The 72,089-nt window shown below is 30.6% G+C and overlaps 1 protein-coding gene across 1 annotated transcript; it reads left to right on the forward strand.

Moving 5' to 3' along the window:
* The first annotated feature begins 1,001 nt into the window (after window positions 1–1,001).
* LOC129916112 (retinol dehydrogenase 13) lies at window positions 1,002–32,404 on the forward strand. The gene is made up of 5 exons (XM_055995900.1): window positions 1,002–1,332; window positions 5,622–6,238; window positions 6,346–6,409; window positions 31,896–32,042; window positions 32,147–32,404. Exons 1-5 carry the CDS (start codon window positions 1,235–1,237, stop codon window positions 32,262–32,264), a joined length of 1,044 nt encoding a protein of 347 aa, XP_055851875.1. The 5' UTR covers window positions 1,002–1,234; the 3' UTR covers window positions 32,265–32,404.
* The last annotated feature ends 39,685 nt before the right edge of the window (window positions 32,405–72,089 follow it).

Here is a 72,089-nt window from a genome sequence, read left to right on the forward strand (position 1 = left end):
ACATTTGGTATTAAATTCTAAAAAACTGTATTATTTTTTAATATGTACAACTATATTAAATTTTAATACTTTGTGTATTAACTAAAAAAATTTAATATTTGTCATGTATTAAATATTAATACAGAGGTGTAGACCTATATGTAACCCAAAAAGTATTAAAAAATACTCCAGAATTTTTAACTGTGTGCATTTCAATGAAAGTATTTAAACTTAAAAGCTTCGAGCGTTCTTCATCGGTATCATGAAATGAGTTGATCACTTTGATATTTTACTATTTTTCGGAATGATTTAGCGTCGAAGACGACAATTTAAAAATCGAAGTAGATTGTAGAATTAAAGTTAATTTAAAATTATTTTTAAATTAACTTTGGATGTGGATGTGAAAGCCTCCATGTTAAAAGTACCATCTCGCAAAAAAAATTAACAGGACCGTTGGTATTTCCATGTTCAAAGGAAAGAACCCCGTTCAAAAGGCAATATCAAAGCAAGGAAACAAAAAGATTGGGCTCTCTTGTGATTCGAGCCCCACATCTCTGGTTCAAATGTTACGGACTGTGATCAAGGTTCAAAGTTACACTAAACTACTTTTTTTCGATGACTTACGACCGGTCTCTCATAATTTCTTCTATCGGACAACTTAATTAGTGAATGAAAATCTATTTAATGACTTAACAGTTGCTCAAAAAGGCAATAAATGAACTATATCGGAACCGAATTTGTACTGGTATTTTTTCTAAGTAATTCTTTGAGAAATACTTATTTAAACAGCAGTATGCAACTGAAAATCCCATATAATTAAATACTGTATGCCCCTATGTACATAATATTACCCCTTATTTAATTTCAGAGGGAAGATCAAACTTCCAGTGTTCAGATAAAGTGAGACCACCAAGTAAATGCACACCAATAGAAAATGAAGTTATTCTATTTATCAATGATAGAATAGAATCAAAATCGTTGAGATACACAAAATACAATTATTCTTTTTGTTTTGTGGATTAGTAGTTTGACAATTGGTCGATCAGTTTGGTCTCGTTTGCTTTGCATGCGTCATTTTGTTTCGGGGGCAGTTCGATAGACAGTGTATATTCACCAATTCTGTGTTTCCAGGAAGTGAATCAAAAGTGTGTTAATGTGTCTTTAAAGATAAATAAAGGTGTTGAGTGTGTAATTTGAAAGTGATTATACTTTTTATAAAAAAAAAAAATAATAATAACAAATCCCTTAAAAAAAAATGGATAAAATGATGGCAATGTTTGAGGATGCAGATCCTTTAAAAACATGGTGGCCTTTCATTATTGCTGTTGCTGTTGGGATAGTTGTTACAATCAGGTAAGTCAACAGAATTTGGGTATTGAAAGCTCTACTATGACCATAAGCAATTTATTTCAATTTTTCTTCTTGACCTTGAGTCCTTTAACCCAATCTTTAATTTTATTTAAACTCTGTCAGAGTTCTTGTCGGAATCAAAAAAACACTCTAAGTGGATCATTTATGATAATTGCTTATCCAGAATAAGGATATGAAAGGAAATGAGTTATCCTTTTTTTGTTTACACATTTTGCGGTTCTCAAGGAGTTTCTTAATTCTCTACCAACAACATATTTATATCTATTTTATCAAATTAGAAAAAATAAAACAGAAAAAACAATCATCAAACAAAAATAGAAAATATAAAAAGTTTATTTTTGTCTTTTAAAATCGCTTTCAATTAAGATTGCAAATGCCAAAGTAAATAAAGTCTGTGTTGTAGAAGGATGTCAGAGAGAGGGCAATAGATTCCAGAATCTAACTCTATCAACTCTGTCTTCCAGCAGACATTGCATCTCATTAATTCAATTTGAATATTCACACCGCCTCATTAATCACGCGCAACTTGAAGAAGTTTTCCATTTTTCAAAACAACTCTCCTCTATCCTTTCATCACACTTTTGAGCAGCATAAAACAGAAAAGTAAACGAAACGAAATTAAAAGGATATCGAATATAAGAAAATATTTTCAAGTGCTTTAAAATTTACAGGATGTAGTTGTTGGAAAAGTTTCTGATGTTTAACGTTTTTATTTGAGTTCAAAGTTGAAGTTGATAGATAAAAAGGTATTTTTCGAATTTACAGAAAATAGACAAGAGTGCAAATATTAAGAAGGATCGAAAGAGCATACAAAATAAAAAAGTTTATTAGCAAAAAAATCTTGCTAAAATGTTTGGTGTCAAATAAATTATAATTAATATTTTCTTGTACATATTAAAAAGTTTCTCAAATTGGTGGAATTTCAGAATTAAAAGAAGCATGTCTTTGAACTTTGAAACAATTTTCTATTAGTAACATTTTGTTTGTTTTGAATCTCAAACCATTGATGTGTGTTTGTAATTGATTTGCTAGAATGGGGGACACCTAGAAATTCCTGCCAATTTTTATTTCTCTTATCAATATAATCATAGGTACATATTAAAAAAGGAAATAGAAATTGAGACATTAAAATTTAATAATTTTTTGAAAACAAAAATTAAATAGGTATTGTTCGTATGTCATTTTGTAGTAATTTTGCTATTTTCTAATACTCAGTAGCTACTCACTTTTTACTTGCGATATAGGTACTATAGGGCAAGTTTAGGATTCGTAAAAAAAATCGAACTTGAGATAACAATTTTACATGACATTACGATGATGGAGAATGCCAAAAAAGTGGGTCCGCAAATTCTGTCTGTCTGTGTGTCTGTCTCTATCTGGAGCTGCACCCTAAACGAGTGAAGTGATTTTCTTCAAACTTGGTAGTTAGCAGTTTTTGGTGATTCCCTAGAGGGGAAATTGAATTTTTTTTTTTTATGACCAAAACTAACGGTACCTGCCATATAACGGAAATAGAAAAGTTAATTTTTTTCAAAAACGGCTCTAACGATTTTGATTAAAATTTTTGTGTTTAGTACTACACATAAGAGCCAACTTTTTAAATAAAAAAAATATTTTTTGTACCGTTATTAACGGTACCTGTCATAGAACGGTTTTTTTCGTTTCTGAATATCTCAAACAACATTAAGCCGATTTAAATGAAAATTTTTATAAAAAAGTGTGTAAGTAAAGATAATATTAAAATTTTAGAAAATTAAAAAAAAACGCATTTTTGGATTTTTAAAAAATATTTCAAAATTTTTTTTTGAAAAATCAATTTTTTGAAAACGGATCAATGAAAAATTTTGAAATTTAGTTTTTATGTGTAAATTAATTATTTCTTCAAAATGGCATACCAACTTTTTTTTTGCAAAATGTTAAAAAATTTTTATATATAAAAATTTATTTTTTTAAAAAACGGCTCCTACAATTTTCGAAAATTTTTTTCTAAAAATACCTTTTTATACAAGAAATAAAATGGCATATTTGTTTTTTTTTTTTAAGATAATTTAAAACGGAGTTTAATTATGTAATTATAAAAACAGATTTAATTTTTTTATACTACTTATGAAATTTCTTCAAAATATCAAATTTTAAATTTCTTGAATAAATAGCTTTAACATTATAGTAACTTTAAGCATAAGAGCAAGTACGTGCGACCCCAGTCGTGCAATTTATTTTTATTCGCAAAACAAAAGTAAATTATACAAATAAGCAATTATTTTTTTATATTTTGAACAACATAAAAAAATAAGTAGCTACTGAGGACTGAGTTGTAGAAAAAACAGGGCTAATGGACGCCTAAAACGAAGATTTCAAAAAATATAATGCTCCGTTTTCGCAAATTTTAATAGAAAAAATATATTTTTCAAAATCCAAAAATTTATTTTTCAAAATTATAAGTTTTGATTTATACATATTAAAATCGTAAAAATTCTTTGACATAAAAAATCATTTTAATTTAACAAGTCATTTGGGGACTTCCGCGAATTATGAAATTATAATTATTTAGGTATTTATTTTTTATTTAAGTTTGCAAAATTTTTTAAGATTAATTCAAGTTACAATTAATACCAAAGAAATAGAAAAGGTGGTTGTCTGTAAAATCGGTTTATATATACCTATTATAAAAAAGCAAAAAAAAAAAACATTGATTGAAATTTATTAATTACCTACATTAAAAATTAGCATTTCTTATTATGTCAATTTTTTTATATGCGAAAGTATATACAAAAATTATGCCTTCAATAAGCCTTATATTTCTTCTAAAGTATTAAGCTTTTACTAAAGCCTATATTTTTTGTATAGTATAAAAATGATTTCTTGAAATCACACATTTTTCACGAAAAAAGCGAAAAAATAAACTTTATTTTTCTTTACACATCATATTGTCAATATTTTTATATGACAACCTATGACAAATCTTATACCATCTGAAAGATAATTATTTTAGTTTTCAATATTTACCTCAATCATATTAGTATGACGTCTAGAAAAAAAGCATGGTGTAAATTTTTGATTTCGATCAATTTTCATAAAAAAAAATAACAAAAACAAATTTTTTTTCTTCCTTTTCGATTTGACAACTTATATCATTGGAAAGCTATTTATTACGTCAAAATTAAAAATGAGATAACGGTACGTCCCTCACAGGTGTTTTGTTCACGCTCGTATCGATCCGTTTAAGCTTCGTACAGTCATCTTACTTGTATGTATGTATAAACATAAAAGTTAGGTAAGCCACCCGAGAGGGCGGTGTTAGGTTTTTTAGTTACGAAATTTCTTGATTCAGTCCCCGCGTTCAAAGGCCGCGATAAAGTCTTGCAATAACTTAAAAAAATAAAAAACCTTTTTTTATATTTTTATTTTCTAGAGTTTGCGTTTTTTAGAAATAATGATATTTTCAACGGTTTAAATTGGCACATTTTTCGCAGAAATATTATGAAATTTTGTTAAGGAATTAAAAAATTTCGGATAAACCTGTCATTATTGCGAAAAAAAATGATATTTTTAACTTTTGATATTGAATAACTTATTACCCATTCATGATTCCATTTATGGACTTTAGGGTTACTATTCCTCTTGGATAAATGAAGATTATAACGTTAAGAATGTTTTTTTTTTTGCCTATACTATTACGCTGAATATTTAAGCTTGATTACAGTCTTCTCAGCTCAATTTTTACTAAAGGGTTATTGCCTCTTGCCTCTTATCATACAACGAAACATTGGACTCGGCATAAAGTTGTAGTACTTTTTCTTCCCGCAAAATAACGAAATGCACACATTTAAACCAGTTTTTATTTCAAGAATCTTCTACTTTTAAATAATTGTCATATGTAAATTTTCAGCCACGCGTAATGTAATGTTTTCTATTTTCATGCAAATTTTTTCGAATTTAATTTCAACTTGTTTCATCCATTGCCCATTACTTTTGATGTAATCTGTGCAGAAAAAAAAAACACACTTGACCTTTTCGAAAAAAAAAGCAACCAAGTACAAGTGTACGAAATGCCTTGGAAATAATTAGTATGCAAAAGGGTTGTCAAGGAGTCTTACATTAGCTTTACTGCTAATTTCGTAAACAACCCATGACTTGATGTTCCAGTGAACACAAAAAACTCACACACTTGAAGAACACACAGGAGAAGGAAAAAAGGATTTTTTTGCTTTTCCATGAGTGCAGGGTGCAGAATTAAAAAAAGTAAAAATTCTTTTTCTCTCTTCCAACAGAACCTTGATGGGTGGCCAGAAATGTCCGAATGTAAATCAAATCGACAGACAAATTGTCATTGTAACTGGCGGCAACAGTGGCATTGGCATGGAGATCTCCAAGGCCTTGGCAGGACGAGGTGGCCATGTCATAATGGCCTGCCGGGACCTGACCAAAGCAGCACGCATCGTGACAATGCTCAAGCGAGAACTCCACTGTCGCACGAATGGCGAATATTTCATCGAGTCGCGATACCTCGACTTAAGGTCCTTTGACAGTGTAAGGAGATTTGCCCGGGACATTCGCGGCGAATTCGAGCGTGTTGACATTCTCATAAATAACGCAGGTGTTATCTTCCATCCCGAGTCGAAATCGGTGGACGGTTTCGAGATGCATCTGCAGGTTAACTATCTGTCGCCGTTTCTGCTGACACAGTTGCTGATGCCGCACTTGAAGAAGTCCGATAATGGTCGTATCATAAATGTTTCAGCCCATGCTCATGCTACGGCCAAAATGGACTTTGACGATCCACTGAATGTGGGCACATGGGCTGTGAAATTCCATGCACGCGATGCTTTCTCACACTCCAAGTTGGCTGTAATTCTGGCAACCAAATGGCTGGCAAGGGAGTTGAAAGGTAAGTTGGCGATATGGCAAAGGACGAAAGGAATGCGAAATGTCCTTTGGGTTGGTATACAAATTTTCAGAATTCATATTTTGTTTATTTTATTTATTCCGATGAAGGTTCGACGGTGACTGTGAATGCTTGTACACCGGGACTGGTCCGAGGCACATCGCACCTGAGAAAGTGAGTAAACAATAATTCCTGTGGGTATTTGGGGGGGGGGGGGGGGGGGGGGGGGGGAGAAATATGATTCTTTTTTTTTTTGTTTAACTTTGGTGGTGAATTGTGGGACTGGAAGAAGCTTAAAGAACGACCTTCAGGATTTGGTACAGAATCGACAGATTTTACAATTCAAAAAGTCGATAAAATAAGCAAATGGTAACAAGGGGGCTATTGTATTTTTTTCTTTAAAAAAAAAGTTTTTTCTCTCAGTGACGCTTTTTTTTCGATTATTTTTTTTTATTTTGTTTCCTTTTTTTTTGTTGCTTACGAGGACGAATGTGGAATGAAAAATGTGTACAAGTGAAATGTATGTAAATTAAACTTTAAACGAAATAGTTATTGGAAAGTTAAATTGGTTGAAAACAAAGTTAAGTAGGTTTAGTGATTTTACTTGGCTGGGTTTGCAGCACTGAGCACTGCTCATGTACATTATTACAACAGCAGCTAACAAGATGGAAGCTGCAAAGTTTTCTGGAAGAAATGCATAAAAAAAAAATTCGTATAGAAGTAAGTGGATACACGAATTCCTTATTCTTGCTAGTTACACACAATTTACAAGAAGGAAAAAGTTTCAAACAGAAGAAAGTTGAAAATGGAACTTATTTAGCTGAAAAACTTTATGCTCTAAAAAAATATCATTTAATTTGGGCTGAAATTTATGTAAAGAAGAAGGAAATGACATTTTATTGGTAAAAAACTATAAGTAGTTATGTACCCAATTAAATAAAATTTTACTTTCCGATCACATGCTCGCTGTTATTGTGTCTTATGTCTAGGGTTGCCAACCGTACTCTAAAAAAGAGTATTGTACTCTATTTCACGTATGTGTACTCTATAATCTATAACTCTGATAGAGTACGTCAAAATACTCTTTTTTACTTAAAGCTGAGTGTATTACCACATAAAAATAAGCATCTTAACGTTTACAAATTGGTGGATAACTTTCATATTTCTAAAGATAGAATTGAATGAAAAAAAAAAAAACGAGGCTTAAAATATTCGACCTTATAATTTCTAAATTTGAACAATTGTTATTTAGAGAGTACAAAGCACTATAATTTTTGTCGTCGTTTTAGTACGACCTATTTGTTTTGTTTGTTTCTTAGTCAAACTTAAATTTAATTTTTTTTACTTAAATTTTAATTTTTTTTAATTCAAATTTTTTACCGACTTCCAAAAAGGAGGAGGTATTCAATTCGTCTGTATTTTTTTTTTTTTATGTTTGTTATCGCATAACTTTGCACAGAGTGAATCAATTTTGATTTTGGAATTTTTTGTATTGGAAAGCTAGTGGCTGCAATTCGGTCCCATTTAAATTTCGTTCAGTTTAAGCCATAGGAACTATTATAAAAACCATAAAACCCCGTTTTGAATCATGGAAGTCGGTTTTGTTTTTTGATAAAAAAGATTATGTTCTCTATTTTACTTGGTTTTGTTAAGGCCTTAAAATATTCGATTTTTTCTTGCAAAATATCAAGGTATTTAAAATTGAGTTAACCTTTTTATATATTTTTATTTCGATGAATTATATTGATAATTGCAAAAATTGGAAGCCATATTCAGCATTCACTGAGAGAATATTTTCGGTCTTGAATATGAAATGGCGAGAGGAATAGGGCTTCGTTGAAATTGTTTAAAAATGAGCTCTTAATGTACATGAATTTTGAATTTGAACGTTTAGTCATACACATATTTGAAAAACATCAAAAAATTGTTGTGTACTGTAAAAAGCAAAAAAAAAAAAATACATTTTCAAGACTTGAAATAAATGGTACTCTTCTTTTTTCAAATGTACTCTATTTTTTCGTCTCTGAAATCAAATATACTCTATTCCTTCTTAAAAAAGTTGGCAACCCTACTTAAGTCGGTCAGAATAAAAAAATTCATAATAAAATGAAATGTTTGGATTAACCTACGATCCCTTTAATTTATATATTTAATGCCAAAAGGACAATACCTTGATTAATAGGTTCATCAAGTTCCAACGATTACCAGATATTTGAATCATTTTATCGACAATTTAAGCCGTGTTTTATTGGTACTCAGTATTTTACTAAGTAGGGTAGAAGGGGGAGCATTTGCCAGTGGGGTACCTTTGCCAGTCCAGGTTTTTTTCCAAACCAACAGAATATTAAATACCGAAAAATCATTTTCTGTTGCACATTTATGATTGAAAACTTTGCACAAAGTTTGACAGCTTTTGGCTGGACCGAAAAAAATTAAACGCTTGTGTTAGTTTTTTGATGTTGAGAACCAAAATATGAAGGAACATAACCGTCGTAAATTGTAGGTATTTGTCGTGTTAAATTACTTTTTGATACAAATATCTTTTCAAAATTATGTGTACTATGCTGTGTAGAAGCGATTTTTTTACTGTTTAACTTATAAAAAAGTTTATAAGTAAATTTTTTGAAAGATTAGCTTGTGGGGTGCATTTGCCATTCGTTTTTTGGGTTGGTTTTGCTCTGGCAAATGCACCCCATGGGGTACATTTCCCAGAAGCAAGCTTCCTCAAACGAGGATGGCAGAATCCTTTAAAATCAGTCCCTTCTTCGTATTTTCAGCTAAAAAGAAGTTTTGTTTATGATTATTGGTTTTTATTTGTATTAACTTTGATATTTAGGTAACTGGCAATCCTTCCCCACCCCCGTGGCAAAGCCTCCCACCTGGGGAGGCTTTGCCACATCACTTTTCATTTTTTTGAATAAATTATTAAAAATAGAAATAATTAATATATCAAGATGAAAAAAATATTTAAGTGAAGATAATAAAGTCAATAATAATATCAGATATAAAAAAATTAAAAGAAACGTAAAAACCTTGCGTTAAGTCAATTTTCCTAAATCCTGGCAAATCCTCCCCCTTCTACCCTAAACATTTTATGCTGCAAACAACAAAAAACGATAACTTTTATTTATTTTTTATAATCCTATATTGTTGAAGGGTCAAAAATGTATAAGTCTATAAAAAACAGTTTCTCTGTAAACCAACAAATACAAAACATTTGTTTATCCTCAGCAATCATTTGTTGTTGTTTCCCGTGTAAAATTTTACTGAGCTAAGTACTGAGTTACCAATAAAACACGGCTTAGTTGTAGCTAAATTGTTACTTATTTTCTTGTAATTTTCAAGGCTTGTTTTTATATTTTTTTTATTTTTTTTTTAAGTTATTTCAACAAAACTGCATGTTTAGTTTTTTCTACAAAAATACGGATAACAGGAAGAAAGCATTGCAGTTTTTTTTTAAATTGAATTATCCTTACCTTCATTGATTACACTGGTCAACAAAATTAAACTTTTTCTTGTTACAGAAACCGAAATATAATTTTCTATAGGTTTTTTGGATGCTAAGCTTGAATCCGAAGTTAGAAAAATTCCATCGCATCACGTTTTTGAGATACTCCCGTTAGAAAATCAAAAATACAGCTTTTTACCAATTTTTGAGGTTATTTCTTGGCGTTTGGTTATTTGTTTAAATTAAATTTATAACTGTTCCAAAAAGAATTAGGTTTTGTCTTTATTTTAAATATCTCTTAAATATTTTTAATATCTCTTTTCTCCCTCGAGAATTCTTAAGTTGAAAACAACGTATTTGGTTCTCATGTTTATTTGCTTTGCAAATCTCGAAAAGTTCTTTACCAATCGCTTTCAAATTTTGACAAATTTTGAGTAAAGTAATATACTAAAAGAAAGAGTAGATACGTGTGATCCAGTCGTGCATTTAATTTTTTTTAACTAAAAAAACAAAAACACGTCGTCATTTCGTCCAAAATCCTCTACATTTCCCTTGCTCTGAAAAATACACTTTGATTTACCCTTTCACTAATAGGTTTTTTTATATTTCCCATGACAAGGAAAACATTTTTATTAATTTTAGTTAGGTACCTACATTTTTTAAAATTGTAATTTTTTTTAGACTTATCATCTCAAATTTTGGTTATTAAAAAAAAAAAAAAAAACACCCGTTTATACAATATTTTTATAGACTGCTAGCATTCCTGGTTTCTGAAGTTATTTTAACATTATAACTAATTTTCATTGGGGTATAATTGTTTTCACAGTTTTTTTTTTCCTAGAAATTCTGAATTTCATCTTTTCTTAAAAAAAAAAAACAACTTTTATTCAAGATAATTTTACAGACTTTTTATAGTATTGGTTCTTATAACAAACCAAATATTTCCACCAAGTTTAAAAAATATGTTTGTCTTTTCTCAAACATAACTCAACTCCTCAAAAACAAAAGTCCTTTGACCAAAAATATTTTTGAGGACTTTATGGATTCCTTGTGTATGCTTAATCTTATTCCGAATTTTATCTGTGCATTATGTTTTTTTTACATGGATTTTTTATCAGCTGTTGGAGCGAAAAAAAAGATCACAAATATCTACTAGTTTCATTCTTAAATTAGAAAAAAAAAAAATATCACTAAACAATTTTCTTTAAACAAAATGTTCCACATACGCCATAGTGACAGTGCCAGTGTTAGTTCAAACTTTGAAATTTTATTTTTTTGCAAAAAAAAAAAACAAATTGGGGTTTATTGTGTGGAGCTTAAAGGTACTGTAATGCAAAATTAAAAATTACTGTGGTGGTGTTACGGTGATAAACTATCAAACGAATACCTTTAAGTGAACTTTCAAATTAATCCAACGAGTAAAATATTGAAATGAGAAAACAAAGAAACGCATTTCAATAAAAATTACTTTATTTTGAAAAATTTAGGAGTATAAAAAACGATGTGTGAACCCCCACAAATACCGAAAAAAAACGAAAACAAAATATCGACTTCACAACCATTAACAGTAAACAATCCGTTTCGTTTCTTCCAGGTCAAGGTTAGACTTATTCAAAGAGCAGGTCAAAATTTTACATATTCCCAAAACGTCAAAATTTCTATTTTGAAGGCAAACAAAAAATACCTACACATTTGTACGTGAGAGCTTTTCCTTCAATAAATAAATTCTGTTGAAAAAAAAAATGTCATTCCCGTGCTTCAATGTCACCTCTCTCTGTACAGAGTACATGCTTGACAGTAATAAAGTTATTCCTTGAGCAAATAACTTATTCAACTTAACAACCCTCATCACAGCTCTCGAAGCACCTAGTTTTCCTCACATCTCTCGCCTCTAAGAACCTCGCACATATTCGCGTCTTTTTCATTTCATCCTCAATCCACTACAGACTACCCTAACAACAACAACAACTTACTCTCGTAGTAAAATTCCTTATCTTGCTTACACTTAAATCGAGTTACAAGATAATAGCATCCCCCTAATATGCTTTTGTTGATGTCGTATCGTGTCGTGTCGTCAACGTTGTCGTCATCGTCATCCTGTTTCATGTTGATGTTGAAAAGAATTTATCCTTTTCATTCTACGAAACGAAACGAACTGAGTAGGTACACGATTATGTATATGAGTGGTGTTCGTTTTTTATTTGAGCAAATAGTGAGTGTGTTCATACCGAAACGCAATACCATTTGCATAATATTTTATCCTTAATCCTGCGATGGGCCTTATTCCATGTAGAATATTAATATTGATTGCCATTGCTACAGGCACACAAAACCATGAGATGCGAACGAAATTAGTTATTTCTCTCTCGAACAGAATCCCATCACTTTGCAGCAGAAGCAGCATCAGATCCTCTTATGAGGACTTTTTGTTTGAAAAATAAAGCAAAAAAAAAAGGATAATAACAACACAAAAAGCAGAGAAAACAGGAAATAGGTTTAGAAGCATATAGCATTTTCGTTCTCGTGACTCTCGTAAGGCAGAGGCATAGGCATACTCTTATACATCCATCGCCAGTAAATCTCTACAAACATTATTAATTCTTTGATGATGCAATATCCTCCCTGCCTTCTCCCAGTTATATAAGTCTATGTTGTTCAAAGGATATTTAAAATTACGGACTTGTCATGCAGAAATATAGAGCTTTACAAGTGCACCAGACAGTTTTCGGTTACATGAGCTCTGATCTGTTAATTAAACTGCAAAGGATAATGAAACGTGATACTTCATCTATATACTGGGTACTTGTTAAAGTCCCACCTAAGTCCTAAGAAGCAGCAGGATAAGAACTTTTTTTTCATAGAACAACAAAAATTTAAGGAAAAAGTTGTAAATGTAAGAAAAAATAAAGAATTTGTAGAAAACATGAACAAAAAAAAAAAAAATCACATTTAAGCTTGTTTAGTCTCTGACTTGCTCTTTTTCATGACCTTAGTCAACAAATCGTAGTTTTGGTTTTTATGTATTTTCCAAGGAAGCAATACAATCGTGCATGTGTATATTGTGTATTTCAATTTTGCCCTTCTGAATTCTGGACTTTTTGTTTACATATAGAAAACATTCATTTTGGCTGAAGGGTGTTGTATTTTTGAGAATTCGATACAAAATGTTTGCAAGATGGAGCGGGGATATATAGTGACTGTTAAATGTCAGAAAGTTGACATGTTGCCAACGTGCAACAAACAGTTACGTGTAACTGTTATTTGTTTCACAAGAATTTTCCAACGACATACTGATAAGACGTTTCAGTAAGAGTTTTGGAATATGTGATGTTTGAATTAGACAGGTTGTTTCCGGTGCGTGCTGGAATTCTTGAAAAATTTTTGGATTTGCAATTATTTTCTGATCTATTTTTAACAATCGTCCGTATTCATACACCCAACAAATTTTCAGTTAAAATGAAAGTGCAAATCGACCCGGTAACCCATATTGTCAATTTTATCCAAGAATGATTGTGGATTCCATCACCTAATTTTAATAAAGTGCACGACTGAGTCACACGTCACAGTGGTGTCTTGAAGACGAAATTAAATTTCTCAAAAACTATTCACTCAATCAACTTCAACAATTCAAGATCAATATTTTAGCTTTCCAAAAAGATGTAGGTCATTAAAGTGAGTTTTTGATTTTTGTTAATATATTTTTTCCCATTTTAAGTCAAAATGCCCTCCCGCGTGTATATATGTATGTACATGTATATAACTCCAAAAAAATATCAGATACCATTTTGGAATTTATAAATTTTGAATCCTGATATCATTTCGAACAAATCTGCATCATTACTTATCGTTACTTTTGGAATCCAACTTTGTAAGGCCTGTCGCTCCTTCAAGACCGCGTGGCGTACTTACTCTTATGGTAAGAATGTAAATTTTTTTAACAGCATTAATAAAATACAAATGTTAGAAATAAAACTTAATCAATCACTCAATTATAAGAACACCCTATATTTCTGAACAATTATTATATTTTTGATATTATGTACGTTCTCGAAATATTATAAACGTTTAATCCCCAAATCGAACGATGGATATTACAGCTTTCTGTTTACATTTATGTGAATGCATATAAGAATGCGAACCTAATTGTATAATATTTTAGGTACTATTGTTAGTTTTAGTTGCAATAAAGCGTTTAAAGTCGAAGCATTTTGTCTTGTGGTCTTATTATTTTGGTCGCCTCTGCACTCCGTGCCCCTTACACAAATTTTAATGTAGTTTTATTACTAATTATACAAGAAACGTACAAAATTATTAAAAATAGTTTTTAAAATTATGGGAACAACTTTTTAAATAGTTTTAAATGCACGCCATTTAATTTTTTGTACAACAAAGAAATTTTTAGATAGTTTTTATTAAACAAAATTGAAAAAACAAATTTCATACAAATTTTTGGTTCCTATGCTATTTTTAAGAAATTAATATTCAACACATAAAAATAACATTAAAAAAAAAATTTTTTTGAGTCGTTTTTAAAAAAATTGATTTTCAGAAAAAAACTTGAAACTTTTTTAAAAATCCAAAAACAATCTTTTTGAATTTTGTTTTGTTAATTTTAACATTAAAACTGCCAAAAGGTTTTTGTACAAGAATGTTCGTTTAAATCGAATAAGTCATTTATGAGAATGTCCGAAATCAAGAAAAGGTTCAAAAAATATTTTTTTCTTATTTCAAATGTAGGATGTTGTTATCCAAAATACACATAGTTTTTTTTTTTGGGATAAACAGGCTTTTCCATTTTGGTCATATATCAAGTACCCTTAATTTTGATCGCATAAAACTCTTAATACCAGTAGTTTGAAGCAAATCGCTTCAGTAGTTTGGCCTGTAGATAGAGTCAGAATCGCATTCTCTAACATCGTATTTCGATTTTTTTTACGAATCCTAAACTATAGTACCTATACTCAGGGCTACCTTCGTAGATTTTCAAAAAGAGGCCAATAAAGAGGATTTTGATAAAAAAAAGAGACCCCAATAAAAAAATGTGAAAATTGAATAAGTTAAGTACGACAGTCACACGAAAAACCTCATTTGCGCCCATAGCCGTATTTAGGGAAATTTTTTTTTCAGAAAATCAAAAGATATATTATTAACAAGAACAAGTCTAATACGTGTGGCACTAAATGGTTTGTTTTTGTATTTTAGTGATTTGATTAACTATCTGAAAATCTTCTTTAAAGTCTCTACCAATTTTGTATCGTTAAAGAAGCTGTCGATGAAGTTTTTATAAGGGAAAACAAAAAAATTTTGGTCCATTAAAACGTTTGGTAAGGGATTTTCCAAAAAATGAGTTTTTGCCTCTGTGCCCATTTTCTTAAGCACCATGTTAACACCTAAAAATGCTCTTTTAAGAACCCTTTAAATACCACAAGTATTTATGGATGGTTTTTGGTGCCGAGAATAAAATATACTTTTTCAAAGGGTTTCGGTGTGCCAAACTCGAATCCAAAGAAATATCACCGTTATGGCTAGGCGCACACATGGGATTTTAGTCGAGCGATTATTCAGTCGCAAAAATGAATCACAAGGATTTCAATGCCTGTGAACACTAGGGTGGTCCTTAGGGGAAAAAAATTGGGGACGCTCCCTAAAATGGTTCCAAATCAGGAAAAAAATGCCCTAATTTTTTCAAGTTTTTATTCCTGACCCCTACTGACCCTATTTGATTAAGAAGTTTATATGTATAAATGATCAAACATCCGCAATTTACCCAATACTGAACACTGAATATCGCTCCTGCTATAGTAACTTCTTATCAAAATATTGCCAGGAAGGGTGAGAGATAAAAATATAAAAAAAATATGGTATTTTTTTGCTGATTTGGAACCGATCTAGGGGGCGTCGCACTCAATTTTCTCAAAAGAGTAAAATAAGGACCACCCTAGTTAACACACATGCTTCCCGTGATTAAAAATTTGAACAGTCATTGAAATTCATTGTCAAAATCGCATGTGTGCGCCTAGCCTAAATCTTTCCGACATCTTTTCATTACTTTTGTTCTATGTGAAGCTTCACAGAGAAAAATAGACCACATAAAATAGAACAAAAACAATAAGATTTCTCTATGGTTTTCATCCAAGAAAAAAACCTTTTAAAACAATCGGGTTTTCCTTATTGTTTTAAAATCTGCAAAAAAATAAAAAAAACGATGACCAGGCTGGGAATCGAACTGGAGACTTCAAATCATTAGTCGCCCACCTTACCACCTGAACCAACCTGCCATGAAATTTTTGATCGCGATTTTTGTTCTAGTGCTAAGTTGCAAAAAAAATCAACTTTTCAGTCAAATTTTAATAAGATTTTCTCTATAAAAATAATAAGAAATCTCCTTAAAAAAACCTTCTAATCGTTGACTTTAATAAGATTTCCTTATGAAATGTATGGACGGTAAAACAATATGGCAATCTGTTAGTTTTTAGCGGGTCATATTTTTCTCTGTGTTAAATCCAGTATATAAGCGAAAATAAATATATCCATTTCTTCAGAGAGTGTAGTACCTATGTACAACATTTCGTTATTTTTTTGTTTCAAATTATAAAACTAAACAATTTCAGTTTATTGTTAAATTTAAAAGTGAAGTACAACTAGCTTAAACAACTTGGATTATTTAAGGGCCAGTTGTATAAACATGGTTCAGTCTCGGATCAGGAATTTAACACACCGATTTCGGAGGATTAGCAGGGGGTCAACTTCGGTTCAACCATGGATGTGGCTATTTTTACAGATCGTGTCGCCGTAAAGGAAAATTGTTCTAAGTCACAAAAAGCAAATTTTACATTGGACGATTTTTAAGTTTCAAATTGGTTTAAGTGACAATTTTTTGCTCGTTTGACATTCAAGTTATGTTTTAAATAAAATTTGTTCTTCTCTCTTTAATAAAATATACAAGTTTACCTCATTAGTAGGTGCATACTATTTTTAAATATTTTTTTAAAACAAACAACCCCAAAATTGGAGACAGAACAATTCCTATACAAGTACGTTTTTTCCTTAAATAAAAAGTGGACTTAGAACAAAATATGATGGGACTTCCCTGTTTTTATTGTTCTATGTCCCATTAAATTATATTATGTGCGGAATGAAATTTTCTCGACAAAAACGGTTTTTAAATCCGGAAAGAGCACCCTCAAATTAGTAAAACTGCATCATTAACTCATTTTCGGTAAAAAGTGGATTAAGAACAAATTTTACTATACGCGGCGCGCCGGCGATATGTGGACCTTGTACCAGTGCTAAACCGGAACATTGCCAGTGAATTCAGAACATAAAAGTTGTTGCACCACGGATTAAATATTTGTACAACTGGCCCTAAAATTTTTGTTTTTAAATATTGCCAATTTAATTTAGAACTCAATAGATAGAATGTACCTAAAAATTTTCCGCTACAAAATTTCAGTGCGAAAAAAAGTCCATTTTTCAATGTTTTATATATAAAATTGTACGAAATAATATTTTGTATAAAGCCTAAGAATGGTAAAAATTTGTTTCTTCAAAAAAATTTTCTTGCTCGCTGACGCTCGCAATTTAAATTCGATAACGGTAAGCAGAGCTATTTTAAACTTTTAACTACGAATTCCTCTCCTAAAAAATACTTTAAAATGAAATTGGCAAGTTTTTCGCTTCGACAAAGTTCGAATGACCATTTGCTTTAGCGGGATTATCGGGAAAATCAACTGCAGTTACGTATTATAGTTGATGCAAAGTATGAAAAAAAAAAATGTTGTTTGGTCTGAGTTTAGAGGTGTTACACCGTATGACTCAAACTTCTTTCTGGGTTAAGGTCATTTTATATTCAAAAACTCTGCTAATTTCCATCTCCGGTTCAGTGTTGAAGTGACCTAATCTAGAATAAATACAGTTGAGGCCAGTTTCTAGCAAGTGCACCATTCTTACAAAACTTGAGCGAGTTTAAATTTCTAATATTGATTATTTACCTAATACCTGAACTCCCAGGTGTCGTTTGATACCAAGTTGCCTTTTGTTTCTGTCCTATAAATCTGTCTTATATTTAGTTTTTTTTTACTTTTTGGGCAATTTCACGAGAACATTTGATCAGTTAAAAATGTTCCTATACTTATAACTACCTTCCTTTCCCTTCCTTACTCAATAATAAATAAAATTAATGGTAAAAGTAAAAAAAAAAATATATATATTGAACACGTGCCGCAACTGCAAACGAAATCAATTTCAATCGTTAACTGGTATATTAAAAATCCATTTCGTGCCAATATTTAAGTGACTATATTTCATTTTAAGGACTCCATCTGAACCTGTTGAGAAAAAAAAACCATAGCAAATCAGAAAAAAATCGAGGCAACGACCGATGTGATGTCACAAATTCAATGCAATGATAGAACCATAAGGAACAGAAACACAACTTAAAAAAAAGTAGTATTTCAATTCGAAAAAGAGAAGAAGATATACAAAAAAAAACTAAAGACAAAATAATCCTTCAACCACCCACTGCCCACGGGCGGCATAAGGACAATCTTTCAATGCAATTTTTCTTTGCCATTGTGTTCTCAGCTGGAAGCAAGCAGAAAAGTAATGCAAAACTATTCATTGAATTTCAAGATTCAAGAGTCCAAAGAGGACCTGTTTATGTGTCTTTGCAATTTTGAAGAAAATGCACTTAAAAATGTCCTAGAGCTTTTTAAACTAAACGAAAGAAAAAAGCATTTCTGAGGAAAGGAAATGGTTTCACCACGACAAAACTGCCCAAAAGACATAGTAATTGAGAAAGAAGCTTCTTTTGATTGTGGCAAGCGAGGGAAAAGGGACGAGGGAAAAGGAAGGTTTATTGATTTTTGATTGGTATGCTGAAATCTCACAGATCTATCCAATTTATGCTAAAAGGAATTTAAGTGATTGTTTTTTGAAAAAAAAGAAATGATTTTCTTTTTCAAAAGCTTAACATTTTTATAAAGAAATTTAATTCAATTTATTTTCCAGTGTTGTATCATTTTCAGAATGTACCGAACCATCAAGCATCGAAATTATAGTTTTCTTTAGTAAATTTCTCTACATAAAAAGTTTGATGAGGATTATATAGCAACAAGATATTCATTTGGAAAGATAAAAAAAAAATAATATGGTAGGTATGCCGTTTTGAAGAAATGATTAATTGATACCTAAAAACGAAATTTCGAAATAATTCACTGACCCGTGTTCAAAACGTAAATTTTTCAAAAAAAAAAAATTGAAATATTTTTTAAAAATCCAGAAATGTGTTTTTTAAATTTATTTTAGAGTTTTAATGTTTTCAAAACCAAAAAAAAAGGTTTTATGGCAGGTGCCCTTAATAAAAGTCCAGAAGGATTTTTAAATTTAAAAATTGTATCTTGTTTGTAGTATTACACAACACACACAAATATTAATCAATATCGATAGGGCCGTTTTTGATAAAAAATTAACTTTTCTATTTCCATTATACTGCAGGTACCCTTGTTTTTAGTCCTTATAAAAAAATTATATTTCACTTCTGGGGTATCACCTAAAACCGTTAACAACCATGTTTGAAGAAAATCGCTTTACTAGTAAAGGCTGTAGCTAGAGGTATTTACCGACAGACAAACAAAAGTTTTGCATTAAAAATAAAATGCACGACTAAGTCGCACGAAAATTGCTCTTAAGGTTTAAGTTGCTAAAATTTTTAAAAGATTTTATGAAAAAAGTTTTGATTCAAAGGCGAAAACAACATCTGAAATCAAAAGAGTTCCAAAACAAGTATGAAATTTCATTTCTTTTAATAAGAAACATTTTTAGAAAAAAAAAAAAATTCAAAATCGTTAGAGCCGTTTTAAAAAATAAAACTAATTTTATATAAATTAATTTTTTTTGAAAAAAGTTTTTAAATTGGTATGCCATTTTGTAGAAATCACTAATCAATATCAAAAAACAAAATTTCAAAATAATTCAATGTCCTGTTTTCGAAAATTTAGTGGAGTAACTAAAGCTCAAAAATTGGCAATATTAGGGAACCCGGCCGAACAGCTTAGATTTTGATGATCTTTTTTTTCAAACGTCGGTAATTAAAAATACTTTAAGGTCTATAGATTAAAAATTGCCGGTATTGCCGTTTTGATTTTTTAAATTTAATTGAAGATTTTTGTGAACAGAAACAAATTTTTTTCAAAAATTTTTCTTAAATTTCATAAATTAATTGATGCCAAAAGATTGTCTAGGAAATTCAAGGAAAAAAAAATATATAGGAGTGAGGGACAATCTTCCATAGTTCAAGCGATAGATGCAATTTTCTTATTAATTGACTTCAAACACAAAAAAAAATATTTGAACACAACGGCAACACCTACAATATTCAAATATACATTTTTTAAAAGCTAGAAGCTTAGTCATATATATAAAATTAAAATTAAGTTAATTGAATGAACGGCTTTTGAAATAATGGTAATTGAACTCAGATTTTTGAAAAAAAAAATTATTGAAAAAATTTTAACATGTCGTTTTTTAAACTTGGTCGTAATATAAAATGCATTTATTTTCAAATTTTTTTGGCCGCATTTATTATGATTTCAAATTATAAAAGGAAATGTCAATATGTATTACGGTTTATGAAAAAAATTTAAAAGTATTTTATTTTCGAAGAACTTTTTTTAATAAAAGTTTTGAAAAAAAATGTAACTTATTTTTTTTTAAAGTTCAACATCTAAACATAAAATTATTTTTTATTCATTTAATAACCCTTACTGTTGAAAGTTAAATAGCAAAAATTTAAAGTTCCTATTTACCACAGTCTTTGAGAAAATTAATTATTTCAATGCAAAAATTCAGTTTTAATAAAAAAAAATACCATTGAAATTGAAGTAATTTTTCATTTTTTTTTTTTTTCAAAAGTGTGATATATTTTACCTTTTTTGCTTCGAAATTCAACTGATTATATTTATGACCAAACATTTTTTTTAAATAAATTCATATTTTATTAGAAAAAGTTTGGAAAAAAGTCATTTTAAATTTTTCTAATAACATTTTTTTTTTTTAATTCTGAGTTTGAGGACCATTTTTTCAAAAAGTCTTGATTAAATTTAAGAGATAAGAATGAGCTTCTGGCTTTTTAAAAATGTATTTTAAAATATTGTAGGTGTGGCCATTATTTTCAAAATATTTCTTTTGTGTTTGAGGTCAGAATGTTAGAAAATTGCATTTATCGCTTAAACGATGGAAGATTGTCCCTTACTGCCTTTTATATATTTTCCTTAAATTACCTAGAGAATCTTTTGCTATCATTTGTTTTATGAAGTTTAAGCAAAAAAAAAATGGTTTTGTTAAAAAAAAATTAATTTTAATTTTAAAAAACAATACGGCAACACCGGCAATTTTTAATCTATAGACTTTAAAGTATTTTTAATTACCTACGTTTGAAAAAAAAAATCGTCAAAATCAGAGCTGTTCGGCCGGGTTCCCAAATAATTTGCTTTAGAGTACTCTACTAAAATATTTGCAAATTTTTTTTTAAAAATCCGAAAAATTATTATCTTTTAATTTTAAGTATTATTTCAGATTTATATATTAAAATATATAAATGCTTTTGTATAAGAAATTTCGTTGCATTGTAATCAGTAGTTTGGTAGAAAATCAGATTTAAAAAAAAAAAAAAAAACGGTTTTATGACAGGTACCATTAATAAATGATTTTCAAAATAAAAATTCCATGAAAAGATAGGCTTTGTCTAAAACTTACATTTGGATTTTTTAAAAGCAGCCGTTTTCAAGAAAATTAAACTTTTATGAAATTTTCATGTGTTGTTTTTTGGCAAAAAAAAAAAAATGAACTCCAAAAACCCCTCTGCGGATTACTGTATAGTTTTTTGCCAAGATGACTTTCGTATAATTAATCTAAGATGAAAATCTTCTCATTATCATAAAAATAAGAAGATTTATGTCTTAAATTAAGTGGATTCCCGTTTAATTTTAGACGGAAGTCATCTTGGCAAAAAACCATGCAGAAATCCGCATAATTTAAAGTGGTCTTTTTCTCTGTAAGGAATAAATACCTGCGTAGAACTTGTACAAGTAGTAGAATTTGTTCAATACGTTAATACAAATACAAACTCCCAAAACGAAATAAAATAGAATACAGTACACGCACGTTCTTGTTCTTATAAAAAAAAGTAGCTCCGATGTAAGGACAAAGTTTAACAAAGGAATTATTAAGGTACTAGCTGACCCGGGGGACTTCGTTCCGCCATTTCTTGTATTTATTTCTGATTTTCGACTCTGTAATTAGTTAATTTTCAAAAGATAAAGAGGATCAAAACTCGAAAAGTTCATAAAATGAGTTTAAAAGTATTCACTTTTAAACTTTTAGCAAAAGTGGCCTATGCCAAATACTCATTCATGCGCATAATTAAAACCTATATTTCCTATAAGTTTGAGGTTTTTTGCAGACTTTTAAAAATTCCAAAAAAATAAAATACTACTCAAAAATGTCCCTAAAAATTAGTTGTTTTTCAAAAATTTCAAAAATCACACAATTTTAAATGCAGTTTTATTGTTTTTTAATTCTTTTCAAATATTGCATTCAAAAATTTGTGAATAAATCAAAAATTTCAATTTTTGCCGTTTTTATACGTTTAAATTTATTTTTCTCGAACTACAAAAGATATGTTTACAATATTTTTATTCAATTTTATTTAAAAATTATTCACCTAAAAAATTGCATCAAAAAAGTTGCAAACAAGGAAGGGTAAAGTATTTAATAATATTTATTTATTATAAAAACTGCAAAAACTAAAAAAAAAAAATTCAAAAAATTGAAATTTTTTATTTATTCACAAATTTGTGAATGCAATATTTGAAAAGAATTAAAAAACAATAAAACTGCATTTAAAATTGTGTGATAGGTGAAAGCAAAAACCACGAAAACAGCTAATAATTTCAAAAACCGAAATAAAATATAAAAAAAATTTTTAACGGGAAATTTTGAATGTGATCTTTTAAAGTAACTGTTTTCCAACCAGAATTATCAAACATTAAAAAAAAATATGATTTAACGCGAGAGAAAAAAAATTTTATGTATGAGTTAAAAATTTCCCATACAAATTTGTATGGGGAAAGTATGACCCTAGAGGCACGGGTTAATGACCCCCAAACAAATTTTTTTTGCTAAATTCCCCTTATTTAGGCCCTAAGCTTTCGCTCTAGAGGGTGTCTCCCCCGAAAACATCACTTTGGGAAATAACGGACACCCTAATGCGCATGATTAAAAGCGATATTACCTATAAGCTTGAGATTTTTTGCAGACTTTTAAAAATTACAAAAAAATAAAAGACTAATCAAAAATGTCCCTAAAAATTAGTTGTTTTTCAAAAATTTGTATTTCAAAATACAGGGCCTATGAAAAAAATCCGTATTAGACCCCTAATTTTTTTTTATATCTTTCTAATGGTGTAACTCAAATTTATGTGCAAAATTTTGCGTACCTGTAATTAGTCTTTTGTCGAAGGTCTATAACTGTAAAAAAAACCTTCATAACTTGGTTTTGAATTTTTTTTTTGAATTTTTTCAATACTTTTTTTAACTATACAATAAATTTGTCTATGATTAAAAAAAAATCAACTCTTTACGACTTATCCTTTAGAAAATAGCCTCTTTTTTCAATGTCGTGTTACCCCTATTTACCCTATAAAATCTTAATTTTTTTTTTCCTTAAACCTTCTCCTCTTATCAGGGATGGAAAATGGCATTTTTCAATTGTACTGAAAATTTTATTTCTATTGTACTGAAATGGGTACAATTGTATTGAAATGTATTTTTCACATGAGAAATTAATTTAAAATTTAAACAAAATGTTATATTTGCGAAAACTCTTAAATTTTCCATATACATACATTTCATTATTTTCTGCGTAAAAGAGTAATTTTTATTTAATTTCGGTATAAAATTATATGTGGGAAAAAGTATACATATATTGACAGCAGACTACAAATACCTATTAAAAAAAAATTATAAAATGCAAAAATTGTGAGGACCCAAAAATAAAAGTGCACTTTTGGTTTTTAGATTATAATATTTGCTGATTAATTTCGAAAAAAATAGAACAGCTTGATCAGTTTTATAAATATTTTCAATAAACAAGTCACTACACTCAAATTGTTACATTTCTTTTGGTTCAAAAAATATGAGAATAGATTAATTGTTAATGCTTTCAAATTCTTCTGTAGGTATTTGAAATCTTAGATTGCAAAAGAATTTTTAAGACACAGATTAAAAAATTGTATCGAATTTAGACAAGTTGTATTTTTGTACTCGAGCAAACTCATTTGTATCAAATTCGATACAATTGTATCGACTTTTCCATGCCTGCCTCTTATGCCTCTTTGATTTAAAAAAAAATTAAGAAAATAAGTCAGCCGGTGTGGCCGGTTAGCGAACGTACACAAAACCAAACTTCAATATAATAGATTCCATAAGTATAGGTAATGTAAAATATTATAAAATTTATTTTTATAATTACTTGGCACGTGTTACTATGACTGTGTGAATATGTCCTGTTGTTTTATAAGAAAAAAAAAGAGTGTGTGTACACATGTACACGCGACTGAAGTTATACTTCTCATTCAGTATATGTAAATGAATTTCATTTGATATTTTTAATTTCTATTATTAAATTAATTAATCTACACTTCGTTTTTTTTTACATTTTTATCAAGTGAACAATAAATTAATTCTTTCATCCTCCTTGCGTCCATGTAGTTTTCAATTTATTCTGTGAAATTTACTTATGTTTTAATATGGAACTTGCAGGGTTGCTACAAAGCTCAAAAGTGAGCTGAGCTCAGCTCACAGCTCAGCTTAAATTTTGAGCTAGCTCACTTTTGAGCTATGTACCATAGCTCAGCTCATTTGAGCTGAGCTGAAAGTGAGCTGAGCTGATGGTTGAGCTGAGCTGTCGGGTGAGCTGAGCTGTTGGGTGAGCTAAGGTAAAGTGAGCTGAGCTGTGATGGGTGAGAGGATACATTGATTTTTATTTGGAAAGTATAATGAAATATGAAGATATTTTAAACTTTTATAGAACACCATAGCTTAAGATGTTTGGTTCTAGTTATTAATGGAATTATTTTAACACATGGATATTTTTATAAATAAAACAAATAATTTTTCGTGATCTTTTCTCTTGGTTTTTTTAATAGTAAATATATTTCTATTTTTTTAGTAAAATATTTCTTTTTTTATCATAAAAAAAATTTCGGTACAATCCGGTTTTTCGAATTTTTTCAAAATTCCGAGAAAATCGAGTTTGAAAGTTGGGTTAAAATTTTTTTTCGAAAAATCCCCGAATCTTTGAACGCTCCTGGAAGCTAAACCGCTTGAGAGCAATTTTTGGGAGTGATGCCAAATGATAGCTTGTGCCATGGGACTACGCTTTGCACATTGTCAGATTTTTAAAAAATCGCCTTCCATGTTAAACCGCCACATCATGCCTATTTTTTCAGAATCGTCCTTATTTTTTTTTTACTTTTAAGTTCTCCCGGTTTGAGAACGCGTGGACCTACAGGGATGAGAGTTGTACCCAAATGTAGGTTAGAGTCCCCGCTACCTTTTGGCATCAACAAAATATTTTTTCATTTTCTTCAAAATTCCGAGATATAGGCGTTGGAAGTTGGGGCGCTCACTTTCAGCTCAGCTCAAATGAGCTAAGCTAGGGTACCTAGCTCAAATTTGAGCTGAGCTGAAATGTGAGCTTTTTGCAATCCTGGCAACTTGCCACATGGAAATTACCACATGCAACTTGTCACATGCAACTTGCCACAAGTAACTTGCCACATGCAACTTGCCACACGCAACTTGCCACATGCAACTTGCCACATGCAACTTGCCACATACAACTTGCCACATGCAACTTGCCACATGAAACATGTAACTTGCAACGTGTTGTGTGTTTTATGTTATTCGTTTATGCGGCGTACTGCATTTTTAAATACTAAAGTACTGCCTACTCTAAAGGTGAAACGACAGCCCTGCTACCCAGGGTGATCGCGTCATAATCCCTTTGACATTCTTGTCAAAAAGTAAATTTTCATACCCACCCTCCCATAAGAAGTATAACTTCAAAAAGATAAATTATGTAGCATCTCAGAACTAACTTTGAGGTACACGTAAATTATTAAAATCCATTTGATTATTTTCCTTAACGAAATTGATTTGTGACTCTTGTCAGAATATTCTCTTAGGCTTTGGGCAACTAACTCAGATATTTAATCTTAATCGTTCATCTTAATTTCTGCTATACCTAAGTATTTATTGTTTGGTTTATCTCATAAATTGATATTTGCTTCGGGATTTCAGGAGCCAAAAATATTAATAACTTTTGAGCTAAATCAGTTGGGTGCAAGTTACAAATATTTTTTTCTTATGAAAACAGAGTTCCTTAGGCTTCATTTTGTAAATAAACTTGAATTAGAACTGAAAAGTTACTTATTAGATAATAAAATAAATTCGATGTTACTTGTTCTTTTCTCAGAATTACCTGTGGAAATAATTTTATTGCTTCCTTTATTATTTTGTGTTTTAGGTTGATATTCTTGGAATCTTGTTTGAAGTGAAGAAAATGCTGTATATTAACTTAAATCAATCCTCCTTAGCTCCTTCTTGATTACCTGCGAACACAAAGAAAAGAAAATAAGATATCAAAATGATTTTTCCTTCTAAGAAATTCTTGTGGTTTATTTTTCTTAGGAATTCACTAGACTTCATAGTTTCCAAGAGATATTCTAAAATATGTCAACAATTTTCTTTTATAACCAAAAAAAAAAAAAATGTCAAAATTTTCTTTAGAAACCAATTATTTTTAAATTGGCCTTTTAAAAAGTCTATGTCGATAACCTTTAATCTATAACATTTTTGTTGATGATGATGGAAAACTCTTAGAATTATATTTAAAATAAATTGCATACCTATCTTTTTTGAGAGAGGTTGAAGAATAAGTTTTTGTTCGTTCACTTGAAAATATTTTCTGCTCTTCAAAAGAGAGAAGGTAGGTTGGTACCTATGTTATAATGGCCACAAAAAGTTTCCTCCTTCTAACTGCTGTAGACTTTTGTATACATTTTAAATACCTACTTTTATGTAGGTAAATTGTTTATATATAAATTTAAATTATAAGTTTTTCAGGATCAAATGCCATAGTTTTTTGGTCAAATTAAAAAGTTCACTTGATGATTTTGTTGAGAGAAAAAGAACTTAAAAAAACTTGGTTGAGGTAGTTTTAAATAATTTTTAATTGCTTCAAATTAAAATGTATTGTTCACAAAAAATTAGTTACGGTTTAATTCTTTTTTTCATTAGAACTTTTGATGGCTTGGTGTTTGAAAAGCTATACTTTTTTACCTCAGTTAAATTATATTTTTTAGGTTAAACCTATTTCGAACATTCAAACAAAAAACGTAGGTAATCAAAAATGTGGTAGAAAAAACTAATTAACTGAAAGTGATAAAGCTACACCAACACAATTATACTAAGCGGGTTTATACTTCCTTACCCGCTTAATTTAATCATTGTAACCAAATAAAATTGAAACATTCCAAAAACCTCCCCAAAATTGAAATTTAGTATTTGTGATGACCAACATCAACTCCATCGCTCGTTTCATTTTTCCAAATCCGATTAATAGTAAATAAGCTACGGGTCAAAGGTGCAAGTACAAAAAAAAAAAATAAACACAAGAATATCAAATAAATTAATTAGATTCCAATGCCAAAGTGAACCGCGATTTTCCACAGTTCGATTTAATGAGGCGGTTTTATACTCTGTGGCTAACCGAGGTGCTGATTTAATTCCCTCCATCATCAGCATCAACAAAAACCGCCAAATTGAAAATGCCACAAAAACCTAGACGACAACAACAACAATGGTGACGACGACACTGACAGAAACGGCGGTGACGAACAACGACGACGTCGATGCTCCCCCAGGACTAAAATTCTGGTTGAAGAAGTAACAACAACAATTTTCCATCATCACTTTTTCCTACTCCCGCACCTGCCTCAATACACCGTTGTATTTCTCTTCGTTATCCTGATTCCTAAACGGGGGAGTTAGAGTAGATTTAAAGGGAATTTAAATTACAACGGTATCTATGCTTCATTCATACATAACCGCAGGCACATCATCGCAGCCAGTTTGAGCCCTGAAGAGTTTTTGGAGCGGTTGGCGTTAAAAAGTTTCAAAAAAACACACATAATTGTGGGAATAGGGTGGGTGGCGCTGGTGACGGCAGAGAGGCGCGATATAGATTTTGGCAGGAGTTTTAATGGAATTTTCTTAGTTTTCTTTTATTCTGGGAATTATGTCATTTCGTCTTGTTTTAAACATTTTTTTTTTTTAATAATAGTGACAAATTTCCATCATTTTTTTCATTCAGAATAGCTATGTTCCCTCTCGCTTTCACTTTTATATGATTATGAGGAACAAAAAATTTAAATTTGTCCTGTCGAAGGTCCCTGTAACAGAATTTTAACAAAACATTTTTTTTATCATAATGAATTCGACCAGGGGTCATGTCATTTATTGGGGGATCTCTGAACGATGATGGCGCAATGAAAGAGAGAGGACATGTTTAATCAGTTTTGAAACATAAATGTATACAAGTTTCTTCTTTTCAAAAATGACAAACTTTTCTTGTTTTTCAAAGTTTTTTTTTTTTTTTATTTTCTTCTTTTTCTTGTGTCTTTGTTGAGGAAAACTTTGATTTAATCTTCTTTGAAACTTTTTTGTTCACAATATTTGTTGTGTGTTTTGTTACTTGATTGCCATTGCACTTGGAACCTTGAGAATAGAAAGATGGAGCAAAAGATTCTTTCAATTTTAATTAAAATAATTTTTTATGTTTATTTAATTAACAAAGAAAATTTAATAAAATTTTGCTTTTTCATTGAAGTTTAGGGGTTGAATAACACTGATATGATCAAATGTTAACACAGTCTGAGTTTCAAGAGAATAGGGAGATACTGATATCATAAGTTTAACATTTTTAAAATGAAAAAAAAAAATTGATGCTTGAACAACTGGCATTTTGGCTATAGTTGACTTGAAAAAAGAAAAGAATTAAAATGTCAAAATGTCCAAGATCAGAAATTTTTTAATCAAAAGCAAAACTTCACGAGTTTTTATGTTGGGTAGCAGATTTTAAATCAAACTCGGACAGTTCTTGTTTTTGTAAGAAAAACATCAAGAAAACGTATTTTTTAAGTTGTAGTAATTTTTGTTATTGATATTTGTGCCCTTGATTATGAAAGTGGACTAAGTCACTTTTTGCATTGGTTAAAGAAAAACATACATAATAATTTTCTTATAACGATTTAATTGTATTTCTTTTATGAAATCACTGAAGGAGCAAAAAAGAAATATATTTACTGCAATTTCGCGATCAAATAAACTTTACCATTTAAATAATAATTATTTTTAGGCTAGATTTGATGCCATTTTTAGGAGTGACTTAGTCCACTTTCATAATTAAGGGCACATTTGGCGTTCCGTCAAAATATGTCACGTGTCCTAGAGAGTTAAAACACAAAACTAAGAGTCCATTTCGTATCACTTTTATATCAACTATAAAGTTTAAACTCAAGCGGTCACGGGGGCGTATGTGTAACTTTTTTTTGAATCTATGTTAAGAAAGTGTTTTTTTTAAATTTTTTTTTTACATAATAAGCAATAAAAATAGTTTACATTTGTGTAATATTTTGATCATTTACATTTTAAAGTCAGGATTAGAAAAATCCAGAATATAGAGGACAAAATAGCTTTCATTTCGCTAGCTATTACTTGGATCGTTTGCAAAACTATACTAATACGAAATATTATAATAAAAAATTTAAGCTTGCGCATGGTATTTGAGTAATTGAATTTTCAGCTAAAATAAGTCTAAAGTTAGCGGAAAAAATCTGAAATTATTTAAAACAAAGGTTTGGCTGACATCCAAATTTGAAGCTTTTTGAATGCTTTTCAATTCCAAAGTCATCGTTTTTATCGCTGCAACAAGTAATTTTTCATTTAAATGCTAAGTTTAAAAAGTGCACTTCCCGTTTGCTCAGGCCAGTGCAGACATTTTGAAAGAATAACTTTTTAAATTTTTTTTTCTTGCCAGTAATTGAAAGTTTTAAAACCAAAATTTTGTATGCAAACCTCAATTATTTAACTCCAAAACTTTTAAAAATAACAAGGTCTTATGTCTTTTACATAAACTCAAAAGTATTATTTAAAAAACCAAAAAAATTGCGAAATTCTAAATTTGTTTTCAAAAATTTGAAGAAACCTAAATTCATATGAATTGATTAAACACCGATTTTGTAGCTGTATAAAATTTTTTGTTATTTAAGATTCCTCTAAAACAAAACGACACCTCACACATACATACATATGTAGTAAACAAAATTTAAAAAAAAGTTGCATTTTTTAATTTTTTCTTTTCTAGAAATTGTAGCTTTGCAAAAGTGCACTGTTAAGACTTCAAATTGAATAGGAAATGAATGAGGAAAGCTACAAAATTATTTTTTTCGCAATAATTTTTGTTTTAAGTTCCTAGAAAAGAAAAAAATTGAAAAATTCAAATTATTTTTTACCGTTAAATATTGCAACACTGCTTTTGTAATCAGTAAAAAGAAATATTTTGTGTTACCTATAAAATATATTTATTTCTGGAAATAGAAATTAATAATATTTCAAAACTTTAACATAACTAATGGTTTTTTGAAGCTTACTTCAATTTGTGACTCTTGATTTGGATTTACGGAAAATATGTATAATATGTATAATTTTTGGATTTTGAACATTTTTGAAGACAATTCAAATCACATAATAAAATTTTTGGTCCTGACTTTTTTTTGGTTGTTTTTGCCGACCAGTGTTATCTGCAAAATATTTTATGACCCTTTTTCCGATACCAACCATCAGTGTTGTGTTTGCTATACAAATTTTGAAAAAATGTAAAATTTAAAAAATATTGGTCCTTAATTGGTCCCATAAACCTTACAACAGGTGCAACAACTTTTTAGGGTAATGAATAGTTGAATACAATGCAGATCTGTGCCAAAGAACAAAAAGGTATCCATCCTTTAAGCCAATGAAAGTACAATCAATTCAGATGACCGATATGGAAATCTTAGCTTTTTACTATTGGCGCCTAAGACTAGATGTTTTTCGTAACATTGCTTTTCAAACAACATCAATTTTTTGGAAATCGAATAGTTCTCTCTGGATGAGGGACCCATTTCTCCACAATTTCTGTCCGTTTTTGCACAACGAGTAGATATTAAAAGTGAATTTCCTCAAAACAGCGAAAAAGAGCTTAAAATTTTCTGACTGATACCCACCAAAATTTACATATAGAACTAAACTTAAGAGCATAACCATGATCATTTAAAAGTTTCTCAATTCACAGACTATAATATAATCTTTGGTAAGAGTTCATTCCATTCCATCCTATTCATTCATCACCCAGACTATAAAACCAAAAGTCCTTAAATCGAAAAGGGATATTAAAAACTTTTTAAGAACCCGAACAGAAAAAAACTAAGAAAAAAGAACGAAAACAAACCTAAAATAATCCATAACATTCCGGTTATATTTCCGCAAGCAGACAACAACATTTCAGCATGAATATAATTCCGCCTCCTTTAACTACCCGCTAATGTTCTCTATAAAATTGTTAAACAAGCTCCTCTCCATACTCCCGAATTTCAACACCCTTCTGTTAAACAAAGTCCCAGAAACACAGAAAAAAAAAAGGAAACACAACAAAAAGTAAAAAAAAAAAAAATGGGAAAACGGAAAACCCTCCTTGGTTCTGTAATTAATTTCGAAATAAATTGAAAATTCAGCAATGGAAATATCCTTCCTGTTCTTTCAATGCATTATACGATGTTGATGGGAGAGAAAACAGAGAAAAGGAAAGGAATCTCTTACAGCAAAATACTTTGCTGTCAAGTCAAGGCTGATTTTTGTTAGCTTAGGGCAAAATTAGTGGCATCAACATTTGCATTTGTAGCAATTTAAACAAAATTTACAGAAAATTAAACATCCCCTTCTCTTTCCCTCCCATAGTTATATTTAAACCTTTAATTCACACACACATGTTGTTATCCTGTTTCCTCTGTTTTATATATAATTTTTCTTCTTCTTATTTCTTATAATTTTGAAGCTCACCTTTGATGTCGGCTATGTGCGTCAAGCTTATGACATTTCCATGGATGTGGTTGTTTATGAAAAATCCACAGGAGGGCGCTCAAACTGCCATACGCCTTTCTACTGATCCACAACTGAAGCATGTTACTGGCGAATACTTTAAGTAAGCTTTTATAATAACAAAACAAAAACATAGAAAGGACTATAAGGACTCTCTTTTCATGAAATTAATTAAAATCCTTTTTCTTGTGTATATTTTGATTGTAGCGATTGTGAGATAGCAACACCATCAGAGATGGCAAAGGACAAGGAACTGGCAAAGAGATTATTCATGGAAACAATGCGGGTACTGAAGTTGACAGGTGGCGATGATGAAAAGGATTAGCACAAGGATGCCTCAAAACAATTTTATTATAATAAATTTAACAATGTTTAAAAGACTTTACAAAATATACTAGTAGAGACGATGATGATGGAAGAAGAAGATGGTTGAATATTATTATAATATTGAAGAAGAGGATGGAAGAGAGACTTTTTGTTTGAGCAAATATACATAGGTAAAGATTTTGACTTGAGGCTTGAGGGTTTATTTTGGTTTCATTTAATTGACAATTGATTGGTTTGTGCGGTTGATTTCTTGAATATAGTTGTCATTATTCAGGTGGAAAATCAAAGAGCCAAAGGTTGATAGAATCTCATCTGTCACTCATCACTCAGTCATCGTTAGCTTAGAAACATAAATTTAGTTCTTGAAGAAAATTTAATATTTTTGTTATAAATTGGTTTGAAAATTGAAGTTCTTGGTTTTTCCAGAAGAAATCATTGAAAACTTGATTGATTTTAGAATTAAAAAAATTTAAGACAACTGAACACATTTTTGAAGCTAGTGAAAAAAAAAAACTTCAAAATTTAAGGCAGCTTGATCTCTAGACGATTGCGTCCTATAGAATAGTCCACATCAAGTCGTAAAAGCAGATCGCACCTTTAACCTGATTTAGCGTTGAAGAGTTTAAGAGGTTGGGCACAGGTTTTCATTCGGAGTTCCTTACCAAAATATTCTAAAAATTCATTACACAGTTTCCTGAGTATTAACATGTATTTGAAAAACCCTAGCTACATCGCACAGTGGGGGAGAAATGGTGGTTTCGTGATATTAATTATCACATATCAACAACGTTCTTGATGATGAGACTAAGATATACTTTTCTAAAGGTTTTTGGTGTGCTGAACTCGAATCAAAAACATCCTATCAGCTCCCGTTTTTGAAATATTACCGTTAGAAGTTGCAAAAATTACTACTTTTGAGGTTAATTATTTTAAAAAGAAAGAGGATTGCAACTACGGCTTATTTTGTTTGTATTTTCAATATTTGATTATACTGAACATATTATACAGTTTTCTCTTCCAAAAAAAGTGTTTTAAAGGAATCAGCGCCACTTTTCCAAACAGTAAAAAATCGTAAATAGTTCTTATACCAATACTTAAAATATAGGTATTATAGTTTTTTATTTTATTTATTAGTTCTGGAGATGATGTTGCTTCGCCGACCAAATTGGCTTGTTGATTTTTACCATCAGCTCGTAGGCTCATTTGAGTTGCGAAAATAAGTTCTGTTGTTGGAACAGTACTTCGTAAATGTGCAGTTCGAATCCGTTTTGTCTGCAAACTGCTTGACTCAAAATCAAGTGAGGGGCGTCCAACAGGTGGACGGTATTTTTTGAAAATTATAATTTCATTAGGGGCCAGTTTTTTCGTTGGACAAAAATATTTGTTTTGTTCGGTTTGAACGAGTCTATTTTGTTTTAAATTGGTGTTTAAAATTTCGTATTTTGAAAGTTAAATTATTGGTATTACTAGAACCACAAAAAGTTTCATTTTTTAAATAGCATTCAATGTCTTTGAATTTATCATCGAAACTTTTTTTGTTGCTTGAAAAATAAAGTGCAATCATTTTTTTTCTTGAAACATGAAATTCATTTAAATCTAAAAACAAGTAGGAAATTACAAAACGAAAAATTGGTTATAATAATAAAATTAAATAGTTAAATCTATTTAAACTCCTATAAATAGCAAAATAAAATTTAGCAGGGGTTATACTATGTTTTCATTTCGAATACTTAAGCAAAAGAAATAATTGGTATTTAAACATTTTTAAACAGTTTTTTGTTTCACAAATATTGCTAAATGATGTTTACGAAACCAACTTCGTGACTTAATCATTATTGCAACCAGAGACTATGCAAAAAGAGACTATGGACTATTTCTCATAAATAAAAGCAAATTTTTTGTTTAAATGACGCATATAAAATTCAAAAATAACTTAATCTCTTTTAAAACAATAACAAAAGTAAGAAAAAGTGGCTACCATTAATTTTTACGAAATAGAAATTATTTTTAAAATTTTTTTTTTACTTTAATTCCTTCTAAGCCGATTTCAAAAATTAAAAAAAAAATATTTTAGGCAAACATTTAGCAAAGGTGTTTATACGGGCTAATAGAGTTTTTACTGATCATGATTTCTCTATTTTTAGACCTGCTAAATATTTGCCTAAACAGAAGATTTTGAGAAAAAACTAAAAAACGATTTTTTAAGAATTCATTATTTTCTGATTCAATTTTTTAATATAAGAAATTTTTTTTTGATTTTTTTTAAAGAAGAATAGTAATTTACATACCTTCGGTTATGAGAGACATTTTTATTTTATTTTTTTTTATCCAAAAACTTTTGATTTTAAACAAAAAACAAAAGAACACCTTTTTTATCACATATTAAAAACTGAACTTTTGCTCTTTAACACTCAACTTCAATCGCATGACTAATAAATAAATCATAGACTTTGAACAAAACAAATATGCTCAAGAAGAAAAGATTTTTTGTTAATTTTATTTGTATTCTTACAAAACAAAAATAAAAGGATGTTTACTTTAATTTAAAAGGATTTTTTCTTTTGGCATTATTAAGAAAATTTTCTCGTTTTTTTTTTAAATACGGCAAAAAACTATGAAGAAATATGTTAACTTAATTTCATTTGCTATTGGCATGTATTGTTTCTCCGTGTACTTTTTAAACCATCAGCTGCCAAAGGTTTAAGTTATTTATATTGGTTTCGGTTCTGAATTAGGTTGCAAGTTGCAATTCAAATAAACCTTACTGCGATTAGTAGAAGCAAGGTGCGACAACGACGTGTGACCCCGAAAATTCCCTACGTGAAATCAGTCCTTTTTTATTTTTTTATTTTTTCAGGAGTGGTTAATTTTATTTTGTTAAAAGAATTACTGGCTGAATTATTGCCGATGAACGTTGCATCCTGATTCAGTTAACATAGTAGTCTGCATAGTAGTTAACATAAGTTTCTCAGTTTTTTAGGCTTGTTTGATTACTCATAAGATGCAGTACTCCTAAAAAAAATGGCTTGGTGGTGGAGGCTGGATTTGAACTCAAAACCTCGGGCATGGTAGGCGATTACACTTACAATGGGTAATCTCTAAGGGGCATAGGGGCTCAAATGCACATGCGTACTTTTGTGTACCTTCCTTTTCAGTTCCTAACAGCCTTTCCTAAGTTGCAGTGAATCTTTCTTGACTGATTTATATTGCTCGAATTTTATTGGAAATTATTATACGATAGTTAAGTTATACGATTCACATCCAGTATCAACAGAAATATTATATAGTTTAAGTACTTAATATTTCTGTTCATACTGAATGTAAATCGTATAACTTAAGCGGTAAATTCTTATACAAAGTTTTATAATATATATTAGGCATGTTGACATAGCGGGAAGACGTTGTGCTTGCCAATAATAGTCTGGGTGGTACTGTGACGGGATATTCATGAGCGTGGGTACTGTTGCGGGTTTTCGTTGCTGATCGTTGATATCGGTGTTTCTGATACGAGATGCCGATTTTTTGGCCATGGCATAGCCACGGATGGACGGTTATAAATATATTAATTGAAAGCGGTAGTGGAGTAAAATAATATGAGTTAAAAAAAAAAAAATTTGCGCTTGCCCATGTTAATTCCATGAATGGTTCCATTGTTTGTAACAGTTATGTAACAGTTATCTTGTGGTTTTTTTAGTTCTTTGATCTTGTTACAGATCTCATCTTCCTTGAGGGTTTGAGGACGCAGCTGGAAATTTATTGCCTTCCGACAAGCAGCAGAGCTCTCAAACGATAAAATCAAATTCATATCAATATTACAGAAAGATCCATTCATAGCTCTTTGGTAATCCTATTAACAGTTGTGCTTACATCCAGAAACATTTCATGGTTGATTTCAAGACCCCTTTCATTTTCATACGATACATAGACCAAATAACTTTATTCCTTCAGATCTACGAAAATCGATAGAATCCATTAAATTTTTCAATAGAAATGGTACCGTTGCCATTAAGCTTCGTTCCTTTCTAGAACCTTTAGCAAGTATTTTCCTTATTCGAAATATCTAATCCAACAATAAAGAAGACAAAATCTGATATATGCAATTTAAAGTATACTAATAAATGACTATCCAAAGTTGAAAAATCAAAGATAAATTTGTCAAATTTAAAAGATTCAAAGTCTTGAAACTATAAGATAAATTATCTTCCCTTGGAGCATCCACTTTATGCTGAATTCCAATACAAAATTGAGAAAAACCCTTCCATACCGTCAGACCCAAGCAACCCAAACACGCACGCCCTAGATTAATTATTAAGGACTTCTTTCATAATTCATTTTGCCAACATCCTAAAGGATTTGAATTCCTGACACACAACAGTAAACAGAGAAGTCAGTATCCTTTTCTATAATAGTTTCATGGAGTGAAAGCCAAGTAGTGTCCAGTCAGACATTTTTAGGTTACAACAATTTCTGTTGTGTCCTGTTTTTGGTGTCCTTCTTCTTTTCCAACATCGTCATCCCTTTTTTTTTCGTTTGCAGAATCTCTTCAATCCCCAAAACAATAACACAATGGCACGTCATGTGTTTCTGGTTCGTGCACCTGCAGCTGGCAACAATATTCCTTGTGTCAGCGCTTAATTTGATTTTATTACAAAACCCCAAAACTTTGCACACATCTGCAATTGCAATTCAATTAAAAGTTGCAGCTTGCAGCATGCTCTACTATTTTCCATTCAGCTTCAGTTTTTACCGCTGAAATTTCTATACTGTGTGAGTGTGTTCGTGTTTTCCTCTTGAAATTGTGGCAGATTTAGAAGAAGAGAGAGGGTGTGTTGTGTTTGAGGTTGAACCTGAGCATCGCGAATCTATTTATACTCTCCTGAGGCGACTGCGGTCATTGCAATTGGGATGGTGCCGCAGTGGCACTGATTTATAGAAACGTAAACAGTTCAACTGTTAAGTGATATATGTGGTATTGTGGCCCGATATATAACGCTCTGGCTGTGATGGAGACGTAGCGTCGACCACCACCATTCTCCACGCTCCACGGGGATGGTTCAATAAAAATCCCACCGGCTGCGGGTCCATATTTCTATGTGGTGCCTCATATTCGGCGGAGTAGATTTTCCGATTTTCATAAAGCGGATTGGGGATTCTCTAAACAAACAATACGCAAAACGAAGGGGGTAGAAATATTGCACTTTTAATTGACAGTGTGTTTTGACGGAATTCAAGTCGGCCAATGTGACAGTTGGAATGGTGATTGTTTTAGAATTTTGAAAAGAGATTTTGAGAAAAGGTCAAATGTCCCTTGAAGACTTACAATGATTATTATGGATTAGTTTAAGCAGAAAATAGTTATCATACCTGTTTGTCAAGTTAGATTTTCTTCTCAAAACAATAATAGTGTTTGGGATGTATAGGATATTTTCAAAAACATCAATATAACATTCCTTTTGTTTTTGAATTGAATTTGAATATAAATTCCGATTAAAATGCCTTTGGGCTATAAAGCCGATATAAAATAATATTCTAATTTCAATCGATTTGATTTCTATAATTTGATTTGATGTATTGGAGATTATACAATATAATTTATTCCAACAAATAAAAGGAAACCATAATACCGTAAATAATCACTCAGATAATGTTTTTTCGTTAGGTATACAAATGAATCGAAACTATATCTCTATGGTCAATTATCCTATCAAATATTGATGCATAATAAATACAATCAATTGATGATAATAATTTTAATGAGATAAATATACAATTACCAGATTATTTAAAACGGCAATTGTGACAAAGATATTTTAAATTATAAAGTAATTTTAATGTTTATTTTTTGGAATCAAAAAAGTGATTCAATACGATCTCTTCTATTTTGGTCGTCTGTCTGCATTTACTTATTATAGTTTCTCGATTAAGGAACATTCTGGTTAAAAAGGAAGATAGGTAGGTACAGAAAGAAATTTTAGTGACTGATTAGGATGTCAGATAATAGAAAAATGTATGTATATTAGGGTGGATCAAAAAAATCGAAATTAGTTTTTTCGATTTTGTGCTCCGAAAAATCGATTCCTAGACACCTATAGAATATACACACCAAATATGAGCTCTTTGTATTAATAGGAAGGTCCTCCGCTTCTCAATTTTCGATTTTTACATCAAGCTTCTACTAAAAAAAATCATTTTTTTTATTAATTGACTTTTTAGCAGATACGAATATCTTCTAAACGGTTAAAGCAATCAATTTGATGCCAAGAAATTTTTTGTAGAACGTTTAAGCTTCTACAAGAATACATCTTGTTTATTTGAAAATAATGAAATTTCAGTAAATTGGAAAATTTTTTAAAGTAAAAATTGTTTTTATAATTTTTTTTAACTTTGATCTCGAATATCTTTAGAATGGTAAGATAAATGAAAAAAGTTAACAAGACCTTTCTTGTGGAGCAATCTGTTTCCTACAAGAATATGTCATGAGCGTTTGATTATTATAATTTTTCAATTTTTTACAAAATTAAGAACAAAAAACGAATTTTAAAAGATTTTCTCGATTTTTGGAACTCAAATATCTACTAAACGGTTAGATAAACGAAAAAAGTGTTTATAGCCTTTTTTGTAGAGCGTTGAATTTTCTACAAGAATATGTATAGAAATTTGCTCAAAAGTCAATTAATAAAAAAATGATTTTTTTTTAGTAGAAGCTTGATGTAAAAATCGAAAATTGCGAAGCGGAGGACCTTCCCCTTAATATAAAGAGCTCATATTTGGTGCAATTGATTTCTCGGAGTACAAAATCGAAAAAATGAATTTCGAATTTTTTGACCCACCCTGATTTAGGTATGTATTAGGATGGGTCACAATTGTATGGAGAAATTTTTTTTGCTGATTTTTTTACGGACACAGTGATGAAAAGGTGCCAAACTGTGAATGGAACAATAATATAAAGTTTGGTTATTTCGGTTATTTATGGAATATTCCCAACAATGTTGTACCATTTTGAAAAGAGAATTGAACACACCAACTTTTAAGGCAACTTGCCGAAACATCGTATTGCATTTTTTTTACACTATGGCTCAGTGAATTAGAGTCATGTAAAATTTTTTAGTACTAAGTTGGGTAAAAAAGTAATGCATTTGAAAGCAGGGTTATTCAAGGTTCTGTAACAAAAGAAAAAAATGAGAAAAATTAAGATTTGTAGTCACGGCACATGAAAAACTGTCACAGGGTGACCATTTTTTCGACTTTTTTTCAAATGCCCATAACTCCCAAAATATGTGGCTGCGATTTTTTTTTTTATTATTTTTCTGATAACTGTCACCACCTACCCTATCTACCGTTTTCGTTTCGACATTAACTTTTGGGACACCCTGTATATTCTCCTGTCTGTGGTGGTGACAGTTGAATACCGTTTAAGCATAATTTTAAATTTTGTATCAAAATCAGTATGTATAACGACAAAAATAACCAACCTACTACAATATATCAAAAATGCAAACTACGCCACTGCCTTAATCAAAAGTTCTTAAAATTGTTTCTTAGAGAGTGTTTTTAAAGCTCATTTGTAAAGCAACGAAAGCTGTTTTAAGTTAAAAGCTGTTCGAATGAGAGCTTTATAGTGCTTACTAAAGAAAGGGAATAAATAATTCCCTTAATGATATATTAATCAAATATGGCGTTGAAACGAATTATTCTGAAATTTAATCTTAATCTCAAAATGTCTATATCAAATTTGATGTGTTTTCAATGCGAAATTGACCTATTATAAATCTTTAAATAGTTTAATTATATTATTCTACTACTATTTTGGTAGTAATAGAAGATACTATTGTGCATCACCACCGATAGATGGCCACCTGTTTTTTGTATTCGTGGGGGAAAATAACGCTAGGCTTAAAGTTCACTATCGCATCATTCATGGGGAAAAGCTTTTACAGTTTATGTTTTGAAATCTAATTCACAAACCAGGTATTATTTGAAGAGAAAATAAGCTTTGTTTGATTTAAAGAATAATAGGAAAAATTTTAACTAAATGGTCAACAACACAAATCATAAATGTGTGGTTTCGAAAATGATTTTTCAAAAAAAATAAAAAAAAAATGAAATTAAAAAAAGTGTTTCAGTGAAAACAGTTAGAGTCAGTTGGGGTAAGTGCGCGCACTTTTCACTTTAAGGCGAAATTGTGAAGATTCTGTAAGAGATATCAGCATAATGTTTTTTAGATTTGATAAACCTATACTTTGGGAACAAGAAATCACAGAAAAAAAGTTTTTTAGTTTAAATATTTCATATGATTAAAAACAAAAACCAAATGAAGTCGAAGTGCGCACTCTTGTCCCAAAGTCAGGGTAAGATCGCGCAAAATCTTGGGTAAGACCGCGCACATAATTTTAATAGGAATCTTGACAGTTTACGGCAACTAAATGTCTAAAAACTTAATGTTATACTTAGTTAAACAAAACTTTATTTCAAAACTTTCAAGTTTTCACTAAAATGAATGAAATTGTTAATGAAAAAAAAAATAAATTCAAATATAAAAACTTAAACTTTATTTATAAAAGAAAAAAAAAAACAATAAAATATTTCGAATTAAATTAGAAGATTACGGCTTTTTTTTTTTGGAATTGATGAATAACAGCCTTCGTTTTTCAAAATTCAAGTTTCAAATGTTTCTGTCCTGTTGAAAAAAGAAAAGTTTAATATGGGGAGAAGTGCGCGTTCTTACCCACAAATGGACTGCGCGATTTTACCCACAAAGGTACTTTTTTTTCTATTTACCAAATTTATAATAAATACAACAAAATCTTACAAATCTTTGACTTTAATCAAATGTACACATAGTCCAAAAAGTCTCCGTACAGCTACAATTTTTTAATTTTTTCCTTAAAATACTGAATTTAAGATATCGAAATTTTTTGTAAAGTACTCGGAATGATAGAGAGTATATCAAAAAATAAATGTTTAACAAAATTATACCATTTTTGTTTAAAAAAATTAAAATAACAAAAATTCATAGTACAAAGAGGGAAAAAAAAGGAACAAAAAAGTCTCCGTACAGTTTATTTTTTTGACTAGCTTGTGTTGAAAAAAACTAAATAAAAGTCATTTTAAGGTAAAAATAAATTTATGACTAGTAGGACTTCCTCTGATCTTGACCACATCCTGCAATCTGTTTCTAATCGAATGGACAAGCTTGGCGGTCATATCTGGAGAAATTTTGTTCCATTCGTCAAGTAGGATCGTTTTGCGGTCTTTTTTGTTGGCTATTGTATGCTGACGAACCTTTTTTTTCTACGTTAACCCATAGGTGCTCAATAAGATTCAGGTCTGGAGAAGAAGCGGAATGTTTAACGTTCGTACTAACATTGCACAAATTTTAAGGATTCAGAGCAGTTTTGGACTTTCAACACACCATACGACGTCCATCTGAACCGAGGATGTTGTATTTACTTTCGTCAGTAAGTATAAACTAGTTGCAGAACGAATTTTCTGGTACTTTATAAAAATTTCGATATCTTAAATTCAATATTTTAAGGAAAAAATATAAAAAATTGTAGCTGTACGGAGACTTTTTGGACTATGTGTAAATATGCACAATTCCAAAATATGTACTACTCTCGGTATATAATGCTCCCACGCCGACGCTACACACTTTTCCCGCACAACTTTTTTTTTTGTTTGAGCCGGGTTTTTTCAACCCGCTTTTAAAATAAAATGGAGCTGAGCACACAATCACGATGGCCATCACTTATTGACGTCTTATTAAGCGCTGATTTCCTCATTTTTCGTTTTAGTTTTTTGAAGTTATACTTCTTATGGGAGGGTGAGTATGAAAATTTACTTTTTGACAAGAATGTCAAAGGGATTATGACGCGATTACCCTGGGTAGCAGGGCTGTCGTTTCACCTTTAGAGTAGGCAGTACTTTAGTATTTAAAAATGCAGTACGCCGCAGTACTGCAAACATAAAACACACAACACGTTGCAAGTTATACATGTTGCATGTGGCAAGTTGTATGTGGCAAGTTGCATGTGGCAAGTTGCATGTGGCAAGTTGCGTGTGGCAAGTTCCGTGTGGCAAGTTGCATGTGACAAGTTGCATGTGGTAATTTCCATGTGGCAAGTTGCCAGGGTTGCAAAAAGCTCACATTTCATCTCAGCTCACAGCTCAGCTCAAATTTGAGCTAGCTCACTTTTGAGCTAGGTACCATAGCTCAGCTCATTTGAGCTGAGCTGAAAGTGAGATGAGCTGAAAGTGAGCGCCCCCAACTTCCAACGCCTATATCTCGGAATTTTGAAGAAAATGAAAAAAAAATTTTTGATGCCAAAAGGTAGCGGGGATTCTAACCTACATTTGGGTAAAACTCTCATCCCTGTAGGTCCACGCGTTCTCAAACCGGGAAAACTTAAAAGTAAAAGAAAAAATAGGCACGATTCTGAAAAAATAGGCATGATGTGGCGGTTTAACATGGAAGGCGATTTTTTAAAAATCTGACAATGTGCAAAGCGTAGGCTCATGACACAAGCTATCATTTGGCATCATTTCCAAAAATTGCTCTCAAGCGGTTTAGCTTTTAGGAGCGTTCAAAAATTCGGGGATTTTTCGAAAACAAATTTTACCCCAACTTTCAAAGGCGATTTTCTCGGAATTTTGAAAAAAGTCGAAAAACCGGATTGTACCACTATCGGGTAGCTGAGAATATAAGCATATGGCACCACTCCCCTGTCTCTAGATCAAAGCGTTCGAACGCCTATATCGCGGAATTTTGAAGAAAATGAAAACAATTTGTTTGATGCCAAAAGGTAGCGGGGACTCTAACCTACATTTGGGTACAACTCCCATCCCTGTAGGTCCACGCGTTCTCAAACCGGGAGAACTTAAAATTAAAAAAAAATTAGGCACGATTCTGATAAAATAGGCATGATGTGGCGGTTTAACATGGAAGGCGATTTTTTTTAGATCTGACAATGTGCAAAGCGTAGGCCCATGACACAAGCTATCATTTGGCATCATTCCCAAAAATTGCTCTCAAGCGGTTTAGCTTCTAGGAGCGGTCAAAGATTCGGGGATTTTTCGAAAAAAAATTTTACGCCAACTTTCAAAGGCGATTTTCTCGGAATTTTGAAGGAAATCGAAAAACCGGATTATACCACTATCGGGTAGCTGAGAATATAAGCTTTCATATGGCACCACTCCCCTGTCTCTAGATCAAAGCGTTCAGCTCCCAGAAGTTTTTTCGCGCCCCCAACTTCCAACGCCTATATCGCGGAATTTTGAAGAAAATGAAAATAAAATTTTTTTTATGCCAAAAGGTAGCGGGGACTCTAACCTACATTTGGGTACAACTCCCATCCCTGTAGGTCCACGCGTTCTCAAACCGGGAGAACTTAAAAGTAAAATAAAATAGGCACGATTCTGAAAAAAAGGCATGATGTGGTGGTTTAACATGGAAGGCGATTTTTTAAAAATCTGATAATGTGCAAAGCGTAGGCCCATGACACAAGCTATCATTTGGCATCACTCCCAAAAATTGCTCTCAAGCGGTTTAGCTTCGAGGAGCGTTCAAAGATTCGGGGATTTTTCGAAAAAAAAAAATTTACCCCAACTTTCAAACGCGATTTTCTCGGAATTTTGAAAAAGTCGAAAAACCGGATTGTACCGGAATTTTTTTTTTATGATAAAAAAAGAAATATTTTACTAAAAAATAGAAATATATTTACTATTAAAAAAAACCAAGAAAAAAGATCACGAAAAATTATCTGTTTTATTTATAAAAAGATCCATGTGTTAAAATAATTCCATTTAAAAACATCTTAAGCTATGGTGTTTTATAAAAGTTTAAAATATCTTCATATTTCATTATACTTTCCAAATAAAAATCAATGTATTCCCTCACCCATCACAGCTCAGCTCACTTTACCTTAGCTCACCCAACAGCTCAGCTCAACCATCAGCTCAGCTCACTTTCATTTACTTTCGTTAACCATATACCGTACGTTCTGAACCGCACAACATGAGTAGATTTCACAGAATAAATTGAAAACTATATGGACGCAAGGAGGATGAAAGATATAATTTATTGTTCACTTGATAAAAATGTAAAAAAACTAAGTGTGGATTAATTACTTCATAATAGAAATTAAAAATATCAAATTAAATTCATTTACATATTATACTGAATGAGAAGTATAACTTCAGTCGCGTGTACATGTGTACTCACACTGTTTTTTTTTTTGGACACAACTCGAGAAATAAGCACTGCGCGCTCTTACCCACTGAGCGATCTAACCCCAAATGACTCTAATTGTTTTCAATTTTGCGGTTACTAAAACGCTTTTGTATAGAAATTTGAAATTTTGTTTAAGATTATTTGAATGGTTGGCAAGGAGGAGTTGTATGACGGGAACCGTTATAACTGTCGAAAAACAAGTACCTACCGTTAATTTTTATCCAAAAATAAAAATTTCAATTTCGCATCAAAAGAACCTTAATTTCACCAAATTTCATGACTCTATCTGTAAAATTCGCCTCTGTAGAGCAGAAGTTTCGTTACAAATTTCATCCGTTTCAATGACAATGATTTTCTTATTTTTACTTCTCCTGAAAATCATGTTTTTTGAGTTGTGACATTTTTCATCTCAATGTGCGATAAATTAATTTATTATTTGCGCCAAAGATTGGAGTGGAACAACTACGTTTAAGAAAACACCATATTTACTTTCTCTGAATTTATTTAAATTTTGAAACAAGAATTTTTTTTATTTTTATTTACAACATACTTAATTAGAATTTTTGTCATTTAATTAAGTGAACACAAAGGTATTACCAATTTAAATTTATTAAAAAGAATCTGCTATGAACAAAACTACAAAAATTAAAAAAAAAAATCACTGTGGCGTATACGTGCTTTTTTTAACAAATTACTTTATTTTTGGCTTTTTTAGTAGAATTTTGCATAACTTTTCATATTATGATATTTTCTCTGAAGGGTTTAAATTTTTTGTTATGATTTGGAAAAAAGATATGATTGAAATTGTTGAATCATGTATTTGAAAAAAAAAACTTAAAAATAAATCAAAAACAAGAGCAACATTTACAATCTTGTGTTTCATATTTTTAAAATGCTAAAATTTCATTCTTAACTTGAAATTCTATTTTACCTATTGAATAAATTATTTTCATGAATAGTTTGAAACGAATTTTGTTCTTCAATCAAAATTTTGAAAAAAAAGAAGGTTACGTACTATTTTTTTTTTTTTTTTTTCAAGTTTCTTGACTAACAAATGTTTAATAGCAGTAATTATTTCACTGAGGGAAAAATCGCAACGCAAAATCTAATATGGTCAACGTTGATTTAATGTTGAAAAAAGTAACATGAAACATCTTTAAACTAAAATTGAAACAACGTACAAAAATTTTTAATTTTTGTCGGATCTCAGCCTTTGTTGCATTTTATGATCCAAGAGTTGTAAGTTCGATCCCCAGTGGCTGCCAATTTTTTCTTTTTTTCATTTATAAATTGGTGCTTTTTTTCAATGATGATACAACTTTGATTTAAGGATGTCTTATAACGACAAACCACTTTAAACGAACGATGTTCTACTTTGATTTTAAAATTCAACGCAAAACTTGGTTTTCGTTGATTTGAATTTGTTTTTTCTCTCAGTGTTGGAGCCAGTATCGCCAATTAAAGTTTTAACAAAATTCAAACTTCTGGGTGTACATCGTTCATGGTTGCTTATCTTTTGGAAAATGTCCTAAAACACAACTAAAAAAAAACTTTCAGGTGAGAAGATATTGATTAGAAATTCACAATTTTAACGTGGAATACCTACCATTCCCAAAATATTAATATAAGGTGAAACTTTTTCCTTATCGTTTTTGCAAATTTTTCAAAACATTTTCACAGTTATAATTGGTTTCAAAGTTTTCAAAAACAACAAAACACATAAAAACGAACACTCCTACTACAGTAGTACACTGCACACATTCCAATCAATTATTTTCAGTTCAATATAAAACATCGTCTACAGTGGCAACACTTCATAATTACCTCTTTTCTCTGACGTCATTTATAAAATGCATTCTCGTGCACAATTTTATTATACAAAAAAAAAAACACACAACAAACAGAAGAAAAAAAACAGAAAAGAAAACGCATATCCCAGGTGAGTTCTATATCAAAAGAAATAAATAACGAAGGAAAAAAGTTCAAAAAAAGAAAAAAAACAACAACAAACAAACAAGAATGTTCTCATTTGGCAATGATATTGAAATTCCATTCCAAGTTTGATTTCAAAATAAAAAAGATTTACAATAAAAACAACAACAACAAAAAAAATCCTCTCTCTCTTCACACAAAATGTAGAATAACGACACATCAGACTGGATTGTAGATAATCCTCCCCCAAAAGTTCCACAGGGGGTCTATTATAATATGCCAACGAACACATTTCCTATTTCTACCGTCAAAAAAAAAAAACCGTACATATTATTTGCCTAGACGGAAAACAGTATAAAAGCATCGTCGTCGTCCTCATATTCGTCATACCTACCAACAAAATGACTCTACCAGCTGAAAGTTTACCCCATAAAGATACCTCTCTCTACAATAACAAAAACATCAAAAAGAAAAAAACCGCCATATTCAACCCCAATCTACTGGAAAGTTGACCCTCTACACAAAACAAACCAACTGGAACTCTAACAACAGAGAGTAAAATATTTCTCTCACTCTACCTGCGCACTCTCTCTCTCTTGCTCCCTCTCTCTCTCTCTTCGTTAGAATTGTGTTAGATACTTTGTTAACCCCCCTTTTGCCTTAAGATACTTTACACCAGATACAAAAAAACCAGTGTTGGGATCACTAACACTCACAAAAAACTCGTTGGAATGTTGGGGGGCACAAGAGGGTTTACACATCATCATCTCAACTATATACCGCTCACAAATCCGCTGGAGCTTTTCAAGATGCATGGTTGTAGTCAGTCTGGTAGCTGGTAGATCGACTTGTCGACCAAATCCAGAACATCAGTGAGACACTGCTGTCGTGGACGTTCAAACGTTGTATCGTTTTCTCTTCTGTGTCCACATAAAACCTACTTTCGAGCAACGGTTTATAAAGCAGCTTCGGTCAACTTTTTTTAGTTTCCAATCCCCTTGATTTTTTTAAGTTCTTTCTTCTTTAGTTTTTTTTTTTTGTCGTCTTCCCCCCAGAATTTTGGGACAATTGCATCACGCAAATAGTGAATGGCCAAAAAGATAGGTATTTTAAAACAACAACAACAAATAAAAACGTTCCCCACAAATTCTTTATTATCTCTTCCGCACGATTTACCGTAAAAAAAAAGTCTTAGTAATAATAAATACTGAGTTTGTATTTGTGTGTGAATAAATTTAAGAAAAAAAAAAAAATAATAATAATAATTAGCATCGAAAAGTATATTGTATCTCGCATTTTTAATTACAAATTAAAAAAAAAAGTATCTGTATCTTTCTGTGTGTGCCGTCGAGTCAAGTTGACTTTTCTGTTAGAATAGTGTTTCCAACTTCAAATATTTGCCTAGGTATAATTCTGTTGTGTTTGACTAGATTCGTAAAGTTCTAGAAAAAAAAAAGTATCTATGTATCTTTTTTTTGCTTTTTTAAGTGTGAGATTGTTAATAGAAAAACTTGTATCTTAAAGTGCTAGTTTTTTTTTTCTTCTAATCCATATATTCACATACCAACCATCATCATCATCATCAACAACAACTTCGTCAAACACACACACACACATAAATAAATAGTTGTACTGTTGCATACTTTACCTTTTACCAGTACCAATCCAGTCAACCGCATTATAGTTACCAACAATTCCAATCCATTATAACCGAGTGAGAGGTGAATTAACAAGTTAACGTGTCGTCGTATAGTCGTAGTATCGTTGTCGGTTTGTTGGACATTCATCGTCAGTCGTCGCCGCCGCCGCCTTGTCACGTCATTCTTTATATACCTTTCTCGAAGTCGAAGAACTTGAAGAAGACGAAGAAGTATCGAAGCAGAAAAAAGAACAAACGAAAAAGAAACCTTAAAGAAGTCGAAAGAATAACAGAAAAAAAACCTGGAATTATTCATTAACCTACATCACATCGTCGGTCGTTTCGTTATAACTTATAAGCATTGGGGCTTGAGATTTATACCAAGACCAAAAAGAGAGAGAAAGATTGTTATTTCAGAGTTTTTTTTTTTTTTTTGTTTGAGATACAAAAGACACCTGAAGCCCCTACGCACTTCCAAGTTTACCATCAACTTTATCCATTCCATCATCCAGTATCCAGCTGAAGAAATACAGCAATTCCTTTGAGGTAAGTTCAAGTATCTTTTTATCTAGTTTTTTTTTTTTCAGTACTAAATCCATCTATATATCTATCTATCAACTATGACGATGATAATAATTTTTTGAAAGTCGCTATTTCCGTTGAATTAAAAAAAAAAGAAGCGGCCCCTAAACCCTCCCCTCTGGCAGCTCACAATTAGTTAGCGGCAAACGCAACTCATTAAACTAAGTGTATCTTCTGGGCTTGCAATAGAGAAAAAGAGTCCATTGTGAAGAGGGATATAAGAAGGTTGGTGTTGGGGCGGGCGCCCACTTTATAAGCTCTCTATAAGCACCCATTTTAACTTATTTTTTCTGTTTTTTGTATTGCTTTTTTTTTTTGAAGTTTAACATTGTTCAGAAAAGAGTCGAGTCAGCGAACGAAGGTAAAACTTAATGGAATAGAAAGTTGAGGCTTAATTTTTTCTATACTGTTAAGGGTTGTTTAGTTGAAAAATGGATGGAAAAAAAAAATAAAGAGAGAAGACAAAAGAGACCCTCTACAGGTGGGTGGCGGCAGTTGTTGGCAGCGTGCACCTTTTTGAAAACAAAAAGAGCCACCGTTTGTTGTTTTTGTTGTGGTTGATGAGAGGGGGTTTGTTTTTTTTTGGTTTCGTGTATTATATCGCACTCTTGTATAATTTGAATTGGTCGGTTGTTTTCTTTTTAATAGCGTGTAATTTTGTACTCGAAAAAAAAGAGATATAGTATTTTATAAGTGACTACTCATTGGGATTCTGAAGTGTAGTGTAATTATTCTTGTTCAGAATGAGGGGGTGGTTTGTTTTTTATGGTAATGGTTGTTTGTTAAAAAGTGTTGCTGATTTTTTTTTCGACATTTTATCTATGGAATAATTTAGGGAATTTTATAAAAGTTTGAATAAATAGTTTTTGAGTTTTGAGAAAGGAACCAGTAAAGTTAAAAAATTATTTGAAATTTTAACATTTTGAAATTTTTGTTGGTAGGTACTATCTTCATTTACATTCACTATTTTTTGTTGAACTATTGAACACAAATATAATAGAAAACTTTTAGAAAACTTGTTTTTATTCAAAAAGTTGTTTCGAACTTGTTTTTTTTTTTTTGTTCGAAATGGCATTTGGAAAAGTTGACAAAGTGAAAATTCTTTTCGTTTTTATTCAACTATTCTTCTATTTGAAGGGCGAAAAGTTTGTTTTTTTTTCAAAGCCAATTGCAATGAAAAGTTTTTTTAGAATAATTTTTCTTGTTGATTAATTAATTTGGTTTCTCGAATAATTAGAAGCAAAATCTAAAACTTGGACTTTTAAGAATTTTTCTTAAGCTGTTGGTTACAAATGTCTTATTTAAGTATATGTTTGTATTTAAGAAAAAAAAAACTAGTTTAGTAGTTTCGTTTTGCGTTAGCTTTTTTTCGATGTCTTAAGTTTTATTTTGTTTGGTGAACTTAGTTCAGAAAAAAGGTGCTTAACCCTGGTTTACAACACCAAAAAGGGGTCCATTTTAACCTCACAATGTTTTCTATGAATTTTCTTTGATATCTATGATTGAGGTATATATATTTTTTTTTTTTTTGAATGAATGATTTGCAAACAACGTATTTCTAAGTTTTGATGATTTTTTTAATCGCTGTTGACTAGTTTCAGCTAATCGAAAGCGGGTCTCACTAGTCAAAATGTTTGCTGGAAGATCTGATCAAATTATATGACTTGGGTTTGATTTTTGTGTGGTTATGTCATCGTTGCATCATATTTCAACAGTAAATGCAGTCTTTCCATCAATAACTTCTTCACATTTTTGATCCTAAATTTCATTCATTAAAAATTTTCTTGTTGGCATAATCCGAAAAAAGGAAAGAGCTGTGCAAAGGCTTTTTAAAGTGAAAACTCGTGATAAAATATGAAATTATTTTTCACAATTTTTTGTTATATTTATTGAGATTTTAGACCAGTGTTGTATGGCAAAGTTGTAGGTAATAAAAAGATTTACAACTTTTATATCAACAATTTTTTCACATAACCTCAAAATTTATGTGAAAAATTCAAAAAAACCGAGTTTTTGGTTTTTTATTTTTATCTTCTTCAAAAACAAAAATTTTTCTACAAAATTTGTTGAAAACTTACCTTATTATGTCCCAAATACACTGTAATTTATTTGATTTAAAATATAAATTTGTTTACCTTATTTTGACTTAATACCAAAAAAACACCCTTATTTTCAATCGAAAATTCACGTGTCAAAATATCAGTTTTTTTTTCAAAAAGTCGGTGGGCATTTCGTTCGTTAAAATATTTTTTTTTCTGATGGTGTAAAAAAAATTTACATTAGTATACTATAGAACATGTTCTCGTAAAATTCAAAAAATGAAAAAAGCTTGAATTCGAAAAATTTTTTATCATTGTTAACAATTTTGGCCTATTTATTCAAATTTAAACTTTAATTACTCAAAAAACGTAAGATTTCATGTAACATTGATAAATCTTACGTTTTTTGAGTAATTAAAGTGAAAATTTGAATAAATAGGCCAAAATTGTAAACAATGATAAAAAAAAATTTTTCGAATTCAAGCTTTTTTCATTTTTTGAATTTTACGAGAACATGTTCTATAGTATACTTATGTAAATTTTTTTTACACCATCAGAAAATCGACATTTTAACGAACGAAATGCCCACCGGCTTTTTGAAAAAAGCTGATATTTTGACACGTGAATTTTCGATTGAAAATTAGGGTGTTTTTTTGGTATTACGTCAAAATAAGGTAAACAAATTTATATTTTAAATCAAATAAATTACAGTGTATTTGGGACATAATAAGGTAAGTTTTCACCAAATTTCGTAGAAAAATTTTTGTTTTTGAAAAAGATAAAAATAAAAAACCAAAAACTCGGTTTTTTGAATTTTTCACATAAATTTTGAGGTTATGTGAAAAAATTGTTGATATAAAAGTTGTAGATCTTTTTATTACCTACAACTTGCCATACAAATTTTTTCTATAGGATTTGTAGTTTTGCCGGAAATCGAGATATACCATTTTTTACCATTAAAAACTCAACCCACCCACTTCCCGAACTCGGCTCGCCCGCCGTAATTTATTTTTCCTTTAATTTTCATCATATTCACCTCCTTTTCCAATGGGTTTCATTCTACTATGATTTTTTTTGGTTTTAAAAATTATCGAACCTGGTCTATTTGAATTCCAAAAAAAACTAAGGTCAATATTTACTATAGTTTATAAAGAAATTAAAAATTTTCAAAGAACTTTGTTTGAAAAAAAGTTTTTTTTTTCAAAATTCTGTGTTTGAATACAATTTTTTCAAAAAACTCTTTATTTATGAATGAATGAACTTTTAACTTTTTAAAAATCCGTATATAAATATTGAAGATGTTGCCGTTGAGTTCAAAATATTTTTCTTTTTTGTGCTTCAAGTCCATTTGTGAGACAATTGCATCTATCGCAGGCTGGAAGATTTTGCTAATAATTTAGTAACTCCACTAGTTTTTAAATTATAAGTTCATTTTTGTCCACGTCTTAAAAAAAATATATGTATGTATGTATAGGATAGACTCAAATTAAGACATAGAACGGGCAATTAATTGTGCACCTCGAGTTCTTGGTACACAACAAAAAATTATCTCTTGTCCATCCTCCGTTTAGGAAATAAAGTTAGCGGCCCAATTTCCAGAAAATGAAAACAAATATTTGTAAAAAAAATCGGGTTAAGTATAATATTAAAGTCTCTAATTAATTGCTCTACGAAAAGAAAAAAACATAAACAATTTACCTTTTTTCTCATAAAAAAAAATGATTTTTCTTGATTTCCGAAAAAAAAATGTTGATTGTAAATTTATCCCGAATATTTATTTAATGGCTCGAATTTTTTTTAATTAAATACACTATTTTACTGAATTAATTTTCAACATTTTATTTTTCAAGCAAATTTATATTCTGCTAAATCGAAAGTAAGTAGATAAACTAATCAAGTAAACAAATACTAAATTAAGTTGAATTTTTGAGAAAAACGTTATTCGAATTAACACAATATGTATTCGTATGAAAAAAAATACTAAGTCAAAAAAGATAACATTGGTCAACAAGGTTTTTGCCACAAGAACCAAAATCAAGGGGCAAGGTAGTGCCCAGCCAAGTTCTCTAGCAACTTTGGCACTACACCCTTATTTACAGGAAACAACTCAGGCCATTTTCGACCCCCCTCTAACTTCCACACAAAAGATGCCAGAATATTCAAACTCGCTACATTTGTTGAGCTGGCCAAATTCCCAAATTCCTCACAAAATTTCAGCTTCTTAGGATGAGTGGTTTCTGAGAAATAGGAACTTCAAAAATCGCGAAAACCGTAACTGACTCACTGACAGATCATTAAAATTATGGAGAACTTCCCGCTATCGTAGAAACTTGAAATTTTACATGGTGATAGGACTTGTGGTGTATACAAAGGAAAAAATCGAAAATTTGAGATTTTCAATTCAGGGGACGTGGTAACTGCCCATTTTCGTCGAATTTTCATCAAATATTATAGAGCACTTCTGACTATCGTAGAATCTTGAAATTTGGTAGAATGTTAGAGCTGGTAGTTTATAAAAAAAATTTAAAATCTGAGAATTTTAGACAAGGGGCGTGGTAACCTCCCATTTTCTCTGACTGTTCATCAATTATATAGATTTTAAGTTCTACAGCAATACCTTGCAAAAAGTAGTGAAATCACAACAAAAACATTACTGTTAAAAAAAGAGCCAAGTTCTCCCATGTTGAAATTATGCTGGCACAAAAAGTACTGAAATGTAAAAGTGTACCAAGTTCTAAAGCTTGGCTTTAAATTTGTATAAATAAAATGTTGAATGTTCTCTTGACAATTTTTCTTAACATTACCGATTTTTAAAGCTAATTGAAAAATTGCCAAGCAAACAATAAACATTTTATTTATACAAATTTAAAGCCAAGCCTTAGAACTTGGTACACTTTTACATTTCAGTACTTTTTGTGCCAGCATAACTTCAACATAGGAGAACTTGGGTTTTTTTTTAACAGTAATGTTTTTGTTGTGATATTCTTTTTAATATGTTTTTGATGTGCTGAAGTCGAATCTGAAGTCAGAAAATTTTTATTGGCCTCCGTTTTTGAAATATTATCGTTAGAAAATGCTAAAAAACGTCATTTTGGCTGTTTTCGAGCTTCTGTTTTTATGGGGGGTAATTCATTATAAACAAATTTGTACCGGTGATTATAAGAACAGATATTCTTCTTTCAAAAACTGTTCAAATTTTCCCTGGCCAATCAAATTTTTCTGACTTCAGATTCGAGTTCAGCTCATCAAAAACCTCTAGAAAAGTATATCTTGCTTCTTGTGGCAAAAAAAAAGTTCAATTTTGATGACCAGTGTAATTTTACAAGATAAAAAATGTTTAACACTTTAACATAACAGTCAAACCCAATTGTAGGTAATTTTCAGTTTAATTTTACATGGGTTTTCTCCTATGTTGACCATCTGCCCTACAAATTTACCAAATAGACAAAATTTGAGGTTTGTTCGTTCTTTATGTTGACCGTCCGAACATGTACAACAACTATTTGGATTATGCATGTCAGGATGAATCAACCATCACTTCATTTATTTTGATTTGGTTGCGTTACCAAGATACTCAAAAAAATGTTATACTAAAGCTGATGGACCAAGATTGTTTAGCTACAAAATTCTAGGCAATGAAGTAGATATCCTTCTTTAACCAATCTAGTTGAAAATGGTCGTTTTTGAGTAATCGACGCCCATGGGTTCTAATCTACAAAATAAAGTGTTTGCAACCACTGACTTCCATCTGTATATCAAAAAAAAAAAAATCTAAACGTATCTAATGAAGAACAATTTTCAGTTTTCGCATAGAACAGAACAATATCTTGTATAGGAAAACTGCCAAATTTCAAAGGAAAACACTTTGAACGTTTTGTCTTCTAAGTGCTCCAATTATTCATTTTCATTAATTTTGTTCACAAAATAATAAATTAATCTTAAATTTTTCAACTTCAAGTATGTACTTCAAGTAGAAATTTCTGCAAAAATGTATCTATTTTGTGTTGTGATAAAAGACACACAAAGGCATATTTTATCTACTCGTATAAGCAAGTAGGTTAGGTATGAGTGGTGTTGATTTTATATATATTTTATTTTTGCGTTGTCTTAAGTGCATTTTTATGGGCTATTTAAAGATCCTTCGTCAAAGTCCTTTTTACTATCAATTTTATTTGTTGTAATAAAAAGAAAGCACTTTTCAAATGAAAATGTTTTTGTTTTTTTTCTTTTTTGACAAAACATTACTCAGCCCATAATAAGATAACATGTGGAGTGAAAACATGCTGTTTTTTTTTTTTTTTCTTAACCAAAAATGTGTTTAAACTTAATACGTTCGTTCACATCAATAAATAATTGTTCTATTGCCTCTGATTTTTTGTATACAGATGAATTGAAATGATTAAATTTTTGTGTACCTGCTATAACATCCCACACAGGTAATAATAATTCTAAATAAACAATATTTTTTTTTTTTTAAATAAATTTCATATTGAATAAATGTTTAATCAATAAAACATGAATTTTGTATAAATATTTGCCTATAGACAAACAATAACATGAGCAGCAACTCGCTCTGTGTATTCGGTTCATTGAATGTTATAATTTTAAATGATTCAGGTGGTTAAATAAAATAAATTTTCCAGCATCGATAAAATTGAGGTTTTAAGACAGTTGTCTGTCTATCTTTGAGTGTGTCGTTCGTTCATTGTTATTGGAGGTGTAAAGAAAAATCGATGTTAAATTATGCGTCATTGGTGTTGACATTTAATTAATAATTTTGATAAATTTTTAATTGCTGGACCAAAAAATATTAAATAAATAAAAAGGAAATTAAATAAAATTAAGCATTTAAATAACAGATGTGATTATAAATCAGATCAATTATTAAAATGAGGAAGAGAATTGGAGACAGAATGGAGCCCTGAGGCACACCAACAATTATTATGTGGGTTATAAAATCCAGCCATCACGACTTGTATTGAACGGTTCGAGAGGTAGTTTCAAATACAATGAAGAATTGCGATCTTAAATTAAGTCTAACTTAGTCTAATTTAGTCTAATTCTTGTTTTTGTATGAAGGAAAATTGTCTGAAAGGTTCAAATTTTAATATAGACGTATCAATTGCAATCGCTTGTTCACCTCAAGATCTTGATACACATCAAAAATCATCGTTTGTACACCATCCGTTTACGACATATTCGAAAAAGAAAATTTGCACTGAAAAAAAAGTCCCTTAGAATTTTAAAATGCAACCGTTTGTCCACCTCGATTTTTTTCATACAAACTCTGTTTAGGACATATTCAAATAACAAATTTTGTACCTATACGATTATCAAACTTCATACAAAATATCATTTTTCTTCAAAAATCTTCAAAAATTATTTCTTTTCGAAAATTCAAAAGGCATTTGTCCACTTGTATGCGTAATTTTTGTGTCAGTGACAATCTTAATGAAAATATTTTTATAAAAAAAAATATTTGCGTTAAGATTGTAACATACACAAAAATTACGAATACGCCACAGTGACTTCTTTTAGTTCTCTCTAATGTAATCGCTGACTGAACAATAAAACCATCTGAATTTTTTGACCATTTACTAACTGACTGAAAATTATATGTGGGAAAATTTGACTGTGGGGCTTAGAAAGAACTGCATAGGGATCGGGTCAAAATTCTGGCTTCAAAATTCTGCTTTTCAAAATTCTGCTTTTTTAACGAAAATTCTGTTTTTCAAAATTCAGCTTTTTTTCTATTCTGCTTTTCAAAATTCTGCTTTTTAAAATTCTGCTTTTCAAAATTACTTAAAGAAAAAAATTCTGCCAATTCTGTTTTTTTTTTATAGCATATGTGCTGACTAAAGAAAAATACACCTCATTAATGTAATTCAACATTGGTACTTTCCTAATTTTTTTTGTTTAAGTGTCGGAAATATTTTTTAAAATGCATAGATTGACTTTCTTTCGAATAAAATCTATAACTTATTGGAACCGATGTTGTTTGATACAAAATATTCCTTTTCTTATTCAAATTTTTGATTATTCATCTTTATTTGATAAATTAAAAAAAATTTGAATTATTTTCGGAAATGTTTAGTATTAAAACAAAAATTAATATGCATTCAAAGAATGACAAATTATGTAGGAAAGTAATCAAATAAGCAGACAATTTATCAAGAAGATGATTTTACAGAATTTTGCAAAAAATTAAAAAAAGGTTTGGAAAATGTTAAAAAGCGCGCGCTTTTTAACATTTTCCAAACCCTTTTTTAATTTTTTGCAGAATTTTGAAAAACAGAATTTTGAAAATCAGAATTTTGAAAAACAGAATTTTGAAAAACAGAATTTTGAAAAGCAGAATTTTGAAAGCAGAATTTTGTAAAGCAGAATTTTGAAAGCAGAATTTTGACAAAAGAATTTTGACCCCGGCAGAATTTTGACCCCAATCCACTGCATAATTAGGGTTCTTTTTCATACAGACAAAAAAAAACTTAACTCAAAACAATTAAAAATATACAAAATTGGCTTATGCAATTTAGAGTTCTTATTCTTTTTTTTTTTACTATACGGCTTAAATTTAATGCTAAGCTAAGGGGCCGGTTATAGCGATCAGAAAAATGCATCCGAATAAGTTTTCAAACGGATAATTCGTTGTGTTTTCATTCAATTAGAAAACAATAGCTATACCAATCGATTATAAATGATTCAAAAAATGTTTATTGAAAAAAATATATACAATAGAACACTTATTTTTTTTCTTAAATTATGTACCTACATATATTTATTTGTGTTCCTGATGCAAATTCATTTTTCTCGCCCGCCAGCTGATTGAAATTTGAAACAAAATGAAACAAATCGTCCCCCTGAAGTGTATTAAATTTTTCCTTTTCCACTGCATACGAAATATTTGTTCGTGTGTATTTCAATCAAGAAAAAGAAGAGAGTAGGTAGATCTTGTGTGTGTCAACTGACGTAAATATTCCTGATCGCTATTACCGATCACTTGGAAAAAATATTCAATTTCATAATGTTTCTTTTTTCCTGATGCATTTTCATGATCGCTATAAGTGGCGTCTAAAAGGCTTGAAAAACAATTTTGTGGACTATTGAATTTCAATACAAATTTTGTAGGAATCACAAACGATTTGTATCCATTTCTCGAAATGGACAAACGATTGGCATTTGAATTTTTGAAAAAAAAAAAAAATATTTTTGGGGATTTTAGAAAAAAAAAAATGATATAAAATAAAGCACAGAAATAATTCTTGAAGTAAAATGTACTTTATTTATTTATTTTTCAGTATAGTTAAAATAAAAAAGTTAAAAATAATTCATGCAAGTTTTTGTCCCATTTCCGGCCACTGTCTTTATTAGGTTAAGCTTAAAAAAATTGAATTTTTTATGTATAAATTTTTGTTTTTTTAAGCACTTAGAAACAATTTTGAATATTAATAAGTATTTACATCAAATGATGCTGGAATTAGGCAACTCTACAATATTTTCTATCAAAGTTGGTATTTAAAAAAAATGTTTTTTGAATATTTCTCGAACGGAGGGTGGACAAACGATGAGTTTTGGTGGTGGTAAATAAAGAACTCGAGATGGAAAAAGGATTGCAATATGGTTGTATATGTCTCAAAAATTACCCTATTTAGACGATTCTTCATGATTTGCCACCCAATTAGTATTTGGACTTCTTGTAAGAATTTTGTGCCCTACAGTACCTGCTTTAAGGCCTTATAGAATCTAAAATTTCAGTTAACCTTGTTGGTGGAGTTTGTTTAAGAGTGTTATATGAAATAGTTTTTCAAAATTGTTATCCTTACTTATCATGAAATTATTATGAAACGTAAACAAAGTTTTATAATAAGGACAAAAAAAATTAAACTTTCCTTTATGACTACTATTGATTCGGAAGAACAAGTTTGAATTGCTTTAGTTCTAATAAGATTGATAGTATTTTTCCACGAAATTAACTTTTTGTTTTGATCAAAAAATCATCTTCCATTTTACACATTCCTTAATGAAATTATCAAAAAAACATCGCAGAAATTCGGTCAACCCGAAAATGTGTTCTCCATTATTTATTTCTCACATTTAAAATACCCTAATTGAATAGCTCTACTTCTGTTAAAACAACTTGATACAAATGGTTGACAAGATAATATCTTAAGTGCCCACGAGCTTCAAGAGCTTAAATTTTTATCGGAAAACCATCATACTCGGATTAATTAGAGTGCAAATTCTTTTCCGATAAAAGAAAACACAAGGCGAGAAGACTCCCTTTAGTAAATAAAACATCCGAAGAGCAGCAATACAGTAAAAAGCTTCCCCCAATTAAACACAAATTCCCCCTTCCCCTCCCCCATGTCAACAATAAAATACAAAAGAACTTGCAAGGGTAGCAAATTATACGAGCAATGGTTGGGTTGGTAATATTCCAATGACATACTAACGCACTGACGGACGCTGACGCTGATTCAGCTCTTGTTTCACAATACCACGGCCAGGAGCGTGTAAGCACAGTGAAAGAGAGGAACAGAGAGTGTGTGTAGTGTATTCGTGGAAAGATTGTACAGACCGAAAGGGCAATTGTTTGAACAACAAGTAGCAGTGGCATGTACTTGAGTGTGTTTTGTGGTGGCCTCAGAGTGCCACAGCCACAGTCTTTTTTTTTGTTTAACTATTCACATTTGATTGCTTGTGCCAGGGATGAGCGGCATGAAATCCCCAATCTCCATTATATTGTTCGTAGAAACGTGTACAATAAGCGAAACGGGGGGATATGACTTTGGTTATAGTTTTCCGTTTCCCATATATTTCAAACACACAGAACCAGACTCGTGTTGGTTTGTTTACTTGAAAACAACTATGCGGCATTTGGATTGATGAAGTTTAGAAAAGGTTGTTGCGATATATGCCCATGACATTGAATTTAATTTAGTTTAGCCTCGGAGAATGACTTGTGTTGTGCCGCAGCCGCCGCAGGACCTGGAAGGAACAAATAGTAGCAGAAGGTTAAGTTCTCAGTAAATTGTAAAATTTTAATGTGAAAACTGTTGTTGATTGTCGCAAAGTAAACAGGTGAAGAAGTGAATCTAAACAAAAATTAGGGAGTATTCAAGAGTAAACTTAAGATGGATGGAATCTGTTTATGACCAACAACAAGTTTTTAAGGAAGATTCGTATGTGCGTACCAACTTGGGAGTTTTTGTTCTGAATTCAAAAGTTTGTTACCGCTGCTGATAGCGTTTTCGTAAGAAAAATGCGAATGGGTTTTTTTGTGTCGTGAATGGGGACTCCTATAAGAAGCTGGGTAACGGAAGCATTAAATGCATATAATATTAGTGTCTGTGAACTGTGAATACACTTCACACTCATCAGTCCTCTCAAAAAGTATCATACCGACAACGAGAAATCAGTCATACTAAAACATGTGCAGGATATCGTATACACTTTTTTATTATCACAAGAAGTGGTTCAGCGATTGCGTTCCGTTGTCAATTTTTTTTTTCACTCCCCCCAACATGATTTCAAGTCCGGCCACAACTTGTTATTGACTTCTCCTCGACAGTGGCAGTACGTCGCACAGTGGGGCAAAAGTAGTGGTTTTGTGCGATAAATTATTTTGAAGAGTCTAAATTGACTTTTTGTGTTTAATAGTTATGTAAAATAGTAAAAATGAGTTCAAATTTAATTTTTACTAAGAAAAGACAAAGTTGCTTAAACATAAACTTGCGTGTTTACACAGGAAAAAAGGCACGAGTACGATAACTTAGGGGAAAAGAATTGATAACAGTATTTTGTAGAAGAGTTTAATACAATTATATTTTACTACGGGAGGGCCGGGTCTATCTCCCCCCGTTTAGGCGGGAGGGGCAATTTTCTAAAATATGACAAAAAATTAAAAAAAATCATTAAAAAACAACGGCAACACTTACAGGTATAAATGATACCTTTTTCAAAAGCAGAAACTGTACACTTAATTTGAGTTTTAAAATCAAGTTATTTCAATCAATTGTTTTTGAAATAATCGATTTCAAAGTCAAAATTTGTGAAAAAAATTTGAAAAAACAAATTGAATACTACTTTAATCAAGACTGTGACTTTAAATATGAAATTAATCGATGAAGTAAACCACCTCAACTAATTTTTTCTCAAATACTGAAAACTATTTGCTTCAATGCCTTCTAGTTTCCGAGAAAATTGAAAATAAGAGAGTTACCTTTGTATCAGATTTTCATTTTCTTGGCTATTTTCGCTAATATTAACACCTTTTTGACTTAACTCCCTTTTTGGGACCCTCTTTGTCCCGCATGCTATCCCCCTGCAACCCCCCTGCTTGGGCACAATAAAAGATTTGGGGTGGGGACAAGGTTGGGTAGGTACAAAGTTTCTTTTGGATTCGAAAAAACTTAAATTTTAAAGAAAATTTGCCTACACCCAAAATCGCACCCACCCGAAATACTATAATAGTGAGCCTAAGTAGGGGGGTTGCTAGGGGGCATACTGCTTGCAAACATTATGTTTATGTAAAAACGAAAACAGCTAAAAAATACAAATCTGATAAAAAGGTAGTTTTTTAATTTTCAATTTTCTCAAAAACTAGGAGTCATAGAAGCATTTGGTTTTCAGAATTTGATAAGAAATTAATTGAGGCAGTTTATTTCATCGATTAATTTCATATTTAAATTCACAGTCTTGGTAAAAATAGTATTGAATGTGTTTTTTTTTTAAATTTTTTTTCCCAAATTTTGACTTTATAGTTTATAATTTAGAGAACAATTAATTTAAAAAATTTGATTTAAAAATTAGAATCAAGTGTATAATTCTAGCTTTTGAAAAAGGTTCGTTCATAACTGTAAGTGTTGCCGTTGTTTTTTAATAATTTTTTTTATTTTTCGTCATATTTTAGAAAATTGCCCCTCCCGCCTAAACGGGGGGAGATAGACCCCTCTCCCATAGTAAAAAATGATTTTATTGAACTCTTCTACAAAATACTGTTATCAATTCTTGTCGCCTAAATTATCGTATTTTCCCCATAGCGAACACTATTTTTCTAAACTAAAATGAAAAAAAAAATATAGGCGGCAGAAGTTTAGTACTTCTGCTTTCACATTCATACTAAGGAAGTATGTCTTAGTCTTCGCCAATTATTAGGTTTGCTAAACTTTTGCCGCCACGGAAGATATTGTACAAAAACTAAAACAACGTTTAAAAAAAAACACTCGCACTTCATATCCCTTAATTAATTACAAGAATTCTTTTTTTCATTTTTAACATAAAAAAATAAATCTTCACATCTTTACCTTCCATGGACATATGTATTTTATATTTTAAATGGCACCATAAATAACAAAGTTATTAAAAAAACAAAAGGAGCTTATTTATGTACTATTTCCCAATTGCGAAATTCACAACGATTTTGTCAACTTTGATCGCGTGTCTAAGGTAGTGCAAGGCATGAAAATAAAAAAAAATTTTCATATCATAAATACTGTATACTTTCAGAAAAGAAAAAGTTTTTTCTTCTTTCGACAACATTTAAAAGTGGACTTTTGCGCACTGATCTCTATGGAGCTGCCCCAGTGTGAGTCGTAGTTTGCATCAAATAAGTGTTTCCGTGCTACCAGGGCATGTATGTATTAGAAACTGCAATCGACCAGAGCTATTCCTTGTTATTTTTCGTACCTGCTGAATCACGAGAACTATTGCCTCCCGTTTTTCGTACTAACCAGGGCCGTGATTAAACCTGCTGATTCATCAGAACAAGTGGTCTTCTAACAGAAATTTTGTGTTTTTCTTCAGAAAGAACATAGGAAAATCATAGTCTTCAAAATTTGTTGTCTTCGGTTGCTGTTGGTTTGGGAGAGCCTTAATACGAAGAAAAAGTAGGTACTCATAGTTGAGGTTTTTATTTTTTATTTTGTTATTAGGAAATTTTCTACTTCTTTAAAGTTTGATTAGGAAAATGCTACCCCCGAAACTCGGAAAGTGGGTAGCTATCACTAATTTCAAAGAATCTTACTGATGTACCCTTATTTTCCTAAAAGAAAGTCTAGTACAATTTTGTAATGATATTTCGCTCCTTTTGTCGTTTTTCTTTTCTGGTTATTATTCACAATGAGTATTTTTCTGCACAGAGTTTACCAAATAAAATCCTTGATATATTCAATGGAACTTTTAAATTCATCAGAATCCATCGCTCTGTCTATCGCTCTGTATCAGTCAAGTTTTAAAAGCTTTAGATCGACTTGTGAGTTTGGTGTCGATCTTTTCTCTATTTAGTAGAAATTTTTCACATTGTTTTTACTAAATCATTTTCTGTTGTCTTCTCCCGGATCAAAACATTACAAAAACAACACTCAGCTGTCGATAGGAATAGAAGCTAAACCAAGCTGCTGATAGAATTTTGACGTAGTGTATAAGTGCGTGCATATGAATTTTTGTTCAATGTTGATATTTGGGAAATCCTACTGCGGATAGTTTTGCTAAAAAACACGCCTCATATCAGTCAACTTATTCATGGTTATTTTGTGATTCCTCAAAATTTTTACGGTCAAGGGAGGGTTAATCGATCCAGTTAATCGATTTTAGTTTTCTTGTGACGCACTAATAAGCAATTTGTACAGACTAAGTAAATCGTGGAAACCAGTGGTACATTTACTTTAAATCATAAATAGTAGAAGTTCTTTTCGGTAAAAATAAATTAATTTTTCTTTGGCATGCGGGTTTAATCACAAGTATTTTTACTTCTTTCTGTAGGTAAATAAAAACAAAAACATATTTTGAAAATTTTCTTAAAAAACGAGTGAATCCTTCACTTTTCTTGCTTAACTTTATACATAAACAAAAAAAAAAGCTTGTAATTACTTTATTTGACTTTTCAGAAAAATGTGTTAAAAAAAGTGTTTTAATTAAAAAATAAGAGAGAGAATTTAATTATTATTATCAAGAATCAAGGATTACAAAAGAACATGGAAAATATTTTTTAAATAAAATAATAAAAAAAAAAAAACATAATATACATAAATCCTTTGTCAATGTTTTTTTTTTATCCTATTAAAATGAATCAATAGATATTGAAAACCTTTGCATTCTCAATTTCATGTTAAAAGGTTAACAAAAAAAATATATCTAAGGCTGACAGTTCCAAGTATTATATTTCCTTTAATAAAATAATAATTCGCTTTTACGTTCGTACAATAGAAGAAAAAAAAAAGAGAATCCACCTCCAGAGATGTCCTTTCAAATAAAAAAAAAAAAAGAAATAAAAAAACAACGCTGTTGGATTGATGACAAGCTGTAATATTTTCTTACCATTTTTTTTGTTATTCTGAATGAACGAACAAAAGACGTGTGAGGAATTTTATTCCATTCCACAAGAAAGCAACGCATACAAATCAGAATCTTTAACAATGGCTTGAAAGAATTCTCCCATAGGAAAAACTTTTTGGTTTCTTTTTCTTATTCTTTCTTATATTTTTTATGGAAAGAACTCAAGCTATAGAAGATGAAATACCTTACTCGTAAGAACATTGCACCCAAATGCAATTATTATTATGAATATCCAGCGGGTTTCTATAGAACACAGGTGGCGCTTAGTAATACTCCATCATTTCGCATCAGACAGAAAATTATGAAGTGACAGACAGATAGGTTATTTTATATTCAGAAAATTTCTTTTAGCTTTTTTGTATGGAAAGAATGAATTTCAAACAGTAGATGCTCGCTAAAATGGGGTTAATGATAATTATTATTATTTTAACTATCAAATTGAATCAAATGAATGATTTTGTTCAATAAACAGTTTAGGTATTATAAAAACATATTAAACGAAGAGATTTTATTAGTCGGCAATGCGATTTCTACAATTAAACATTTATTTTAATTACCAGAAAATAGCAGATCAATTAATTTAGTGCTTCATCTTAGGAATATTAAGTTTCAAGATTTTAGATAAAGTATGAGTATCTGTTGGCTTATTCATCTTACTAGCTATTGGGTCAATATTTAAGAAGTCATTTAACAAAAGAAAGTAATATAAAATAAATAATAAAATGCTCTATGAAAAATGTTAAGGAATAGGTAATAAAATTGTTTGTTTTTATTTTTAAGATAATACTTAATGTAAAAATAAATAAAAAATTGTTTTTATAGTTAATCAAATATAGTCTTCAATTATTTTAACCATAAAGCGAGGTATGTCAACTGATTTCTTGAATAAAAGGTATTAAAAAGACTAAGACAATTTCAAGAAAATTCATCAATTAGTCAAAAAAAAAAAACAGATATAGGTACCTACATGTTTTTAAAATATCCAAAAATATGTTATTTGCAAATTTTGAAAAGCCTCGATATCACGACGCACAAATTTCAATGTCTTTTCTAAGGATCATCCTAAGATGTTAACTACCAAGTTTGAAGAAAATCGCTTCAGCAGTTCAGGCTGTAGTTTGAGGTACATACATACAGACACATACATAATTTCGAGAGCCACTTTTTTTGCACTCTGATTAGATTATTGTACCCTTTTAACAATTTTGCTTCTATAATACTTTACAGAAGCAACAGTAGCATCTGTAAAGCGTTATAGAATCAAAATTGTTTATCGGGTAGCATCCTGTTTGATTACACTGGTCGGCAACGAAAGGATTTTTGTGTGTTGAGTCCGAATCTGAAGTCAAAATTTCACTGGAACCTCACGTTTTTGAAATAATTGAATGTTAACAGGTCAGAAACGCGGTTTTTGGGTACATTTGTAAGTCAAATTACATCACCGTTTTTTTTCTTTTCAAAACTACTCGTGCAATCTCAAAACGCCATATTAACACGTCCTAAAAGTATTTAAAATTTTTTCAAAACAATTTTTTTCTCCAAGATATTGAAAAAAGAAATTTATGATACATATCTCAAAATTTTGATTGTTTTTTTTTTTTCAAAGTAATGAATGGTTTTTTAAACCGAATTCCAGTTTGCGTCTTCTGATTTGGACTTATATATAGCAAAATATTACGGAAAAATATATACTTTTGACTAAACATCGAAAAGAAATCAATTGAAAATTAATTTTTGAAGCTTTATAGCGAAAATAGTGATGAGTATAGCTCAAAAACTTGACGTGATAGAAAAAATCTGTAAACAGTTTTAAATTCAGCACATTTAAGTCAATCAAAATCACCTAACAAAGTTCTTGCTTCCGACTTTTTTTTGTTTTTTTTTTGCCGACCAGTGTTTTTATCTCGTGTTTGATTTTTTTACGAATCTTAAACTTGGTACTTTCCTGGAGGCAAATTCGGTATTTATGGAATAAATTTAAGATGAGCATTTTACTTGTTATACTTGACCATTGTTGAAATCAAGGGGCACGGTAGTGCCCAGCCAAGTTCTCTAGCAACTTTGGCACTACACCCTTATTTACAGGAAACAACTCAGGCCATTTTCGACCCTCTTCTAACTTCCACACCAAAGATGTCAGAAGTTTCAAACTCGCTACATTTGTTGAGCTCGCCGAACCCAAATTCCTCACAAAATTTCATCTTCTTACGATGAGTAGTTTCTGAGATATAGGACTTCAAAAATCGCGAAAACCGTAACTGACTCATTGACTCACTGACAGATCATCAAAATTATGGAGAACTTCCCGCTATCGTAGAAACTTGAAATTTTACATGGTGATAGGACTTGTGGTGTATACAAAGGCAAAAATCGAAAATTTGAGATTTTCAATTCAGGGGGCGTGGTAACCGCCCATTTTCGCCGAATTTTCATCAATTATTATAGAGCACTTCTGACTATCGTAGAATTTTTAAATTTGGTAGAGTGGTAGAGTTGGTAGGTTATACAAAGAAAAAAATTTAAAATCTGATAATTTCAGCCAGGGGGCGTGGTAACCGCCCATTTTCGCTTAATTTACATAAAATATTTTAGAGCACTTCTGATTATCGTAGAATCTTGAATTTTCGTAGAATGGTAGAGCTAATAAGTTATATAAAGAAAAAAATTTAAAATTTGAGAATTTTGGATAGGGGGCGTGGCAACCGCCCATTTCTGCTGAATTTTCATCAAATATTATAGAGCACTTCTGATTATCGTAGAATCTTGAAATTTGATAGAATAGTAGATCTGGAAGTTTATAAAAAGGAAAAAAATTTAAATCTGAGAATTTTAGCCAGGGGGCGTGGCAACCGCCTATTTCCGCTCAATTTTCATCAAGTATTATAGATCACTTCTAACTATCGTAGAATCTTGAAATTTGGTAGAATGTTAAACCTGGTAGTTTATACAAAAGAAAAAATTTTAAATTTGAGAATTATAGACAAGGGGCGTGGTAACCGCCCATTTTCTCTGAATTTTCTTCAATTATAGAGATTCTAAGTTCTATAGCAAAACTTTGCAAAAAGTAGTGAAATCACAACAAAAACATTACTGTTAAAAAAAGAGCCCAGGTCTCCTATGTTGAAATTATGCTGGCACAAAAAGTACTGAAATGTAAAAGTGTACCAAGTTCTAAAGCTTGGCTTTAAATTTTTATAAATAGAATTTTGATTTTTTTCTTGGCAAATTTTCAAATAGCTTTAAAAGTCGGTAATTTAAAGAAAAATTGTTAAGAGAACAATCAAAATTCTATTTATACAAATTTAAAGCCAAGCTTTAGAACTTGGTACACTTTTACATTTCAGTAGTTTTTGTGCCAGCATAATTTCAACATAGGAGAACTTGGCTCTTTTTTTAACAGTAATGTTTTTGTTGTGATCCCTTTTACAATAGGTAGGTATTGAAATCACAGAAGTATATAGTTATTCTGATCTGTGTCAGGTACGCAACAGCCTGCTATACGTTGATCTGCATAGTGACTCGAAAGCTTTTTCGTCTAAAAAGATTTTAGTATCACCTTTTTTACAACACAAAATGTTGGCATTTATAACTAAATTCATCTTAGAATTCGTTGAAAAAAAGATCACCATGCATAACCTTTTTTAAAATAGTTGCTAGACTTTGGTAGACAGGCGCAATGGTAAATGCGATGGACTATAATCCCAGAGGTCTGGGTTTGAATCTTAGCCTACACAACCTAAATCATATTTTTGTATGTGTACTGCCTCCTGCGAGGAATTGAAAAATTATCCAAAAGTATCATTGTCATGAAAAAGTGCAAGTCGTTCCGACTAGCTAGGTTGTAAATTGTAGACCCCTTGCTTTTTTGAAAATTAATCATACTCTTGCGAAATGATAGAGAGTTGTTAGTCACTTTAATCCTTCATGAAATGTCGTGCCACAATTTTTTTTTATTAATTAGACTTTCATTGAAGTAACCTGTCATCCTTAAGAGCTCTTTGAACTAACTCTTACCCATGAATGATGTAATCTTAGATAGCGTAGTTCTTGTTTTGGAAGACGGGCTTTATAATTGAAATTGTCATGCTTATTGCGGTGTTACTGAGTTTGCTGTTGATAAATCTACTTGTCTCGTTCATTTCGCATGTAAAATTTCAAAATTCCAACGTACATTTTCGAAGTTTTTTATTTTTTTTTTATTTCGCAAAGTTCCTTGTATATTTTCTATTCCAATTATTATAATTTGCTTCCACATAAGACTTCTTTAAACCTTTAGGTAAAGCTTTTTAACAATCGCAGACAGGGAGAGGACATTTAATTAAAATGATCTTTCCTGATAGTTTGGCCTTTCAAGTTCTTCATTTGCTTACACAATAACCTTTGGGTATCTTAAAATCTAAATAGCAAAAAAATGTATTAACATGATAGTAATGGTCGCAAAACAATAACAGATTTCTTAAAAAGGATTAAAAAGAAATATTTTTTATTATGAAATTAAAAAACTAAAAAGAACATATTTATATATTGATGAAATTTCATAGAATGAGGCTCAAATTTTCAACTCGAAGCAAACAGTCAAGTATGATATTCACTTTCACCTTTTGAACCATGCAGAATTATAAATTGAACTTAATTCCAAGAAATTTTTCTGTCATCATAAAATTCCTAGGTAAAATCTGATCTGACTTTAAAATAGGTCCTTGTTGTATACCTTTAATCAATACCTTGATGTAATTGCGTTTTTTTTTTTCTTCTTTGTTTATTCCTTATTCAGATCCCAGGATAATATCTCATTCTCAATTGCATAGCCTTTTACATTCTTAATGAACTCATGTCTGTGAGATTATTTTCATTTTACATCCAGTGAACCCGACTTATTATCTCCATATACTCATTGATTACACCCTCCCTCACCCATGTAACTTATTTTTGCTGTCTCGACAACACGTATCTACGTAATCTTCTCGTCTTAATATCCTTAAAAGTATTTTGATGATGACTCTGCATGACCTCTTTTAGTATTAAATGATCTCCTCTTGCTCTTTCCTTTCAACTTTTTTTCGGATCAAATCTCTCAATTACTGAGTCTTATGAACTTTCAACCCAACCGACACAACTCCAACGACGTGTTAATATTATTTTGCCTTTTGGGAGATATTCCTCTCATCAAGAAAGACCATGAAAATGTAATTTTCTACTTCAACTAGAACATGAACGATGACGATGTAGGTTGCTTGCAATCAACCGACCGTCACCAGTCAGCATCGTTAGAGATAGATCCAAAAGTTCTTAACGTATTAAAAAGCTTAGAACAGAAAATCTTGCAAATTTGCAAATACGTTGTCAATTTATTTTTCAAACTTTCAACTAAATCAAATATTTTCATAGCAAATTGCATTCGACATCCTCCTCCAAAGTCGATAAATCAACAACAAAAAAACAGACGAAGTCCTTGTCGGAATTTATTTTATTAATGAATCTGATTTGCGTTGCCCGTTTTGGTAGTTAAATTTTATCCCAAAAATTTGTTGAGAATCAAATTAGAGAGTTTGAAAATTCACAGTTCTATACACATTCTCGTACATGGAGGTCGTTTCTAACTTATATGACATGACTTTTGCCCCCATCCTGTTCGAACTCTGTCTACAGCCAAACTATTGAATTTTAAATTGAATTTTAAAATTTTGCTCGTTTTGGAATATAGACTAATTGCAGCCCCATGAAGTTATATCGAATGTTTGTGAATGGCGCCCGGTCTATAGCCGTTTATATACAAATGGACATTGCATTGATGTTGAAATTGTTTTTAACGAGTTGCATATGTACATAATCGTTGAGAGAAAAGTTAATAAAAACATCATGGAATTTGAGCTTAATGAGCTTCAAGGATTTGTTATGTACCTAATGAGTGGGTAGTAACTTTATTTGTTGTAGCTTTATGCCTCAGGAAGTTGATGGCAATTAGAGTTTTTGAATATTTCAACACAAAAAAGGGTTTACATATTCATGGTCCGGAAAAGTTGAAAAACACTTGCGGGAACTTGAAATGTTAGATGCGGTATTTATTGTGATTCTGAAAGAAAGAAACCAAAAATCGTGATGTATGTAATTTGTGTATCTAAGCTGGTAGGTATGTGATGAAAAACAATTTTTCAAAAAGTGTAATATGTGCGACTATAGAATACATACAGAGAACAAAATGTAGGTAAGCGTCAAAACATGTTTCGTATTTTTTGTGATTTTTGAGTGGCTCGCTGGCCCTGGCTGTTTTTTTTTTTTTTTAATGAAAAATGGTCATATTGAGAATATAAAAATAGAATTTCTAGTTTCAAAACTATTAAAACAATTTATTGCAATGCTCGCAAAAAATGCTTTATTTCGATGGGTAAATGAATCACTTATATTATTTGGGAAAATGAGAAGAAAATTATCTAATTATTAGACTGATTCAAAAAAAAAAATTTTTTTTTTGTTCAAAGCATTGTTGAAAATATTGTTGGAAATGACGAAAAAAAAATACTGTAAAAGTTTCAGCCCCTACATTTAGTACCGCCGCATCGTAAATTTCTATTTCCCATACGATTTGTATGGGAAAGATTGTGTATTTGTGTTTAGAAATTTTTATCTTTTTAATAGTTCATCAAAAAGGCTAGATTTAATTCATTTCTGGTATAAAATTGAACGCTCTACAAAATTGCATTTATAAAATTAAAAAAAAAAACGGACGCGAAAAATTAATTTAAATAATTTTTAGTTGAAAAAATGAATAATTCGAATTTATTGAAGAAATCTAATATGATAGTATTAGGGGTTTGAGAGTTATATAAAAGGATCTGTGAAACCAAAACACAACGTAGAATAAAAATATTCAAAAATTTTGCCAAATTTTTTGAAAAAACCTAATAATTTCGTCAAAAAATCGTAAGAAAATGAGAAAAATTACTTTTTATATTTTAAAGTTGAATAACTTCGAAACGCGGGAGAAAATCAAAAAAATTAATAAGAGCTTTTTTGTAGAGCGGACAATTTTATAAAAGAAAATGATTTGGTCAGATAATTATTACAATGATGAAGAATGCAAAAATAGTGGGCTCCACAATTCTGTCTGTCTGTCCATCTGTATACATATACCTTGAGCTACAGCCTTAACTACAGGAACGTTTTTCTTCAAAATTGGTAGTGAACAGTTTTCTGTAATTCCCTATAAGAATATTTGTTTAAGGATCAAAATTAAAGGTAGGTACCTACACGGAGACAACAGACCATGTAGAATTAAACGGATTGCACCTTAATTTAAGCGAATTTCTTCTGCATGGTTTTTTGCTAAGATGACTTTCACCTTAAATTAAGGTGACATTACCAGGGGCGTACACACCATTGGGGCAAGCGGGGCTATGCCCTGGGGCCCCCGACACGCCAGGGCCCCGTCTAGAGACAATGCAGAGTAGTCAACTTAATATAAAAGCAACGAAACAAAAAGATAAGTTATTTGACATGAATCACTTCGGACACAAGAGGGACAAATTTATATTCTTCAATGTAATGCATAATGAATTACACTGGTCAACAAGGTTTTTGCCACAAGAACCAGAATATACTTTTCTATATGTTTTTGATGTGCTGAACTCGAAAATGAAGTCAGAAAATATGTATTGGCCTCCGTTTTTGAAATATTACCGTTAGAAAATGCCGAAAAACGTCATTTTGGCTGTTTTCGAGGTTTTGTTTTTATGTGGTGTAATTCATTTTGAAAAAAATTATAACGGTGTCTATAAGAACTGGTTTTATTCTTCCAAAAAATGTTTAAATCTTTCCGATATCACTTTTACTGTCCGAGATATTAAAAAATTAAGGACCAGTCTTTGACTCAGATGCAGCACTGGCCAACCAAATTAATTTTTTTTTTGCCACAAGAACCAAAATATACTTTTCTAGAGGTTTTTGGGTTGCTGAACTCGAATTCGAAATCAAAAAAATTCTATTGGCATCCGTTCCGATAAAATATTACCGTTATAAGATGCAACAAAATGGTTTTCTTATAACGGTTATATTTCAAGAACGGAAGCT

Source organism: Episyrphus balteatus, chromosome 3 (assembly GCF_945859705.1).
Source record: "Episyrphus balteatus chromosome 3, idEpiBalt1.1, whole genome shotgun sequence".
NCBI lineage: Eukaryota > Metazoa > Arthropoda > Insecta > Diptera > Syrphidae > Episyrphus > Episyrphus balteatus.

Excerpts from the sequence above, each read along its gene's own strand:
- LOC129916112 (XM_055995900.1), top strand. The coding sequence starts at position 1,235 with ATGGATAAAATGATGGCAATGTTTGAGGATGCAGATCCTTTAAAAACA. Across the intron at positions 1,333-5,621 it reads GGGATAGTTGTTACAATCAG|AACCTTGATGGGTGGCCAGA; the intron begins GTAAGTCAACAG and ends CTCTTCCAACAG. Across the intron at positions 6,239-6,345 it reads GCTGGCAAGGGAGTTGAAAG|GTTCGACGGTGACTGTGAAT; the intron begins GTAAGTTGGCGA and ends ATTCCGATGAAG.